The sequence below is a fragment of the Crinia signifera genome, chromosome 6 (assembly GCF_055691185.1).
Source record: "Crinia signifera chromosome 6, ASM5569118v1, whole genome shotgun sequence".
In the NCBI taxonomy this organism is placed as follows: domain Eukaryota; kingdom Metazoa; phylum Chordata; class Amphibia; order Anura; family Myobatrachidae; genus Crinia; species Crinia signifera.
In genome coordinates, this window is record NC_139222.1 from 141212623 (window position 1) to 141284711 (window position 72089).

General features: G+C 44.4%; 2 protein-coding genes across 6 annotated transcripts in view; one reads left to right on the forward strand and one right to left on the reverse strand.

The window, feature by feature from the left end:
• Positions 1 to 6323: 6323 nt before the first annotated feature.
• Positions 6324 to 42924, reverse strand: DCAKD (dephospho-CoA kinase domain containing). Of its 5 annotated transcripts, none has more exons than XM_083147454.1 (5): positions 42613 to 42924; positions 37709 to 37822; positions 34819 to 35022; positions 25493 to 25580; positions 6324 to 7043 (listed from the first exon to the last, which is right to left on the reverse strand). In XM_083147454.1, exons 1-5 carry the CDS (start codon positions 42620 to 42622, stop codon positions 6761 to 6763), a joined length of 699 nt encoding a protein of 232 aa, XP_083003580.1. In that variant the 5' UTR covers positions 42623 to 42924; the 3' UTR covers positions 6324 to 6760. The 5 variants fall into 5 exon arrangements, with proteins under 5 accessions (XP_083003580.1, XP_083003581.1, XP_083003578.1 ...); XM_083147455.1 differs by lacking the exon at positions 42613 to 42924 and adding an exon at positions 42457 to 42530; XM_083147452.1 differs by lacking the exon at positions 42613 to 42924 and adding an exon at positions 42126 to 42433.
• Positions 42925 to 51051: 8127 nt separating this feature from the next.
• Positions 51052 to 72089, forward strand: part of NMT1 (N-myristoyltransferase 1) — a 23970-nt gene continuing 2932 nt past the window's right edge. Inside the window, exons 1-7 of the mRNA XM_083147459.1 lie at positions 51052 to 51329; positions 56262 to 56352; positions 59212 to 59356; positions 61157 to 61275; positions 61415 to 61506; positions 61636 to 61752; positions 69983 to 70153. Coding sequence (XP_083003585.1) covers positions 51220 to 51329; positions 56262 to 56352; positions 59212 to 59356; positions 61157 to 61275; positions 61415 to 61506; positions 61636 to 61752; positions 69983 to 70153 — 845 coding nt within the window. The 5' untranslated portion in view covers positions 51052 to 51219. The remainder of the gene's footprint in view (positions 51330 to 56261; positions 56353 to 59211; positions 59357 to 61156; positions 61276 to 61414; positions 61507 to 61635; positions 61753 to 69982; positions 70154 to 72089) is intronic.

The following is a 72089-nucleotide window of genomic DNA, read 5'->3' on the forward strand; positions in this document are numbered from 1 at the left end:
CTGGAAAAATCATTCAAGCCATGCTAAGCAATTCCCAGGCTTGCATGTGACAGGATTTCACTCCGGCTGGACAGCGTATATAAAGCTCTGCAATTTAGCAGAGCAGCGATCAGGTCTGAATAACCCCCTATTCCCATAGAGGCAAGAAGGTTAGTAAGTGATAAAATCGCAGTGAAAAATCTATTTTTCTGGATGCATGTGCCACCACAGTGTGCAACATCTCCAAAGCCCCCTGCTGTAAATCAGAATGAGCACCTTCATTAAAGGTGCAGTTCTTTCACAACCACCACCCCAAATACAGGACAGTTAGAAGGTGTGCAAACACTAAATATGGGGAGTGCAATGCGGTAGCTGTTTTGGAACATAGCTAGCTACATACATCAAATAATAAACTGGCAATGCCCAGACAGCCTGGCATATGGCTCCGGGTTTAGAGAAACTGTGTCCAACAGTTTTTAAATTCATTATCACACAAAAAGCTAACCTAATAAAGCAGCAATATTTAACTATTAGAAGATATCATCTACAATTTTGTGAGTGTAAAATGGTTATGTGTAGGAAAAGCCTGGCAATGTTTATTATAACGCGTCCTTGGCACCGTGTAAATTATAATGACACACAATGCTGGCTATGGAAGGATGATTGGCAGCTTTTTGTGTGTAAGCCTGACATTATTCTGTATGTGGGAAACTTGTCCTGCATTTACATAGAGTCTGGCACTGCGTGAGACAAGCCTGATGGCAGTGTTTGGAGGGAGAATTACATTCTTTGCACATGGAATTTGCATAATAGTGGGATTGGCATATAACAGCGTATGATATAACGTGAGGTAGGTACTACAACAGGCAGGGTAGGTATTCTGCCAGCCATTGCAGGAGTGGTCACAGTGGCTCTAATATGCAGTAATATAAATGTATCATATAAAATATTACTAATGTAGTTATTTATTATCTGCCTGTGCAGGTTAGTCAGACTTAAGAGTGGTCTTATAATATAAATTAAGAAACATACAGTTCTGCTACTGCCAAGTTACTAGTAGTACAGTAGTTCTCACACATTCTCTACTGAGTGCTTATGAATTTACATTTTCATTAGAATTCACAGCACATACCTCAGCCTATGTATTGTAATACACACACCAACTGTTATATTCTACTTACTTTCCAATAAATAGCATTATCATCTACCCTTGATCAGTCAGACCCTATAATAATTCACCTTTGTGTCACACTACTCCAGAGCCTGTGTTGGAATCTTATATTGCTGTTATTGAAGCGGTGGTACCTGTGACAGGCCTGGGCCCAGAGAATGACAGCCTGGGTAAGAAGAAATGTAACTACACAGTCCACTAAGCTGGGAGGCTGTCAGGTGACTATTTCTAATTAGAAAGGCAGGTCTGATGGTCTTTTGGTTTTATTCCGAACTATATAACACTCATGCATCTATCTGGTTTTACCTCCGCTGGAAAGCTACACTTTACCTACCTCCGGCCTACGGTCAACCTTGTATACTTCTACAAATCTGGCACTGTACTGTGCCTTTTACCAACATGTTTCCCAGAAAATCACATGGAACCTGCACTTTCCACATGAATTAAATATTGTGACTATCTAATAATAGCCTAATGTAGAAGATATTAGTGATATCTCCAGAATTAGACTAGCAAAATCTGCAGACTGCAGTCCAAATTATTCTCAGTCGTGACTGCAGACAGACCCACTTTACCATTAGCAGATGCCATAATCAGATAACTTTAGCCACTTTGCTCCTATGGAGTAAGGATGGACATTGCATTGTAATGGTTCTAAACCTGGGGTAGTGAACTTCAGTCCTCAAGAGCTACCAACAGTTAATGTTTTGCAGGTCTCCTCAAAGAATCACAAGTGAAGTAATTAGCTCCACCTGTGGATCTTTGAAAATGTGTTAGTGGGTAATGAGTGCAGCTGTGCCCCAGCTAGGTTGTCTGGAAAATGTGAACTGTTGGTAGCTCTCAAGGACTGGAGTTGGCTACCACTGTTCTAAACCATCAATGTTTTTGTACTGATGGTAGTGTTTTTACCATTTGATGCCAGTATTCTGATGTGTGCGACCGTTGAATGTGAAACATTTGACGGTGCTATAATGGTCCCGCCCCCAGTTCCATCCCCACCGGGCGACACTGCAGAGGTTTGAGCTTGAGCAAAAAAATATATTTTTCCGCGCATGCACAAATCATGATTTTCTTTTCCTACCTAATTATTTGGATGCGATGGTCAGCTACCATTGCATCGAAAGATCCCAGTCATCGTTTGACCTTACGACATCAATCCCTATTATAGAGGCATCACAGCTTTTATTTAAATTCCTTCTCGGCAGCCTCCACTCTACTCATAGTACAGTTTTCACTAAATAATATTGCACATTCGCCTCATCATAACAGGCAATAAAGTGATAGTTAAGATTTACCGCTAATCTCCTCACCAGACGTGTTTCCTATTCTGGCAACAGTAGGTTTTGTAAATATGAGTGAAAAATAATTTATTTAGAGAGGCGATGAGAAATAGTAGTTTACTGGGACATTTTTCAAAAACAAATGATAAACAGAAGCTGCCTTATGTATTTGTACACTGGCAATGCGTGGCCTCTGGTTCTGCCAACTGTGTCTCTGTGTCCGGCAACTCCTGGGTTACACACTCAGCACTCTGAGCACGTAAGGATAGAGAGATGTACTGTGACGGCCATAAGACTGGGTGGTCTCCCTCCTTTCCGCTGATCCGTGTTTGATCAGGAAAAGAACAATCTGATAAAATCCGCCCCCTGCCCCTTCTCCTGGGTCGATAAACACCTCTTGTCTTCACTAACAAGCATTGAAGTTTCAACTATGCCATACTGCCACCTACTGGCCACCAAAGGGAATATCATTCACTGCAACATGCAGGAATTAGATAACGACTACTCTTATCTCCCCTATTATTACATAAAGCAAACTAGCCCTAGAGCAGTTATAGCTGCAGCAAACACATGTGCATTTACAACAGTCTAAAGAAAAAACTAAAAAAACTCTGGGTTATATGATTTATTGTGTGTATTTTATTTTTATTGCTGCTGGTGATTAAGTAATTGAACAATAAGTTAGTGGCTCATTCACACCCAATATCTAAAACCAGTATATATTTGTACCGTTTTAAATTGCTATTGGTCTCTTCTCATAATTATACAGCCAGATAATAAATAAATCTAAAATGAGGTGAAACCACTAACTCTGGGATTAAATACACAAACCGAAAAATAAAGACATGTTAAGGCTGTGCCCTCTGAGAACAATCGTTTTTTTTACATTTATTATAACATTATACAAAAGGTATTCACCAGAGTGCACCACCGCCACAACTGCTCTGTTCTTGTTTGTGTATTAGTTTAGTGGTTGGGGATCTGTTCAATTTGTTGACAATAATTAGGTCAATAGTCAATAGGTAGGCACATGAAAAAGCTTTAGGTCGACATTGTGAAAATGTCAACATGAAAGTGGTCGACATCAGTTTATGATTTAATATTTTTAAACGTCTTGTTCTTACCTTACAATCCAAGTGGGCATAGTTATAAAGCATAAATGTAGATTGTATATTAGCATGTCGATAGTTCCATGTGTCAACCGTTTCCATGTCGATGTTTTGTTAATGTCTACTTTTTTCTTGTGTTAAACTATTCACGGTCGACGTAATGATCCACACTCAAGTGGTAGCTGAGCAGTAATATGAGCAATGCTTGGAGGCTAGGACATCAATTCTCACATTCAGCTCCCAGTGTCACGGTTACAACAAACTATGTACACCTGCAACTAGTGGTGTGTAAGCAGTGCCGCAGCACAGGGAACCCTTTTGTATATTTCGCACCATTGAAAAACTGCTAGATTATAACCTTTTCTATTACAAGATGAACTAAAATCTCTTTTTAATTCTATCACTCATCTCTCACCTCAATTACTACAACCTTCATCTAGCTGCTATTCTCATCCCTATGGGGTGCATTTATCATTGTATTGCGATGCCGGCGTGATGACACCGCCGGGCATCGCATTGCGGTATCATCTGATACCGCCTGGATGTATCAATTTGAGGGCGCAGGGACAGGACTCCGAAAGGAGCCCGTCTCTGCGAAGCCCTGACCCGGAAGCCGGGGGGTCTGCGCATGCGCAGTTATGCGCTGACCCCCACCGACCCCTGTGACCGCACTGCCCCGCTCGGCAGTACGATTTTTCAGGGGTTAAAATCTCCCTGAAACAATAGGAAAAGGGAAGTATTTGATCTTTGTTTGTATACTTTATTGAAGCGCTGGTGAGGGGTACTCTGCCTGCCTTTTTCTTGTCTGTACATTTGGGGTGTGGAAGAACACCCTCATAGAGTACACATCCCAGCTGCCTCCTATTGCGCAGAACTTAATCCACTCACACTTGTGTGTTTCTACAAAACTCTCCATTCACCTCTTGACATCCACTGCAAAATTCCTGCACTGGCTCTAAGAGAACCTCCAGAAAATACCAACCCTGACGTACCCCTTCATACATCTCAAACCTCCCTCCCTCTCTCATACTCATCTATGGAATTACCTACCATGCAATTTCCAGCCATCACATCTGAAAACCCACTTCTTTGTTACCTACTCCATGCAATACTACTCACACTTTTAGCCCCTCACAACTGCTCCAGTCTACAGTACTTTGGGATAATTTGGTCAACTGCAGGAGACACAAAAGGCCCCCATACTGTACATTAGGCCGACTTGTTCTAAGGACAAGTCGGACCCAAGTCTCCTCCGGGAGACTCACATACAATTTAGGACTTGATGTGCCATTTTTTACATGTGATAAATCACATGCGATTTATCACATGTAAAAAAAAAAAACAAAAAAAAAAAATGGGGAGCTGCAGGGCGGTGAGGAGCAGTGGGGGTGGCGGCTCTCAAATTAGTGGCTGTCGGGGGGTGCCGGTGAGGAAACAGTGCGGGCAGTGGGGCGGGCAGGCGGGCGGGCGGTGGTAATCAGAACAGTGGGGCAGGCGGTGATCATCAGTGTCCAGCACCGCAGCGGGTGGCTATTACATCTTTAAAATAATGTGTCAAATGACTCTCCGGCTTTTGATTGGCTGAGATAGAGAACTGTCAGCCATTCAGCAGCCGCGGATGGAGGCCGCTGATCGGCTGAGATAGAGCACTCTCAGCCAATCATTAGCCGGGCAGTCATTTGACACATTATTGTAAAGTTGTAATTGCCGCTGCTGCCCGCCCTCTGCACACAGCACACTGATGATCTCCGCCACCTGCCCCACTGTTCTGATCACCGCCGCGGCTGGACTGCTCCTCACAGGCACCCCCCGCAGCACCCACCGGCCACTCATTTAAGAGCCGCCACTGCCCGCCTGCTGCAGGAGGTCGGACGTGATCATACATGCTGCACGTCTGACCTCCTGATCCGGTCCGGGGACCGTGCATCAGATCGGATCAAAATGTCAAACACATGCGATTTTGGCCCAATTTCACGCGATTTAATCGCGTGGAATCGGTCCAAAATCGCATAGTGTATGGGGGCCTTATGTTCACTTACAGAGAAAGAAGTTGCCTGTGATCAAAAAGCCAATGGCCATAAAGAAAGAATAACCATCCCTTGTAAAATTGCCAATTCAAAGGAAATAGCAAAGCATTCACAGGTCCATTTGCAAAACCAAACCATCATACTTTTTTTCCCCATTTGAGTAAGTCTAGGGCTTCAACTAATCTGCTAAAGAACCAGGCTGAGAGTGGTAATCGCGGATGTCAGAGACCCACCCAAAAATGCCTGGGCACTTCTGCGTTTTCAAAAATACACCCAGAAAACAACATGTTTCCACCCCTAAACGCTGACTTTCTGTCAATCAACCTGCGATTTCTATGCCACTGCTATGTGTACAGATATTAGCTAATTGCATGCACAATATGAACTCTACACATGCCCAGTCGTTTGATAATTGAACAGATTGCAAATTCTCAGATTAGCGATCCATGCTATATTAGGTATTAAGTTCCTGTATTAGCAGGTACTAAGTCACCAAAATGAAAGTCACACAATACTGTATGGATTTTGCCCTAAATGCCCACATTTTGGCAATTATCATCTGATTAGTGCTGCGGCCACCAACAATTAAACTGTACATCTGACGAGGCAATAAGCACCTAGAATATTATATGCAGAATTTAACAAAAACAGTAATGCTAAACACACTCATTTAGAAAACATTCTCAATCCTTGAAACTGAGAGTAAATATTCTCGCTATAAAGTAAATGATAAAACAATCCACTCGATTAAAAAAAGTCAATAAAAAATAAAACAGTTTATTCATTTAAAAAAAGTTTTTTTTTCTTTTAATTTGAAAAAGCCAGAGACCTGATTCATGATGGTCGACAGGTTTCTTCAATTTGCACATTATGTTTCATCTTCTTTGCCATTTAAAAAAATAAAATGTCTAAAGAAGTGATTCTTTATAAAGTGATATTAATGCTAATATTTACATCATTCCACAAAAAATTATTATTCCCACAAAATATTCAGCAGGCCGTTTCAGATGCAGTATTTAATCTGCCTTGGCTGAACAAATGACTCTAGTAAACTGAATTGCCTTTCGTAAAATTATAAGTACTCTGTAAAAACATTGTTAAAATCTATTTCAAAGGCATGTACAAGACACAAATTAAAAAACAAAAACCACATCAGTCATTGGGTCAAGCTGCTGTTTTCCAGGTTGAGTATTGCTACCATATACTTCGCAAAAGGCCCCACATCAAGGTTGCAAGCCCAATAGCAACCACCACAGCAGCAATTCGGGTCGGCAGGTAGCCTAGTGAGGACTCCAGCCGAGAATGGAGTAGCATAACCTGCCTCCGTGTGCTCTCTCTGTCTCCAGAATTATCAATGACGTGATCAGCAAGTGGTAGTTTGCTATCAATTGGGAGCTGTGCAGCTAAGCGTTTCAGGGCCTCCTCCCGGGAGAGGTCACTTCTGCGAATCAACCTCTCCACTTGAGTTTGTGGGTCACTGCAAAAAAAAGAGTAGATTGTGAAATGATTTACAAATATTTCTAACGTTATCTAGCAAAAATAGGATACAAAACTAAAGCTAATGTTTAAGATGGGATTACAAGCCATACTAGGAACATCCATGTGATCCAGGGTGCCAAAATCCTGCCCAGATTGCATAGTAAATACAATCATTGATAAATGGGTCACCCAATGTATAGTCTATTCAATTTAGTTCCAGCTATTAATTAATTACTGGGTTTTTTTTTGCTTGTTTTCTCTGAAAATACTGCTTAATGCAGAGGTGGGGAACCTTTTTTGTGCCAAGGGCCATTTGTATGGGGAAAAAATCCTTCGGGGGCCATATGTAAAAATTTATTGTACAGATTGTCCTGCTGCAGCCGTCCCACGCTCCGGCGGCTGCTGTTGAATAGGACTGACAGGCTCTGGCTGCTGCCGATTAAGCGGAATCTTGCAAGAACTACCGACCTCTCATGAGAATTCCCCTGTACTTGACTCCCGTCAAAGCCCCCAGGCGGGTGGGCGGGCCACTCAGACCGGCTATGGGGCCACACCCCAGGCTTAATGGAACCTTATTTAGGAGTAGATGTATGAAGCAGTGATAAGGGAGGAGAAGTGATAAAGTGTCTGGTACTTGTTCACCGGTCAATCAGCTCTTGACGGTTACAGGCTGGGTTTAACCCCTTCCTGACAGAGCTAGTTTTTGCGTTCCTGACAGAGCCATTTTTTTCAAATCTGACATGTCTCACTTAAGTGGGGATAACTTTTTTTTGCTTTTACTTATCCCAGTGATTTTGAGATTGTTTTTTCGTGACACATTGTACTTCAAGTTAGTGGTAAATTTGGGTCGATACAGTCTGTGTTTTTTTGTGAAAAATACCAAAATGTCGTGAAAAAATGGAAAATTTAGCGATTTGCAAAATGTTAAATTTTCTGCTTGTGAGACAAATAATCTTACCACTCAAAATAGTTAATAACTAACATAGACCATATGTCTACTTTATGTTTCCATCATTATTTCAACTTCCTTTTAATTTTTTTGGACACTAGGAGGCTTACAATATGAATAGCAAATTCTCAAATTTTCAAGAAAATTTCAAACACTGATTTTTTTAGGGACCAGTTCAGTTCTGATGTGACTTTGAGGGACTTGTATGTGAGACACCCCCATAAATGATGCCATTTCAAAAACTGCACCCCTCACAGTATTCAAAACAGCATTTTGGAAGTTTGTTAACCCTTTAGGTGTTTCACAGGAATTAAAACAAAGTGTAGGTGAAATTTCAAAATTTCATTTTTTTTGCAGATTTGCAATTTTAATACATTTTTCTAAGGAACACAGTACATTTTACTAGAGAAATGTGACTAAAAATTGATTCCCCCAATTCTTTTGTTTTCATAAATATCCTATATGTGGCCCTAGTGTGCACGTTGACCAAACCACAGGCTTCATAATAGAAGGAGCAACTACTTGATTTTGGAGCCTCCTTTTTATGAGATTATTTTTTAGGCACCATGTAGGTTTCTAGGCACCATAAGATGCTAAAATTTAGGAACCCCCCCACAAGTGACCCCATTTTGCAAACTACACCCCTCAGGGAATTCATCTAGGGGTATAGTGTACATTTCAAACCCCCAGGGGTTTCACCAATTGTGGTACAACTGGGCAGTGAAAATGAAAAATTACATTTTTTACACAAAAATGCAGTTCTGGCTCAAAATTTTTCATTTTCACAAGGAATGAAGGAGACAAAGCCCCCCAAAATCTGTGCCCCAATTTCTACCGAGTACGGCAATGCCTCACATGTGACCAAAAAATACCAGTTGGGTGCATGGCAGGACTCAGAAGGGAAGGAGTGATTTTTGGATTTTGCAGCTCAGATTCTGGTGGAATTTTGGTGGGTGCTATGTCGCATTAGCAAGACCCCCCAAGCACCAAGACAGTGGAACCCCCCACAAGTGACCCCATTTTGCAAACTACACCCCTCAGGGAATTCATCTAGGGGTATAGTGTACATTTTAAACCCCCAGGGGTTTCACCAATTTTGATACAAGTGGGCAGTGAAAATGAAAAATTACATTTTTTTACACAAAAATGCAGTTCTGGCTCAAAATTTTTCATTTTCAGAAGGTATGAAGGAGAAAAAGCACCCCAAAATCTGTGCCCCAATTTCTCCCGAGTACGGCAATGCCTCACATGTGACCAAAAAGTACCAGTTGGGTGCATGGCAGGACTCAGAAGGGAAGGAGTGATTTTTGGATTTTGCAGCACAGATTTTGGTGGAATGAATGGTGGGTGCTATGTTGCACCAATACAGTGGAACCCCCCCACAAGTCACCCCATTTTGCAAAGTACACCCCTCAGGGAATTCATCTAGGGGTATAGTGTACATTTCAAACCCCCAGGGGTTTCACCAATTTTGATACAAGTGGGCAGTGAAAATGAAAAATTACATTTTTTTACACAAAAATGCAGTTCTGGCTCAAAATTTTTCATTTTCACAAGGAATGAAGGAGAAAAAGCACCCCAAAATCTGTGCCCCAATTTCTCCCGAGTACGGCAATGCCTCACATGTGACCAAAAAATTCCAGTTGGGTGCATGGCAGGACTCAGAAGGGAAGGAGTGATTTTTGGATTTTGCAGCTCAGATTCTGGTGGAATTTTGGTGGGTGCTATGTCGCATTAGCAAGACCCCCCAAGCACCAAGACAGTGGAACCCCCCCACAAGTGACCCCATTTTGCAAACTACACCCCTCAGGGAATTCATCTAGGGGTATAGTGTACATTTCAAACCCCCAGGGGTTTCACCAATTTTGATACAAGTGGGCAGTGAAAATGAAAAATTACATTTTTTTACACAAAAATGCAGTTCTGGCTCAAAATTTTTCATTTTCAGAAGGTATGAAGGAGAAAAAGCACCCCAAAATCTGTGCCCCAATTTCTCCCGAGTACGGCAATGCCTCACATGTGACCAAAAAGTACCAGTTGGGTGCATGGCAGGACTCAGAAGGGAAGGAGTGATTTTTGGATTTTGCAGCACAGATTTTGGTGGAATGAATGGTGGGTGCTATGTTGCACCAATACAGTGGAACCCCCCCACAAGTCACCCCATTTTGCAAAGTACACCCCTCAGGGAATTCATCTAGGGGTATAGTGTACATTTCAAACCCCCAGGGGTTTCACCAATTTTGATACAAGTGGGCAGTGAACATGAAAAATTACATTTTTTTACACAAAAATGCAGTTCTGGCTCAAAATTTTTCATTTTCACAAGGAATGAAGGAGAAAAAGCACCCCAAAATCTGTGCCCCAATTTCTCCCGAGTACGGCAATGCCTCACATGTGACCAAAAAATACCAGTTGGGTGCATGGCAGGACTCAGAAGGGAAGGAGTGATTTTTGGATTTTGCAGCTCAGATTCTGGTGGAATTTTGGTGGGTGCTATGTCGCATTAGCAAGACCCCCCAAGCACCAAGACAGTGGAACCCCCCCACAAGTGACCCCATTTTGCAAACTACACCCCTCAGGGAATTCATCTAGGGGTATAGTGTACATTTCAAACCCCCAGGGGTTTCACCAATTTTGATACAAGTGGGCAGTGAACATGAAAAATTACATTTTTTTACACAAAAATGCAGTTCTGGCTCAAAATTTTTCATTTTCAGAAGGTATGAAGGAGAAAAAGCACCCCAAAATCTGTGCCCCAATTTCTCCCGAGTACGGCAATGCCTCACATGTGACCAAAAAATTCCAGTTGGGTGCATGGCAGGACTCAGAAGGGAAGGAGTGATTTTTGGATTTTGCAGCTCAGATTCTGGTGGAATTTTGGTGGGTGCTATGTCGCATTAGCAAGACCCCCCAAGCACCAATACAGTGGAACCCCCCCACAAGTGACCCCATTTTGCAAACTACACCCCTCAGGGAATTCATCTAGGGGTATAGTGTACATTTAAAACCCCCAGGGGTTTCACCAATTTTGATACAAGTGGGCAGTGAACATGAAAAATTACATTTTTTTACACAAAAATGCAGTTCTGGCTCAAAATTTTTCATTTTCACAAGGAATGAAGGAGAAAAAGCACCCCAAAATCTGTGCCCCAATTTCTCCCGAGTACGGCAATGCCTCACATGTGACCAAAAAATACCAGTTGGGTGCATGGCAGGACTCAGAAGGGAAGGAGTGATTTTTGGATTTTGCAGCTCAGATTCTGGTGGAATTTTGGTGGGTGCTATGTCGCATTAGCAAGACCCCCCAAGCACCAAGACAGTGGAACCCCCCCACAAGTGACCCCATTTTGCAAACTACACCCCTCAGGGAATTCATCTCGGGGTATAGTGTACATTTCAAACCCCCAGGGGTTTCACCAATTTTGATACAAGTGGGCAGTGAACATGAAAAATTACATTTTTTTACACAAAAATGCAGTTCTGGCTCAAAATTTTTCATTTTCAGAAGGTATGAAGGAGAAAAAGCACCCCAAAATCTGTGCCCCAATTTCTCCCGAGTACGGCAATGCCTCACATGTGACCAAAAAGTACCAGTTGGGTGCATGGCAGGACTCAGAAGGGAAGGAGTGATTTTTGGATTTTGCAGCACAGATTTTGGTGGAATGAATGGTGGGTGCTATGTTGCACCAATACAGTGGAACCCCCCCACAAGTCACCCCATTTTGCAAAGTACACCCCTCAGGGAATTCATCTAGGGGTATAGTGTACATTTCAAACCCCCAGGGGTTTCACCAATTTTGATACAAGTGGGCAGTGAAAATGAAAAATTACATTTTTTTACACAAAAATGCAGTTCTGGCTCAAAATTTTTCATTTTCAGAAGGTATGAAGGAGACAAAGCACCCCAAAATCTGTGCCCCAATTTCTCCCGAGTACGGCAATGCCTCATGTGTGACCAAAAAGTGGCAGGACTCAGAAGGGAAGGAGTGATATTTGGATTTTGCAGCACAAATTCTGGTGGAATGATGGTGGGTGCTATGTCGCATTAGCAAGACCCCCAAAGCACCAATACAGTGGAACCCCCCCACAAGTGACCCCATTTTGCAAACTACACCCCTCAGGGAATTCATCTAGGGGTATAGTGTACATTTTAAACCCCCAGGGGTTTCACCAATTTTGATACAAGTGGGCAGTGAAAATGAAAAATTACATTTTTTTACACAAAAATGCAGTTCTGGCTCAAAATTTTTCATTTTCAGAAGGTATGAAGGAGACAAAGCACCCCAAAATCTGTGCCCCAATTTCTCCCAAGTACGGCAATGCCTCACATGTGACCAAAAAATACCAGTTGGGTGCATGGCAGGACTCAGAAGGGAAGGAGTGATTTTTGGATTTTGCGGCTCAGATTCTGGTGGAATGAATGGTGGGTGCTATGTGGCATTAGCAAGACCCCCGAAGCACGGTGAAATTATGAACCTAATATTCCATAGATGTGTGGTATATTTTAAAACACTCCTTTATACATAGGCCGGGTTTGTCGGGGCAAGTGTCACACTGGAAAATAGTTTGCTTTCTTATTCCCTTTTTATAGCAAACTTTGCACCTTTTTTGTGTCCTGCCCTTTTTTCCAGTGGAGGGGATTTCATCAGGAAAATGCTGCCCTGGTACAATACGGGGACCAGTACTAGAAGTACTGGGGCCCTCTGCCTGCTGGTTCCCAAATATTAGGCCCTTTATGACTTCCTCTTGAAAGTGCATAAATGTCCCCCTCTGGCCGGTAGAACGGAATAGCACGTAAGCGTTATACAGTGCCATCTGGATGATATACACGGCCACCTTCTTGTACCAGATTTTTGTTTTCCGCAGGGCACTGTACGGCTTCAGTACCTGATCTGAAAGATCCACTCCGCCCATGTACCTATTGTAATCCAGGATACAATTAGGTTTGGAGGTGTGGGTACTGGTACCTCGTACAGGGATGGAGGTGGTACTGTCTCCGTGAATTGTTGTCAGTATAAGGACATCCCTCTTGTCCTTATATTTGACCAACAACATATTTTCGTTGCATATTCCCCTGCTTTCACCCCTTCTCATTACTTGGGCAATGTGCGTTTTTGGGAGGCCTCTTTGGTTCTTGCGCACAGTACCGCAAGCTGCTGTACCTCTTGAACCAAGGGCCTTAAACAGGGGGATGCTGGTGTAAAAGTTATCCACATAGAGGTGATAACCTTTATCCAGGAAGGGGTGCACTAAATCCCAGACAATTTTCCCACTAACACCTACGAGGGAGGGGGGGCATTCTGGCGGTTCAATTCTTGAATCCTTCCCTTCATATACCCTAAACCTGTGAGTGTACCCTGAGGTGCTTTCACACAGCTTATACATTTTTATGCCATACCTTGCCCTCTTACTGGGAAGGTACTGGCGGAATTTAACCCTTCCTTTAAAATGTATAAGGGACTCGTCGATACAAATAAATTTTTCAGGGATGTACACCTCTTCAAATTTGGCACTGAAATGATCAATGACCGGCCTGACTTTGAATAGCCGGTCAAAGGTGGGATCATCTCTGGGTGGGCACTGTGCATTATCGGTGTAATGTATAAATTTAAGAATTGTCTCAAATCGAGTCCGGGTCATGGCCATACGGTAAAATGGAGTACTGTACAGAACATCTGTACTCCAATATTGCCTAATTTCTGGCTTTTTTACTATGCCCATATGAAACACCAGACCCCAAAACGTCATCATCTCTACTGCATCTACAGGGGTCCACCTAGCAAATGATGACGTGGGGTTTTGAGCAATAAACTGCTGGGCATATAAATTAGTTTGGTCCACCATTAAATTTATAAAATCATCAGAGAAAAATAATTTGAAAAAGTCAATTTCTCTGAGACCTGTGGAATCAAATTGGATTCCTGGCATGGCCAAAAACTCAGGAACCTGGGGCTCAAAATTGTCTGGTGGTGGGGTCCATACGAGATCAATTATTGGGGGGGGGGTCTCAGCTGCTCTACGGGGGCGTCTTTGAGGGGGTCCCTCATCACCAGAGGAGGAAGAGGAGCTTAAGGCAAATCCTTCAAATTCCCCGCTTGCATCACTGGCTGTGTCAGAGTCAGAAGCAAGCATGGCATATGCCTCCTCCACTGAATACATTCTCCTGGATGACTGGGAGGACATTTGGGAGGACATTTGGGATGCCATTTTTACTTTTGTGTTACTGGTAGTGAAATGTTTCAACACGTGTATAGTGTAGGGGGGGGGGTACAAACTTTATTTCAATCCGGGGGGTATGTAGTGTGTAGTGTGTATGTAGTGCAGAAAAAAAAAAAATACTTTATACCAATAAAAAAAAAAAAAATGAAGGGGTTAAAAATAAAAAATTTAAGGGGTTAAAAAAAAAAAAAAAAAAAGGTCCTGCGCCAAAAATTGAGCACAGATGTTGGTCAGTAACGTCTGTCACTGAACAGCGCTCAAAGGCAACAGGAATTTGATAAAAAAAAAAAAAAAAAATAGATCAACCCTGTGCCGAAAAAGATGATCAGTGATGTACGTCACTGATCAGCGCACAGCGGCCACAGGACACCCACAAAATCACAGTGTGTGTAAAAAAAAAATTAAAAAAAGACCCCACAGCACACACACAAAAAAAAAAGGTGATCAGTGATGCGACACTGATTACCAGTGAGGTGCAGCAGGTGCACAACCTTTGGTGCAACTGACAGGTATATATAAAAAAAAAAAAAACCTCTGTACCCCCAAAAAAGTTGCTGATCACCTCAGATATAGTGATCAGCACAAAAGGCGGGGGCAGCAGACACAAAATTTAGCACTCTCTATCACTCTCTGTCACTATCTCTCTCTAGGCCTTATTCGAATTCACTCTTTCTGACAAAATCCTTCTTAGATGGACAAAACCATGTGCACTGCAGGGGGGCAGATGTAACATGTACAGATAGAAATAGATTTGGTGATTTTTTGGTGATTCTTTGCAGGGTAAATACTGGCTGCTTTATTTTAACACTGCAATATAGATCTCACTTTGAAGTAAAACCCCACCCAAATCTAATTAGATCTGCACAAGTTACATCTGCCCCCCTGCAGTGCACATGGTTTTGTCCATCTAAGAAGGATTTTGTCTGAAAGAGTGAACTCGAATAAGGCCCTCTATCTCTCTATCTCTCACTATCTATCACTCTATGACACTGCAGCAGCAGCACTGACAGGTATATCTATATATAAAAAAAAACCTGCGCCCCCAAAAAGTTGCTGATCAGTTAATTTATACTGATCAGCACAAAAGGAGGGGGCAGCAGTCAGTTATATAAAAAATATATAGCACAATCTGTCACTATCTCTCTCTATCTCTCTCTCTCTATCTCTCTCTATCTCTCTATAACTATCACACTGCAGCAGCACAAAATATAGCACTCTGTCACTAGGCCTCTCTATCTATCTCTCTCTCTCTATCTCTCTCTATCTCTCTCTCTCTATAACTATATCACACTGCAGCAGCACAAAATATAGCACTCTCTGACACTATCTCTCTCTCTATCTCTCTCTATCTAGCTATTACACTGCAGCAGCACAATTTCACAGCACAGGAAGGCACAAGTAGCAACAGGATCCAGGAAGCATCCAGCACACTTCAAGCACAGATCAAGCAGTGATCAAGCAGTGATGAAGCAGCGATCAGGTAAGTATGGAGCAAGGTTCTGGTCAGTATATGGCGGCAGGGGGGTACGGTGACCGCACTGCACGCTATTCCAGACCGGAATGGCGTCTGCAGTGCAGTCACCGTTAGTTTAAATCCCCCTCCTTGGCTGTGATTGGTCCGTCGGTCCGACGGACCAATCACGGCCTTTGGGGGCGGGCGGGGTGAGGTGGGGTGACACCAGTGTCACCCTTACACCCCGCGGTGATTGGTGCTGTACTTTACAGCACCAATCACCTCTGATCCCGTGTCACCGGCGAACGTTATTCGCCGGTGACACAGGAAAACGCTGTGAATGGCTGTTCACACTGAACAGCCAATCACAGCGATCGCCGACGGGGGGGCGGCATCGCAGCCCCCCCTGGGCATGCACGGACATGTCTGCTGTCAGGGACAGCAGACATGTTGAAACTGTCACCGCGTCTATAGACGCGGTGACAGTTTAAATCCATGACGTACATTTACGCCATGTGTCGGGAAGTGCTTCCCGACCATGACGTAAATGTACGTCAAATGTCGGGAAGGGGTTAAAAAGGGACAGTTAGGAGCTTATTGTTCAGTGATGAAGTACCAGGCACTTTATCACTGCTTCATACATCTACCCCTTATTTCTTCAAGGTCAATTCAAACCAAAACAACATTTTATAAAGTTTTATAAAGTTAAATATAAAAAAAGATTAGTTTATTTGCATAAAGGAAGAAGAAAAAACATGCATAAACTACACAATTATACACTATACAAGTGTACTGTTTTGCAGCAGAGCCAAAACACAATAACGTCAAACATAATTTAGGCATACATTATATTACATTGATAAGATGAACGCAAAATATTACTTTTGCAACCCAAATGATTAGGTAGTCTCTAGACGTGTACAATTTCTCCTGCTGGCAAAGTGCTGTCCTTGTACCACATGCTGCTTGTGTGATTTAAGGGCCCATTTATCAAACCATATTTGCGGCTAAATCCCCGAAAACACACGTTTTCGGTGTTTAGCCGCAAATATTAAGTATCACCCAGATGTAGTAAAGAAGGACCGCAGCAGGAATCTCCGATCCCTGCTGCGATCCCCCCCGGAACCGCCGCCGGCCGCATCCCCCATAGGTTTCTATGGGGGATGCGAAGCTGCCCGATGTATCAACATCGGGCAGCCCGGCATCGCATCCCTGGGCTATCGCCATTCTGATATGGCGATAGCCCATTGTAGCCTATGGCTACGGATCGCACTGCCGAACAGGGCAGTGCGGTCACAGAGGTCGGCGGGGGTCAGCGCATAACCGCGCATGCGCAGACCCCCCGGCTTCCGGGTTAGGGCTTCGCAGGGACGGGCTCCTTTCGGAGCCCTGTCCCTGCGCCCTTATCATAATACATTCAGGCGGTATTATAAAATACCGCAATGCGATGTCCGGCGATACCAAAACGCCGGCATCGCAGTATTATGATAAATGCGCCCCTAACTCTGGCCTCAGCAGGAGGTAGGGTCCACAGCAGACATCGAGGAACTCTCCCCACCTAGCAAGGCATTTTTCCCACATATGACGATAGGAGCAATTCAATTATTTTTAAACCAAAGCAAAATCTATAAATGCACTAAATAAGGTGGATCACTGGGACATATTTTGCATTTATGTTACACTTCTACAATTGTACATATTTATCATTTTATTTTGTCGGGATACGGTCATTTGGTCTACAACAACTAGGTAGACAAGCATTGGGTCAACATGCAGCCAGGTCAACATGGGTCAAGGTCGACAGGTCATTAGGTCGATACAAGCATTAGGTTGACATGGGCAAGGTCGACAGTCAAAAGGTTGACATGGGGTTTTTCACTGTTTTTTGATTCGACATGTGCCGACAGTCGTTATTTCATGCCCTAACATCCACTAGGGCATGGTGGGAGAATAAAATAGTGTGCCGAGCGCAGCGAGCGATGCGGGCACTTCAAAATATGTCCACGTCGACATTCTGGTAAAAAAAACAGTGAAAAAACTCATGTCGACCTTGCCCATGTCGACCTAGACACATTGAGAATAGGCGAACCAGCCCAACCCAAATCACATTAATTAGGAAACCTGGATCTGCTGCTGCTGCTGCTGCTGCTGATCTAAAACCTGGTCTGAATTTTCCACATTATCCTCATGAGGAAATATGCTTTATGTGCCACAATAGATAGGTATAACACATCAGTGAACTGTACATCTGATAGAGGACCATGGTACTGACTAGCCAGTGTTTTAAACTCAATATGAACTGCATTGGTAGAGGTGAATTGCCATTGCCAAAAAATAAACTAATTCAATAATCTAAATGGTTACCACTGTAGGTTAGTTAATGAATGCAGAGCGACAATGCCATTACGTTTACTGGCAGAAACCCATAGCTAACAAGAGGAGGGGAAGGGGAGAGTTTTAACCATCCACTTTGATTGTAGAGGTTGCGAATCTGTGTCTAATTTTTATAGAAGTGAACCAAACATCCATTTTCAACAGTGGTTCTGCAACACCAGGTGACTAACCTAGAAGAGTGAGTGTGCCCTCAGTCAGTGGATTTCCCCAGTGCAACATTTTGATACTACATACAGCAAATAAAATAAAACAACCCACTACCATTGTGGCTACATAAAAGGCACAATTTTAAGCACACACTGCCTAAAATAAAAATGCAAACTCCCAATAAACCTATTGAGCCACGTGAAACCAGTGCTCATTAATCTCTTGTCATGCTGTGCTGAATTTGCCTTCCTACAGCCACTTTGCAGAAATTCTACAGTTGGTATAGGATTTAGGCACAAGTGTGCCCTGATCATGATGACTACAGGCGGAGTATCCCTTACTCGAAATGCTCTGGACCATGAGCATTCCGGACTTTGAAATTTTTTTCTTTTTTTTTTTTTACATACTCACCATGGTGGTCCCTCGACATCCATGGTGTCCCCTGGCATCCACAAGGACCATCGGATTAGTCTTCAGTAGCAACCCCAGTCCCAAGGACGCACTGCACATATGCGCTGGTGATGTCCCCAGCGCACCCGCAGAATGCATCCTTGGGAACGGGGATGCCGCTGAAGACGACTACGATGACTGCCGTGGACACCATAGTGTGAGGTGAATATGAAAAAAGGTGCAGGGGGGAGCAAAAAAAAAAGAAATATTCTTAAATATTTCAGTTTTTTTTGTTTTTGTCTACTACAGGTTCAGTATCCCTTATCCATTTATCCCAAAACTGTAGGTTATCAGAATATTTCGGTTTGTGCATATACTGATAAGGGATACTTAACCTGTACTGTTGTAGAAAACCAAAAGTGGTGGTCACATCTTGAGATGCATATATAACGCTGCGTATTAGCCAATATGCAAAGTTAGAGCAACATACAGCCAACTATGGGGGTTATTCGGGGGTTATTCTGGTTCACGCCTTCTGGCAAATTCCTTCTTAGATGGACAAAACCATGTGCACTGCAGGTGAGGCAGATGTAACATACGCAGAGAGAGTTAGATTTGGGTGGGGTTTTACTTCAAAGTGAGATCTATATTGCAATGTAAAAATAAAGCAGTCAATATTTTCCCTGCACAAAAACAAAATGACTCACCCAAATCTAATTCTCTCTGCACATTTTACATCTGCCCCCCCTGAAGTGCACACGGTTTTGTCCATCTAAGAAGAAATTTGCCTGAAGGAGTGAACCAGAATAACCCCCTATGTCTGTACCTTTCCAACTTGTTTCCCTTTCCATCCTAACATCATGCCATTCCACCTGGAACATGCAGCCATCTCCTCACGGAATCAAAAATGAAAGTTAATTTCCTCACAAAGACTGCACGCCGATTTCCCTAAAATGTTCCAAAATGACTTGCCACAGCTTATTCTATCTCTGTCCACAACCTGCAGTGTATATTTAGCCATAGCACAGAAAAAATACATATTTATAATGTATCAATACTTGCTCACCATGCTTATACAGTATACTGTAGTTTTGTATACTGTACTTGTTTCAATGACACTATATAAAAATCATGCTATTCAATGCTTTCAAACTAGAATATTGAATTTTAACTGAATAAATAAAATCCTCCATAATGAAAAGTTTTTAGTTCCCCAAGGAAAATAATCAATTAAGGTAATTAATGTGTCCAATTCTAACAAGTGAGCTGCAATTAATGTGTCCAATTCTAACAAGTGAGCTGCACCAGACCTTGCAGTCTGCAAATATTTAATTAATCCAAAAGAAACGTGTACAGATAATTGCAGTGTGATGGAATAGACTACTCTGGTCTTAGAGGTCTATTTATTACAACAGCAAAAAGCCCTATATAAAAGGGGTCACCGCCTGCTATACCACTGCTAGCCCTGCCAGGGGTATGATTCACAGACTTGCATTAGCTTCCCCACAGGAAGTACATTTAACAAGGACCATGGCAAAAGAAGTATTGCCAGCTCAGGATTATTCTTGTTATAAATATTATTTTTTTAATTGATCAAATATAATATTAGACCCGTCATCAGAACACATGTATTATTATTATTTTTATCCTTTAGTTATATGGCGCCACAAGGGATCCACAGCACCCAATGCCTTGCGGCACAATTTAAATAAAATATCAAAAAAATAACAATATATGTGTTCTGATGACGGATGGCAGAAAACCGCAGATTTGGTGCAATCAAACATGGTTTAAATAAAAGAAGAAAAACCACATAAGGGAAGAGGGTCCTGGTTGTGAGATTTTACGTAATTTCCATAGTATCAGAAGACACATTATCCCTCCCAGTAGATAATGCATAGATAATACGTCCCAACAATTCAATATACACTGCCTATAAATGAAACCCTCCCACCACCACCATAACCAGCAGATGAATAAACATGACTATGTATGAAGAATGTATGAAGAATCATATTCTGTCAAGAATCTAATACACAGAGCCATATTTGTTCTTCCGGGATACGGTCATTAGGTCGACAAGCATTGGGTCAACACCACTAGGTCGACATACAGTAAGGTCGACATGGGTCAAGGTCGACATGGATCTAGGTCTACATGGATTGAGGGGTTTTGACTGTTTTTTTGAGCCGATATGTGCCGAAAGGTGGTATTTTATGCCCTACCATCTATTAGGGCTTGGTGGGAGAATAAAATAGTGTGGCAAGCGAAGCGAGGCACCGTGAGTGAAGCGAGTGCCGCGAGGGGGATGTGGTGCACTTCAAACTGTGTCCATATCGACTGTGTCGACATTTGGGTCAAAAAGCTGTGAAAAACCCCATGACGACCTTTTGACTGTCGATCTAGCCCATGTCGACCTAATGCATGTGTCGACATAATGTCATGTCGACCTAGTTCAATGTCGACCAAACGATCCACACCCGTTCTTCCTAGGTCTTGTCTGCACTGCAATTTATAATACAACACAGCCTAATATGCATATAAAAGTCTAATATGCAGAACCTTATAGCATGCTTTGTATGTATATCTGGTTTTCACTAGGGCTGCTGCAAAGTTCATTACTATACAACACAGCTGTGTGCTCATAGTTCTTCAGAAAGACCTCAAAGCAAGTATGCAAATATACACTGTGGGGTGCAGGACTCTTAAGGTCCCACTCCTATTGTGTCAGGTTTAAACTACATTAACCACTTCATAGTTCCATGCATGACATGAAGCTTAATGCACATTATATACTGACAGTATGACAAATTTAAATTTATATTATATATATATATATAATTCAACTAAAAAGCAATACATTTTTGAATGTTCCAAATGCCAGAGTTAGCAACTAGCCAGCACAAATATCTTCTGTGTGTAACCCAATTATCTGAGCTTAAACCCAGACTACAGCTAAAGAACAGATGAAAAGGGGAGGTGGAGGAGGGGAACAGAAAGCAAGGGAATAACGAAGACGGAAAAAAGGCCAAGTACTGAAAAAGGACTGTCAGCATGTGTCTTAGTAAAGTGTAAATGTACACAGTGGACCTGATTTATAAAGGGCACATGAAGCGCACAGCAAAAAGGCTTTTGTTTTGTACCAGTGTGCTGAAAAGGACTGCCTAGGACACTTCAAGGAACATGCTTTTACTCCAGTTTCTAGGGACACATCAAATGTGTGTTGTTTAAAGTATTCAACAACATCTGTCGTTCACTAGGTGAGAGGAGGTGCAAAGTTCAAATGTTCTACACTCCACACAGCAAAGAAATCACCTCAGCCAGCTCCTGTTCAAACACCAACAATGGGTTCCACAGAACTAGGGGCCTAATTCAGACCCTATAGCTGGGCTGCAGGACCACGGACATCAGCGCCGTCCCCGAACTGTCAGGATCTTTGCACCACAGAGTAGTCTGTAGCTACTCGGCCACTGCACACTTGGGGGGTTCAATTGATGGTGAATGGATGCGAATGGATTTGCAAAGATTTGCACAGCTGCGATGCCATTCACAGCCGTGGACATGGGCGTGTTTTTCACTCTGGCAGGAAGGCGGCTAACTGATCACTGGACTCCGAAGATTAGCAGACCAGCGATCAGGTCTGAATTATTTACTTTGGTGAAAAATCGGACCTACAGATATGACTCCCTACTGTCCCTACATAAACACTATCCTACCTGAGGCACTCAGTGTCCCAAGGAAAAAAATTATGGGAGGTGTGCGTGAGGGGGAAGTGATCAGGTAGGAGAAGATTTGTTTTACAGAGGAGGAACCAAGAGAATGTGGGGGGAGTGTGGAGAGAGATATGAATGTATTACTGTGAAAGGAGGGTAGGAACGAAGTGTAGTTACACAGAATGTTTAGTAGTTTAGCAAAAATGAGCAGCCACAAAGATTTTATGCGCACTGGCAGAGAAAGCGCTGTCTCTCAGTCACTTCCGGACAGTCTTTCAACTAAATTTCAACACAAATATGAAAATGCTAACATCTCCATCTACCAAGACTTCCCTATGGATTTCTTGAAGAAAATACGCTGGTGTCTGCAATATGCTCCTGGATTATGTACACAAAGACAAAAAGTAAAGTCTTGTGTGGTATACTCTTATAGGAATTGTCAAGTAATAAAATACAACTTAATAAATGTTTATAACCGTGTGTATATACATACAGTACTTGTGATGATAAATAAAGAAAACAAATGTATTGAGTGTTGCTTATATTACTGGTATAGTTCATTAATACTGACAGAATCTGGCTAGAACATACCACAGCACTCGCCATTCCTACGAATGGGGTTCAAACAGCACTCGCCATTCCCAGGTTGGGGTGCAGTGCCCTGTGACCACATGATCTAGTAAATACAAATACAGGCGGCTCAACACTCACCTGTATTTGTATTTACTAGAGCATGTGGCCACAGGCCGTTTAGCCCTTGTACAAGGTAATTGTAAAGTTTGGCGCTCTTGTAAAAAATATATATATCAAATGGGATAGTAATTTACACAAAGAAAAATTTGGTCTAATTAAAATATCTAAAGGGGTGTACACACGGAGAACTTTTAACAGGAGATTTTGATTAGATAGTCAAAATCTCCTAGAAGGTTAGCCGAAATCTCCCTATTTTTCTCCTGCTTAGTCATTATTGTCTAGCAGAAATTGCTTAGCATAGATTGACTGTGCAGGCAAGGCAATTTTGACTAGATAGACTACCATTGCTTAGACAAAATCGCTTAGTCAAAATCTCCAGTGCATCTAGCCAAAATCTCTCCCAAATTTGCTAAGTCAAAATTGTCCATAAGTCAAAATCTCCCCATGTGTACACCCCTTTAATGCCTATTAGACAGGTAATAGGCCAGGGTTACACATTATCCACATTGCACCAAGGTAAACCCTTAGTGATTGTAAATACATACTATTACACATATCAAATGTTTTACCTGAAAATTAATGTAGGAGACCCAAAAATAAAAAAAATACAGAGTCTCTCAGGACACACTCTGACCAATCACCAGTGCTGTCAATCTGTTTTATTCTCTAACAGCAGTGGGGAGGAGACCATGGAGAATGTGATCTCCCACCCTGTCCTAACCCTCTGCTCCAGGAGGATCCAGCCTGCTGTGTGTAGCTAGGAACAGTCACCTCCAGGAAGAGGATGGCACCAGTGACATTACTGGGCAAAGCTGCAGTGTCCCATTGGTGATCTACAGGAGCCCGTGCACTGTGACTGCGGAAAACATGCCCACAGAAGATGCCACGATAGAAGGTTGGGGCTGGTACAGGATGAGGATAACATGGGCAGGAACAGGCTGGTGAAGGGTAGAGGGAAAACTTCTATAGGACCAGGCCCACCTCTTCATTACCTATACAATGCTACCCTGCTCTATCCTGCTGCACTATAGGGATTATGTACTAAGCCTTATGGTGTGTACACACTTGTACAATGTGCATGAGATTTTGACTATATAGTCAAAATCTCATCTGGATTGCATGCAGATCGCATGGGTTTTAACCATTGCGATCCCGATGCGCGCTCCCGTATCGCAGCCAGAAAGTCTTGGCTGCATAGACTATATAGTGCAGATCTGCACTATGTAGTCTAAATTGTATGCAGATAGTCTAATTGTAATATAGTCTCAATTGTACAAGTGTGTACACACCATTAGAGTCAGATAAAGTGGATGAAGATAAAGTACCAACCAATCAGTTACTAAATGTCATTTTTGAAACACAGCCTGTAACATTGCAATTAAAGCAGACTGGCTGGTACTTTATCTCCCTCCAAACTTTGGTACATAAACCCCTATATATTAATCTGATCCCTCCCTCCCGTTCCGAGGACTAGACCTGCCCCTTCTTCCTTCCACCTGTTGGCGCTCCAGAGCACAGAGGAGCTGGGAAATTATCTGGAGGGATGATCCTAATTATTATTATAGTTTATTTATATGGCGCCACAAGGGTCCAGCAGCGCCTGATACTACATAGACGAGCAAAAATACAAGAAAACAGAGTACTTGTTTCCTAGCACAGCGCCCACGATTTTCATCTTATGCCATCGTATCGATCGCATCGCATGCGATGCGAGCAGACCCGATTTTTAATTGTACAGGCACCCTGATGGGTGATTACTATGTTAAATGCACCCCCATTGTTAACGCCACCCCCACTATGAACGACAACCCGAAGCGTGGCAAGCGCAGCGAGCCCGTGTGGGGCGGCGGTACGCGTCCTCCGACCTTTTCATTTCCCCACTATCCACGTCGGCGTGGAGTTGATTTTATATAGTGTGGCGAGCGCATATATAAAATCAACTCCACGCCGACGTGGATAGTGGGGGTATGAAAAGGTCGGAGGACGCGTTGATAGTGGGGGTGGCGTTCATAGTGGGGGTGGCGTTAAACTGCCAGCTTCATCCACACTTCTCTGTCTCTAACCCCAGCTATACCCCAATTGCAGCTTGACTTTTGTTTCAACTGTCTCAGTCAGGCAAAACCAAATCCCTGAAAGCAGGATTTCACTGAACCTGTGTATTTTTGGGAGAAAAAGTATTTTTCCCTCCAGGAACGAAATGGGCTAGTCCAAAAAATATATACTCTAAAAAGAATAGCAAAACTCACAAAAAAATAATTGCTTGCCCAAACTGTTTGTAGAGCACAGAATTTAGAATAATCCCAATAATCTGTATCAAACCTCTTCCTTAATGTGACAAAAGAGAATGGATGGAAGATTGACGTTTTTTATATATTTTGGGATTGACCGTTGCATTTTGGAATTCAGCACAATTGTTTTGAAGTATACATTCTCAATGGATAAAAACACCAGAAAACATTGCCCTTTTCTAATCTACCGTATTCTCTTACCAGTAAACAAGGACTGTGTGCTTCATGTAGCGTGTCAGGTTCCTTGATTCAAAGAGCAATGGGATATCAAGAATCACGTACCTATACCCTGTGGGATTATTGAATATTAAGGTTAGCAAGTCAAATCTCACATCAGTCAAAGATAATAAAAATGAACATCAAAAGTACTTTATTGTTAAATCCCAACCCCACAAATTTGACTTGTTCTATATCCCAAGCGATTTATATATTCCCTATAAAAAATAATGTATGAATTTCTTTCCACAACAAACTACACTTTCCTTCCACATGGAAACAATTTAAAGTGAACCTCTCATCTACTTCAAAGTGGTGGGCTGGACCAACAACCTTGAAAATGTAACCAATCAATTAACTAAAGCTGGGTACACATATATACAATTGTCGGGCTGTTCTTCCGTTCTGGGTCGGACAGCCGTTCAATTGTATATGTGTGTACGCTGTCCCTACCGACCGATAAACGGCAAAAAACTGTCTTGACCGTCCATACTCGGTCGGTCGACGGTTCTTTGCTGTTTAATTTTCATCCGACAGGACGGCCCCATATTGGTACAAAAGTGCAGTGTGTACGCACGTTCTATTTTTTACACCATTCCATCAGCCCGATGCCCAGGGGCATCGGGGACAGCACCAGGCTTTAGCCTGGTCAGGTAAGTCCTGGAGGGGGGGGACCCCTTTATTGGGGGGTCCCCACTCCCCCAGGACCCCTGGCCAGGCTGACCGGTCACAGGGATGAATGCTTTGGCCGGGGGGACTTGTATAAAAAGTCTCCCCCCGGCTGTGGCATTACCCTGCTGGCTGGTTTGGCCTGGGGCTGGTTCTTAAAATACAGGGGACCCCTAGTCATTTTGTCCCACGTATTTTGGGAACCAGCCCCGGACCTGGAGCCTGGGGCTGGTTTTAAAAAATCAGCAAAGCCCTATTTGTCGGGTTTCCTGATTTTTTAATACCAGCCCCGGCTCTTTCAGCCTGGTGCTGGTTACGGCAGTGGGGGGGACCCCACGCCGTTTTTTTTTTAATAGGTAAAAGGGTGACTGCTGCCCTAACCCAGCCCATTATTATAATTTTGGTCACATGTGAAGTGTGAATAGCCCAAATTGGTAGAGTGTGTACGGTGGTACAATCCTTTTCTTGCGACTGTTTGGACGGGAGTACATCAGACGTCGCAAGTAAATTGTACAGGTGTGTACGCGCGTGTCGGCTGTTGTTTGTGGGCGGTCCGACGGGAGTACGGTCGGCCGAACGCTTGCAAAAAAAAAAGGATTGTATAGATGTGTACCCAGCTTTACTTATGTTAAAGAAGTAGGTTCATTACATATGTACTATATAATTTATCAGATAGATAGATAGATAGATAGATACAAATAACGATAAATGTTATCTAATGCAAAATAGAAATGAGTATTGAGCTATTAATATTTTGCTGGTCCAGCTGATGTAGCAGGACAAGTACCCTATGCTGTCTGTGTAGGGAGAACAATACTCGGCATCACACGTAAACTCACATGCTCTTGAACATACAAGTCTGTCAGGAAACATTTCATTTTCCCCCAATGTAGACCCTGCAATTCATAACTATTACATTCATAACTATTATAACATTTCAGTTCCCCTTGGGAACGTTAAATGTACAGTATGCTTGAGGTCCAATAGTCCTAGATTGGGGATCTGTGTTTTATTTGTGAAATCATACAGTATACTGAATATCACCAAGCTTGGAGTGGACCACTGAGGTACAGGGGAAACACCAAGTGGGCCCCACCCCAGTCTCTATGCATCAGGTTCCAGACTGTGCACTTGAATTACATATTATATACAAGTTACATTATAATGCACAGGACTATGGGGTGTATTCTCTATAGTGCATTGCTGTAATTGATCTACATTATCATGCATACACTAGTAGTATTTTCTATATCTTTATAAAGAGCTTCAGAGCATACACTCCAATAGATAGCCTCTGTGGTAGATTGTCAAACCAACTACTAACGTTGCCCACACACCTAAGTACAGGCCCCTACCACTGCATTCCCCAGTACGACTCTGCTTTTTACTTACACCGCACTAGGGACCTTATTCTGGTCTGTTCGCAGACGGCGTTCGTTTGAAAAGGGACAGATGTTTGGCATATGCGCATGGGCAACTGCATTTCTGTGCATGTGCATACGCTGGGTGTGTGTGACCACTAGTGTCTTTTCGGGGTTTAGTAATATTAAGTATCCCCTAAATGTATCATAGGGGGACCGCAGCAGGAATCTCTGATCCCTGCTGCGATCCTCCCTGCAGCACCGCCGGCCGCATCACCCATAGGTTTCTATGGGGGATGCGAAGCTGCCCTATGTATCAACATTGGGCAGCCCGGCTTCACACCCCTGGGCTATCGCCATTCTGATATGGCAATAGCCCATTGTAGCCTATGGCTGCACATCACACTGCCCGAGCAGGGCAGTGCGGTAAGAGGGGTCGGCGGGGGGTCAGCGCATAACCGCGCATGCGCTGACCCCCAGGCTTCCGGGTTAGGACTTCGCAGGGAGGGGCTCTTTTCTGAGCCCTGTCCCTGTGCCCTTAAAATTGATACATTTTCCCGATATGATCACATTTTACAATGTGATCCTGGGCGGTAATATTCCGCCCAGATCGCATTGTAAATGCGGTCATGATAAATGTGCCCCTTAGACATTAGTGTTGTTTTCTAGTATATTTTATGAGCTCTATGAAACACATTGGAAGCCACAAAATCCCACCTCCTCTGATATCACCACATCTTTGTAACCAGGGTACATAAAACCTATACTAGGTCCATGAGTTTTAACAATGAGTGCATTTGAAAGGTTTTCCTTTTTCCAGCTTTATAGTCCCCCAGCGTCCGCGCACACACACACACACTGTACAATTCTGCTATTATTCACAATCTACAAACAACTCTGCCAACTTATAATGGATGTCCTTATCTGCATGGGCTGGCATATTGTTTGTATAGTAGGGCTTCAGAATCTCTTGGGATAGGGAAAAATCTTCAGTTATGCTTCGTCAGACTTTGATATTATCGAGTGCAGAACAGAACAGGAGATAAACCGCCATACTGTCTCTACAGACTCAATGACATTTGCCATATATTTTCTAAGAAGACGGTTTTCATATGTTTATTATTCTCCATGGAAAATATGCTGTGTTCATGTAGTGGTATGCAAAATATTCTAAGAAGATGTTATTTGGACAATAGGAGGGATTAGAATTGGTAAAAGCAAACATATATAATTGTACAACCATAAATCAGCTAACAGACACAAAAAAACAACAATACGAATAACCAAGAGTTCACTAAAGCTGGGTACACACCTAGATCTAGAAATATATGGAAGCAAATGACAATTAACCATTTTTTCCCAAATACTAGAAAACAGACATTAGTCATTCAAACAAATTAATAAAATCTTTTTGCTTGAACAAATTTATCCAAACAGTAATTTTTGTCCATTATCCAGAATTTGGTAGCCAATGATTGACTGTAAATTGCTCCCATGTATTACTGGATTTTTCATCCCATCAGACCGATAAATCTGGAGGTGTGTACGCAGTTTAAATCTTGTTATCTCCTAAAGATAGTTTCCATTGCACCACCAGAAAAGTTTGTACACAGAATGTGTCAATTACAATATCATAATGGGCAGCACGGAAGGTGTAATGGTTAGCAATAATGCCTCACAGCGCTGAAGTCATGGGTCCAATTCCCACCAACTGTGTGGAGTTTGTATATTCTCGCTGTGCTTGTGAGGGTTTCCTCAGTATCCTCACATAATCCGAAAATATACAAATTAACCCTAGAATGTCTGTGTGTGCGTGTACATGTGGTAGGGAATATAGATTGTAAACTCCACTGGGGCAGGGACTGATGTAAATGTTCAAATATTCTATGTAAAGCACTGCGGAATATGTGTGCACTATATAAATAACTTTTTTTATTGTTATTATTAATACTATTATTATTAATAATAATGGTACTGCTTTTAAAACAAACATATACAAATATTAAGGACTCAGAAATATAAAAAAGTTAAAAGCAATGATAACCAGGTATAGTTCATAGCTAAAATAAATAAGATTGCCAAATTTTTCGCGGTACTTGTGTATTATCACGGAGCCCATCTCATGGCATACCAAAAGGCATGCGATGGTATGCGATGCGACGCGATATCGCGCAATGTTGTACAATGTCATACAATTTAAAAATTGTATGACATTGTATATGGCATACAATGCCATACAATGCGATGCGATTAAAAATTGTATAAGCACCCTAATGGGTGCTTACAATGTTAAATGCACCCCCACGCCACCCACCCACGATAAACGTGAGCCCGCGAGGGGCGGCGGTACGCATCCTACAACCTTTTCATACCCCCACTATCCACGTCGGCGAGGAGTTGATTTTATAAAGTGTGGTGAGCGCAGCGAGCCACCGAGCCCGAAGCGAGGCGAGCGCAGCGTGCCCCGTGAGGGGACGCGGATACCTGTGAAGACTGCGAGGGGACGCGGATACCTGTGAAGGTATCCGCGTCCCCTCGCGGGGCTTGCCACGCTTCGGGCTCGCCATACTTTATAAAATCAACTCCACGCCGACGTGGATAGTGGGGGTATGAAAAGGTCGTAGGACGCGTACCGCCGCCCCTCACGTGCTCTTGCCACGCTTCGGGTTCACGTTTATAGTGGGGGGTGGCGTGGGGGTGCATTTAACATTGTAAGCACCCATTACGGTGCTTAAAAGCACCCATTTGGGTGCTTATACGATTTTTTATCGAATAGGGGGCTAAAATCGCGTCGCATCGCATGCCATCGGGTGCATGGCATGCGATGCGATGAAAACATTGCACAATCAATATCGGGGGCGCCGTGATAATACACAAGTACCTTTTTCTCCTAATTTTCTTAACCTCTTGATTTGAGCCACATACATTCTGATATATTGATAAGAATTTGTGTGTTTGATGATGTTATGGATTATGCAATATGTAATTATTTGGTCGATATTCACTTCCCAGTGATCAATGATTGTAGGTAAAGCCCCTACACACTTGGCAATTTACCTACAAATTGCAGGTGAATGACAGCAGGTCCGATGTAATGCACGGTCCCGTGCCAAGCTTTACTCTACCAGTGGTGTCAAACTCATGGCCCTCCAGCTGTTGTGGAACTACACGCCCAGCATGCCCTGCCTCAGTTTTAGCAATCCATTATATAAAATCTGTGGCAGGGCATGCTGGGACATGTAGTTTCACAACAGCTGGAGGGCCATGAGTTGACGTCACTGCTCTACACCATGGGCATAATTCAGGTTTGGATAGAATTGCACAGCAACAAGGAAGCGGCTGTCCAATTCTATGTAATTAAAATTAAAAAGCAGCAGAAGCCACCTGTAGGAGATAGATGCCTCCTGCATGTATTTGCATGATCAGTGTGCTGCATCTGCAAATGCTTACTCAGGCTAGCCGTGGGATCCAGAAATCAGAGTCCAGTAATACCACTTTCACACATAGGCAACCCTAATAGCCGTGAGTCTCCCAAAAATTGGGTCCCCCTTCCGCTCCCCCCCCCCCCCGAAAATGTGGGCAACCCTTCCAGATTCAGGGGGACCCCCACTGTGCCCCCCGAATGCGGCATTTAAATGCCGCAATCCATTCCGCGTGTCTCAGAGGAGGGGGTGGAGCTTAAATGGCACAATCGCATCATTTTAGCCCTGCCCCCTCGCCAAGGAGATCTGTGAATTACGCTATTTTACATCATGGGGCTCATGTTACATCTGCCCCACCTGCAGTGCACATGTTTTTGCCCATTTTCCAAACAAATTTGTACTGCGATCAGATCTGAATAAGAACCATAGGGTGAAATTTAATAGGATAAGATATTCAGAAAGTGAGAGATTTGGTAAGAAATTTCCAGTTTTTTAAAGCGGCAATCATTTACACTGCAAAATCAAACTGGTTCTGCAATGTAAATGATTGCTGCCTTAAAATACCTGGAGATTTTTTTCCAAATCTCTCACTTTCTGAATCTCTTATCCTATTAAATTTCACCCTATGGTTCTTATTCAGATCTGATCGCAGTAAAACATTTTTGACCTTGGTTATTGATTGGTTAACTGGGACATAGCTCGCTGTAAACTAACTTGGATATCTTGGCCGCTGATCCTGGGAATCAGTTATTTGCAGCCATCCATTAAACAGGGATTTTTTTATATTTGACTCCTAAGGGTGTGGAAAGGTGTAAATCATTCATTTACCCAGTTAAGAAAGGGCATATCAACTACTTTGTCTTATTTATGATAATAAAGCAAAGTGTAAACTCTTAGCTCCTCCATCAAGTAATGTTGACTCCAATAAGAGATAAAGGGGCGCATTTATCAAGATCGCATATTACAATGCTATCTGGGTGGAATATTACCGCCCAGGATCGCATTGTAAAATGCGATCATATCGGGGCAATGTATCATTTTTAAGGGCGCAGGGACAGGGCTCCGATAGGAGCCCGTCCCTGCGAAGCCCTAACCCAGAAGCCGGGAGGTCAGCGCATGCGCGGTTATGCGCTGACCCCCACGACCTCTCAGACCGCACTGCTCGGGCAGTGCGAAGTGTAGCCATTGACTACAATGGGCTATCGCCATATCAGAATGGCGATAGCATCCCCCATAGAAACCCCATCCCCCATAGAAACTTATGGGGGATGCGGATGGCGGCGCTGCAGGGATCGGATTTATCCGCAAATATAGTTTGATAAATGGGCCCCCAAAGCAGCAGTTGCAAAGGGAAACCCTAAGGGGTATATTAATTAGAGTGCAGGTTTTTAGAAGTTGCCCATAGAAACTAATTAGATTCTAGCTAGTCTAACAGCATAACACCTCATGTACACTTGTGAAGTGATCGCTAACCACAATCCAATTGCAATTCCTGAAACATCAGAGATACATTGCCATCTGTGCAAATGTGAGAAGGTCTGAGACGTCCACTAATTTGTGACTGAGACAGGCTGGAAGAGGTCAACAGTGACGTAAGAGAGCCTCCTTAAAAACGCCTTTAGACTGCCTGTGTTTTTTTTTTTTTTTTAAACAAACCCAGAAGACAGCAGGTGCCCCCCACCCGTATTCCTGCCCATCAAACTGTGGGGCCATTGCTTTTATGATCCACATTTTTTAATTGCCAACTCCCAACAAACATGTGCTATGTGCAGTCGTTCAATAATCGCTCGATTCCGAAATTCTCTAATTAGCAATCCATCCTGAGTTAGGCCCATATACCCCTAATTGAGGACAAGCACTTTACTGCATGAAAGCCAAAAATGTCAAACATCATTACTTCCCTGTAAAAACTAAAGCAATTACCAAGTTACTATCTCTACAATGTGTGTGTGTGTGTGTGTGTGTGTGGGGGGGGGGGGGGGGGGGGACGGAGGACGGAGGGGGACGACGACGACAATAACAATCAATATTGTGGTCTCAAACAGCAATGCAATGCCTGCTATAATTTTATAATACATAATTCCCTGCTTCATAAATAATAAAAAAAATACGTCTTAAAAATTTGGGAAAATGTTAGTCATAATCATCCATCAATCGCAAACATACAAATCCAAAGGATCGTAGTGGACCATGCTACATTACTTCTAAACCCCTATACTGGAATATTGCTGTCTTTATGATGTTCCCTTTTGTCCCTCAGTCCAGGTATACAGAACTAGCTAAATCATTTCTATAGAAGGATATTTTAGGCATACTTGCCTACTTTTGAAAATTAGTTTCAGGGAGATTTTAGCTGCTAGAAGAATGTGCCGTGCCACTGAGAGGTTGTGTCATGCTCTGCCCAGAGGGCATGTCTAACTTCACCTATGGGTGTACCTATTGCCATTAAGGGGTGTGTCCTGCAGTGGCAGAAGAAAAACTCTGACACAGGGAATGTGCCTGAAATTGACATTCTGACACAGGGAATGAGCCGAAATTCACATTCTGACACAGGGCCCGAAATTCACATTCTGACACTGAGAATGTGCCCGAAATTCACATTCTGACAGGGAATGTGCCCGAAATTCACATTCTGACACAGGGAATGTGCCCGAAATTCACATTCTGACACACAGAATAAGCAAAAATTCACATTCCGACACAGGGAATGAGCCTCAAATCACATTCTGACACACAAATGTGCCAGGAATCCACATTCTGACAAAGGGATTGAGCCGAAAATCACAATCTGACACAGAGAATGAGCCAAAATTCACATTTTGACACATGGAATATGCCTGAAATTCACATTTTGAGACACAGAATGAGCCGACTGTATACAGGACTGTATACACAACCCCCCCCACACACACACAAACACACATATTACAGCCAGTAGACACCACCATATTACATTCAGTACTCATACCTTTTATATTACATTATACACCCCCCTCATCATATAACAGACATTTGAGTACACACACTGAAAACACCACTGTATGATATTACACACATTCCCCCCCCCCCGCCCCCTTGTCCCCCAACATTATATACACCCCACACCCCCAGTATACACAGAACTCACCTGGCTGTGTTGCAGGTGCATCACTGAAGGTGCAGGGACCCGGCAGTATAGGGGGGAGGCAGCTCACTGCAGGCTCAGAGTCAGAAGCAGGAAGAGCAGGGAGAGCTGGCCTCACGGAGCTCAGTCAGTGAGGTGGGCGGGGCCAGCCTCCGGGAAGGAGCAGAGCTCTCTCTCTGCTCCTTCCGATGCACACAGTGACTTCCTGTCAGCGGCAGCGCTACAGCAGCTCAGTCACGCTACCCAGAACCCTGTGGTGGCCAGCTGCGAGACATTTACAGAAGCGCGCATGCCAACTCAGTAAATTTGTGGAGGTGTCCCGAAAACCGGGAGGAAAGAGGGGATTTGCGGGGCAGTGGGAGGCTCCTGTAAAAAGCGGGAGCCTCCCGCTGATTGCGAGAGGGTAGGCAAGCCTGGTTTTAGGACTTTCTCTTCGTAATGATAAGGGGCGAATATTATCCGCTTAAAAAAAAAAAAGTGTTATTCCCTAGAGCACAGAAGATGGTAAAGAACACAGAAAACCTTATGTCGACCTTCCCATTGTCGACCCAATGCTTGAGTCGACCTTCCAACCTTAGCCATGTCGACCTATTTCACGTGTCGACCTTCATATGATCTATACCCTATTATTTATAGGAGCTGATACATACACTAACATATTTTTTAATTATACAGGCAATGTTTACACATATTACATGACACTATGGCTACCAGAGATAGTTCACGGTCACTCACCCAGGAAGAAGTACCACAGTGTCTGTCTCAGCATAGCTCTGCGTATGGGAAGGTGAGTGATGGAGTTTAATAAATTCCTCTTCTCTGGGATGGAAAAGATAATGGCTCCCAACTTTTCTCGATCTAGCTCACCACTCTTTAGCAGCACTTCCTCACCAAAATGGTGCACGATCTGCATGTAGGCTGAAGTTCCCGGCTGAACCACTAAAAGCAAATGGCAAATGCATTCAACAATATGGAAGGTCTCAATTCTCTACGGCACCCTGCTCCTTCACAATTCTTTAAACAAGCAATGAGCACATCCATTAGTTACATCAATTATAGGTAACTTCATGTTTTTAAAGAGCCACACATGCAGCACACCAACCTATAAGATGCACTCATTTATCCCCCTCCCCATGCACAATGTGCTCTGCAGACCTCTTCACGGGCCCTTTAAACTTCCCCAGCATCTCACATTTCCCCTCATGCCCCACAGACTACACAACATGCCCCAGGCATTACTGACTATCCTCACTTGCACTCCATTGGACTTTTTTCTGCACATCCCCACATACCCTTGTATATCTCTCAGACCTTCCCCACTCCCTGAATAATCTACTGAAAATACTTTAACTTATATGATTCTTCTTTCTTTAGCACTGCTCTAATTATTTATATGTATATATTGTCATTGCTTTTCCACTCATGATGGGCCAGATGTACCAGGCTTCAAAAAGTGATAAAGTGGACAGTGATAAAAAAAAAAAACAGCCAATTAGCTCCTACCTGTAATTTTTCAAACCCAGGGGAAGATTCTCTAAACTAAAAATGTGGTAAAAACCCAGTTATTTTGGGATGCTCTAAACATCTGGCGAAAAATCTGGCGATGCCCCATAGAAGCCTATGGGCTTCTAATGATCCCCCCCTCACCTGCGTTCGGGCAGCACAGCTCGACCTGTGACCTCCTCCTTCCTGCACTATGATCCTCTTCCAGGTACAGGGAGGAGGAGAGCCCGGTGCTGAGGGAGGGAGGGGGGAGCCGTCGGGACCCGCTGACTCACCGCAAAGGACAGCTCTCAACGCAAGAGCTGTCCTTTGCCATAATTATCGCATATGTTAGAGCATATGCGATAATTATGTATGCGATGGGCGGCGAAGGGGATCGGAGCTGGGGTGCGGATGTTAGAACACCCCGCCCCTTGTCTGTAACTTGGCATTTAGGCACTGAATGGATGACTTTATCACTTTCTGAAGCAGCTCACTTTCTTGTTTTTCTTAGCAACACTGCCTACTTCTAAATGAATAGGCCCCTTTTTCTATTACCTTTGATTAATCTCCCCAAATTATTTCTATGCTCCTCCAAACCATAATTCCAGACATTTCCATAGCTCAGTGATTTTCTCTTATGAGCAGTAGCTTATTACAAAGGACCACCAGAGGAAATAGGAAGAACATTCTACACTACATACTCCTCAGCAGGGCCCCATTAAAAAGGGGTGTGGCCAATAGAGGGGCACATCCATGCCCCTGTGTACCAAAAAAAAATTGCAGGGGGTGTGGGCCACCGAATGTCTGCCGGTGGGAGACCCGCTCAGGTAGAGAGAGAACAGGCTGCTGCCTCTCTCCTCGGTCAGCAAACCGCACTGAGCAGCGTGTGCTACACTGGGGAGAGAGGATGTGCTGCAGCGGCATCCTGTCCTCTCTACTTCCTCTGCCCAGACTCTGCAGCAGGGGGAGGAGAGTGCGGGACCCAGGGCCTGACCAGACCTGGGCCTGGGTAAAAAGTACCCCCCTCCCCTCTCGACGCCACTGCTCCTCAGCTGTGCCTAAATCAGGCTCAATTGGTGGGGGCCAAATTTGGCCCCATTTCTGATTGTGCAGGTCTGCGCATGCACATAAGCAAATATGCAGACTAACCGTGCGAGCGATTCCAGCGAGTATCACACTCAACAAAGCGTTTGCATGTACAAGAAAGGGAACTGGGTGACAGAGGGCTGGAGTAGGGGGAACGCCCAGTGTTTTACAGGCATCCCCATGAAAACTGTGGGCGTTCCCTTGGGAATGCAGACGGGCCAATGCCTGCTCGGGGCGGACAGCTGACATCACATGACTGCAGCACGTGTGCAGGGGGAAAGCAGCACGTGTGCAGGGGGAAAGCGGCGTTTGGTCAGGCGCAGTTTACCTGTTTGCTACAAGTCTGAATCAGGCCCTTAGTTTCTACAGACGTAGGTGAAAAGTTTAAATTTTCACAGACGTTGTAGTAAACAAGATATGATGATTACACCCCTTTGAATTATTTGAAATACATCACTAAAAATCTTATGTTCATAATACCAATTTATTATCCAGAGTTGTACAAATATTGAGTATAATCAGTGCATATATGAATGAAAAAAATATATATCCTCAGTTAAAAGAAAATCTGTTATATATTGTCATATTAATTGCAGAAGAATGACTTTTATGAGCGACTTAATTCTATGATGACATTTTCTGAGCAGGGCGGATCATATACCAAATGACTTAGAATATGTGACATGCTGGCTGGTTCTGAAATTGTCATTTATTTGCAGCCACCCACTAGGCAGGGATTTTAACTTTTTTGACAATTGAGGGGGTGAAAGGAGGTAAAATGTTCCCATTACCTGCATAGTCTTATTGTCTGAAGATAAGGCAGAGTGTAAATGAGATTGGAGCAGCCACCTAGGAGTGTGCTAAAGGTGGATCAGGTTTGTCATCTACCACTGAGATAGACAATTTGTAGCTTACTTTGCATAATAAAAAACACAAATTAATGTAATGGTTATTTCCATAATAATTACATTTTAAACATATAATCCCCTGCTTCTCATTTAATCTAAAATTGCTTCAAGTTTCATAAATTCAGGAAAGTGGATTTAGTACATACCTTGTCTAGCAATGACATCCGCGTCAATCACGGCACATCCCAGCTCTCGAAGAATTGACACAACCGTGCTTTTACCAGATGCAATCCCTCCTGACAGACCCACCAGGAACATTGCTGAAGCGATAAAGGGGGAACCATACTTTTCACTGTTATCATATGTGAAAATACTGTTACAATGATTATGTAACATTGAAACCACTGAGTAACACTGATTGACCTCTGTCAAGGGGTGGTATATATTAGGCAGCAAATGAACAGTTAGTTATTGATGTTCAAAGCAGGAAAATGGACAAGAATAAGGATCTGATTAACTAGGGCCATGTAGTGATGGCTGGATGACTGGTCCAGAGCTTCTGCAAAATGGCAGATCTTGTAGGGTATTTTCTCAGTATGCAGTTGTTAGTACCAACAAAAATTGCTCCAAAGGATAACCAGTGAACCAGCATCAGGGTCATGTGTGCCCAAGACTTGTTGGGTGAGATTTAATAGGATGGGAGATTCAGAAAGTGAGAGATTTGGCAAGAAATCTCCAGGTTTTTTAAAGCGGCAATCATTTACACTGCAAAATCAAACTGGTTTTGCAGTGTAAATGATTGCAGCTTTAAAAAAAAAACTGGAGGTTTCTTACCAAATCTCACCTGTAGTTTCTTGGGGGGAGTGAAAGCGAACATGCCTGGTTTTATCCCACAGAAAAGCTACTGTAGCACAAATCACTGAAAATGTTAATGCTTGCTATGATAGAGATGGCAGAATACAGTGTATATCAGCTTTCTGCATATTTTGTTGCATGGCCAAAGATAGGTCAGAGTGCCATGTCCACCTCCAAAATCACGTGTCAGAAGTGGATCATGGAATAATGGAATAGTGTCCTGGTTGGATGAATCATTTGTTTGTTTACATCATGTGGACAGCTGGGTTTACCTGGAGAAGAGAGGGCACTAGGAGGCACTATGGGAAGAAGGCAAGCGGGCAGAGGCAGTGTGGTGCTCTGGACAATGTTCTGCTGGGAAAGCTTGGGTCCTGCCATTAATGAGGATATTACTTATTACACAAACCACCTACCTAATCATTGATGCAGATCAAGTACACAACTTTGTGACTACAGTATTCTTGGATGGCAGTGATCTCTTTCAGCAGTATAATGCACAATGCAAAAATTGTTAAGAAACATTTGAGTAGTAGGACTTATACACAGAACGATCCATGCTTAGGGGGAAATTTACTAAAGGAAATGTGTAAAAAATAGGTGTAAAAATAGGTGTATTTGTATCCAGAAATACACTTTTTTTTTACATTTTCTATCCCGAAAATACGGCAATTCGTATTGATAGCACATCAATACGAATTGCCGTATTTTCGGGATAGAAAATGTAAAAAAAAAGTGTATTTCTGGATACAAATACACCTATTTTTACACCTATTTTTTACACATTTCCTTTAGTAAATTTCCCCCTTAATGTCTAAGCAATCTAGTCAGATCGCTTAAAAATAGCCCTGGAATCATCCCTGTGTGTATGCTCCAAAAAAAATAAATGTTTTCATTTGGCTTCCAAATTCTTCAGATGTCAAACCAAAAAAGCATCTGTAAAATATATTGAAAAAATAAGCTTAAAGGCCTATACACACACTGGGAGATTTGAGGGCTATTTCTATGCGATCTGACTAGATCACCTTGTGTGTATACCCTCCCCCCCCAGCGTCGGCGATGCGCACTCCACCGCGTCACTAATGCCTGACTAGATCTTGTCTGCATGCAGTCAAAATCTAGTCATCGCCAGTAGTCTCTCACCAGAGAACACTGGCCCGCACAGATCGCTCAACACACATTGCTTGTGCACCGCAGGTGTGCTGAGCGATCCATGCTTCACCACGGCTCCCCGTCACTCCGTGTGTATTGGGCTTAAGCCATGGCTGATCCCCCTTGCAAGATCTGTAGGCTAAAGCCAGCCATTCATCTACAGATCGATTGTCAGATTGGGCTCGTTGGAACAAAATCCTGGTAATGGATGAGCACAAATGACAGTTGACCATTTGCATAGAAATGCCGGAAAACTGCCAAACTGCCATTCAGATAGTACCAGGTTTTTGTTCCAACCAGCCCAATCTGACACTCGATCTGTAGATGTATGGCCAGCTTAAAGATCTGTAATTAAAGGATCTGATAATAACATCTTGGTGCCAGATACCACAGGACGCCTTTAGAGGTCTTGTGGAGTCAATGCCTCAACAAGTCAGAAGTGTTTAGGTGGCACCAAGGGATTTGTATAATATTAGGAAGGTGGTTTGTGGTTTTAATGTTACAGGTGATCGGTGCTTGTTTGTATATATTTATTAAAAGCAAAACAAAAGAAAGTAGAATTCTCTTCGGGGATTAGGTATAATCGGTACTGGAACATACTCCGGAGCACAAGAAAGGCTCCACTGGAGCTAGTAGTGCTTCTTCTGTATGGTGTGTGTCTAGGACACTTGTCACCAGGAAGGGAGAAGTTACAACCTCCCTGTTTGGAAAGGAGCGTACTTAAAAGTGGAACAGTCTGGGCCATATGTTGAATAGTCTGGATCATAGGCTCTAATCTTTTCCTCCACATCTTCCTTGTGACAGATGGGGAAGTGCACTACAAGCTCTGGAATGACAGAGTTTGCTGAATGGTGTCTGTCTGGTCCGGCTTTCCAGGGTCTGTTGCAGTCCCGGTTTTTACCTAATACTTTCCCTTTGGAAGATTTCTGCATGCATACTCCTACTGTATAGGAGTAGAAGGTCTACAATAAACATTCACTGGTATTTCCTCATCTTTGCGTCCACAGTTTATGCTACAGAATTTACTTTGCATAATCCGCACCATCCTGGGTCCACGCCACCATCTATTACCTTTAGAAAAGTTGGGAAGAGCTGCGAGCAAAGCAAGACACCGAGCCTGAAACATGACGAGCGAAGCGAGCGGACAATGGTGCTATTCTGAAATTGGCTAACGTAACTGGTGTGAGCTGTGGCCGCAAAGATAAGGAAGTACCACTCTGTTAATGTGTGTACACCTCACTTTAAATTTATATGAATTCATGAAAAAATGCCTTATTCTATTTGTCATCCTTAGTAAAGAGCAATAGAATGGACAAACAAAATGAATTTCAGTGACATTTGCACAGTACCATTTCATAGAGAATCATGACAGGTACAAATGGAAGCGGTACATCTGTCAGAACAGATTTAGGTCTACAGTCATTAGGTCGACCCCGGAAGGTCGACTGTCCCCAAGGTCGACAGGGTTAAAGGTCAACATGGCTCAAGGTCGACATGACTTAAGGTCGACATGGTATTAGGTCAACATGAGTTTTTCACTGTTTCTTGACCCGAATGTCAACACAGTCAACATGGACACAGTTGGAGTTGAACCGCAGCCCCTCGCTTCGCTCGCTTCACACACTATGCTTCGGGCACGGTGCCTCGCTGCTTTTGGCACACTATTTTATTCTCCCACCACACCCTAGTGGATGGTAGGGCATTAAATACCGCCTGTCGGCACATGTTGGCTCAAAAAACAGTGAAAAACTCATGTCGACCTAATGACTGTCGACCTTGGCGCATGTCGACCTTGGCGCATGTCGACCTTGGCGCATGTCGACCTTTAACCCTGTCGACCTTGGGGACAGTCGACCTTCCGGGGTCGACCTAATGACTGTCGACCTAAGTCTGGTCTGACAGATGACCGTTTCCCGTACAAATACAAGACTGCTCTGTTAAACATTTAACTTATATGTAGAGATCACTGTAGACCGATTGCTCGATAACTCTAATCCCAATAACATAACATTGGCGGTGTTAATCTAGCGATACAGTGAATTTACATTAACCACATTTACAAGACACAATAAGGAGAAGAAACCCGTCTAAATGATGCAGTAAACGTCACAGACATAAGCAGCCCCCAGTGCTCACTTAAATCATTCTACTTCATACCACGGACCACTTATACTACCTGCCCTATGCCAGCGGTAGCAGCTAGTTCCCCTTCGCCGTAAGGACCTGGGGAGGAGAGGGGGCGGGAGAGGGGGCGGGAGAGGGGGCGGGAGAGGAGGAGCAAGGTCAGAACAAGACAACTTTTTTTTGAGCCGACATGTGCCGACAGGCGGTATTTCATGCCCTACCATCCACTAGGGCGTGGAGGAGGTTATTAAAGCTGTGGCGAGCGAAGCGAGCCACCGTGCCCGAAGCATTGCGAGCGAAGCGAGCTATGCGAGGGTCCATTTGGGTCCCTTCTTCTGAACTTGCTCCTCCTCTCCCTGCCCCATCTCCTCCCCAGGTCCTTACGGTGAAGGGGAACTAGTCTCAACCCTATGCCAGCCCGCGATTCAGTCACCTCCTCCCATCGTGCTCTCCTATTGGCTGATACTTCACAGACTTCAAATAGACTTTCCTTACTCGATATTAGTACTTGCAGGATGAAGGCAACTTCCTGGTATATTATCTTCCGCCCGCCCTGTCCGACATCTGCCAGTAGTAGCGTACTAGTTGCTAGGAGGCGGAAGGCGTCGGTGCTACTGATAGGCCAAGGTGCTAGAGGAGCAACCAATCCACGGGCACTGTGGTAAAAGGTTGCTGCCGAATTTAGCGATAAAATGCTCATAGGGAGGCGGGGTCCAGTGGCCACGCGAGGAATATGGGATTTCTTTATTTTTTTATTTCCATTTTTATATCTGGATGGTTAATAATATAATAAGAACTAACAAAACATAATTGTGATATAACATACCCTCCAACATTTGAAGAGTGCAAATCGGTACAACCACAGAAAAGGGGCGTGGTCACGAGTAAAGGGGGCGTGGCCACGACCCCTAAAAAAAAAAAAAAAAAAACGAAAAAAAAACCACTGCATCTGTATCAGGTGAGTAGGCTGCCCAGTGCCTACCTGTGTCCATCAGGCTGAGAGCAGTCAGCGGCAGTTGGTGTGCAGGGGCTGAGAGTGTGTATTCATGCAGGTGGCTGAGCCTGCTAGCACACACACGTAGGGGGAGAGAGATGCTGCTGCTTACTGGACACACGGCACATAGGAGGAGGGCGGGGGTGGCTCTGTCATAATTTAACAGTCAGAGAGAGGGTGAGCTGCTCTTCCCTGTCTCCTGCGCTGCACTGTCATATACTGTGAATTTGAAATGCTCAGCGCAGCCAGTAGCAGCAGCGGCGGGGAAAGCAGCAGAGTCGGCATTCAGGCACTCGGCAGGGCAGGCGCAAACTGGCTCGCGTCGTGATAGGGTGTGTGACATGGCACCCTAAGCCCTCTGGGAGTTGTAGTTTGGTCGGCCACTCCCCCTCCCCGAAGAGCAGCCGGCTGTAAAAGAATGAAACTACAAACATTGCCGGAAGCCAGAGGAGGAGCCAATTATAAAAAAAAACGGTACATTCGGTACACTTTGATTTAGCCGGTACAGACCGTTAAAAAACGGTACTGTACCGGCTAAATCGGTACAGTTGGAGGGTATGATATAATTATGTTAGAAAACTGATATAGAAAACAATTATAGCAGGCAAAGTCAAGGAAAAGTACTTTAGTTTTGTTAATATCTATATTTGAAAGGTTTTTATCAATAAATTTTTTTTTCCTGTAAGAGCATCTGAATATCCAATGTGTCGCTATCTGAAATGACAATGTTCCATTATAAAACAGTGGGTACTTGTTTCCTAGCAGGGCGCCCAGTTTTCTTACGTACACTACCATACTGAAATCACATCGCATCACATGGGCCATTTTAGTGATGTGTGATGCGATTTTTTAATGTAATTTGTTTACTGCTCTGTTGGTGATCGCATCGATTTTATAGGGTGCGATGCCATGCCATTAGCTATACACTTGTATGACATACAATGAGGTTTTACTGACCCCCCCCCCCCCCCACTATCCACACATCCCCGAAGCGTGGCGAGCGCAGCGGAACGCGTCCTCCCAACCTCTTCATACCCCCACTATCCACGTCGGCATGGAGTTGATTTTATATAGTGTGGCGAGCCACCGACCCCAAAGCGTGGTGAGCGGAAGCGGAATACATGTAAAGTAATCCACGGCCCCTTGCGGGGCTCGCTGCGATCACCACGCTATATAAGATCAACTGCACGCCGATGTGGATAGTGGGGGTATGAAAAGGTCGGGAGGAAGCGTTCCACCACCGCTCGCCACCCTTCGGGTGGCGTGGATAGTGTGAGGGGGGGGGGGAAGGGATGACTAAAACCTCATTGTATGTCATACAACTGTATAGCTAATGGCATGGCATCGTACCCTATCAAATCGCACGCGATTTTCCGGGAGGTGCGATGCAATCCCCTAGGGCCAACAGAGCAGTGAATAAATTACATAAAAAAATCGCATCGCACCTGCACTAAAATGGGCGATGCGATTTTGACATGGAGAATAGCCCTGTACGCAAATAGCGTACTGGGCGCCCTGCTAGGAAACAAGTACCAAACAGTGCCCTGCAGAGCAGTTTGCTGAGCTTGCTGTGTGATGTGCCTGTTAGCCTGGCAACAGGTAAATCTCTGGTCCTGAGTTACACAGAACACAAAAGGGGTTATGTGTAGTAGTAGGCTTTCCATGCTATAACTTTAAACCCGGATTCTCATCGATTACACAGGTTTTGTGGCTGATTAAAACCAAGTGAATTGCAGGCTTGAAGTTAGCATACCCTCCAACATTGGAAGGGTAGAAATCGGTACACATTGGGGGAAGGGGCGTGGCCACGGGCAAATGGGGCGTGGCCACGGGCAAATGGGGCGTGGTCACAAGGGCATTGTTAATAATGTCAATAAAATAATAAAACCCTGTTGCTGCACGGACCACTGGACCTGCTGTGTCAGTCTCCCTGCACTCACCCAGTCCGGCAGCAGCAGCAGTAGAGGCAGCGCTAGTCCGGATAAGCAGCTGCAGCTATGGGGTAGGAGAATGTGTGTAATCACTCCCCATCCCCCGGGCGGACAGGAGCGCGCATAGCGGCTCCAGTCCACACTAGGTCACTGCAGGGAGACGGACACAGGTGGTGTCCGGCAGTCCGGTTTTTGCCCAATCCCCCGCTGTGCTGCCTTGCACAGCCTCTGGTGTCCGGATCAATTGCACATGTGCCGGGCGTGCTGTACGTGTCATGGACAGAGACAGCCCTGGCCTGCGGAGTGCGGAAGCAGGTCCCAATGACGTGGCTGAAAGCAAGCTGGCTGCCGGGACCGGGAGATGCAAGGCACCACTGGGAACGGGTGCTGCACAGAATTTCCTCTTCACACCACCACGGGACCGATCCGACCGGCGCAGCCACCGCAAACTGGTGGAGTGGCTGCCGGAATATTCGGAAATCGGTACAATCGGTACTTTTATTTTTAGCCGGTACAGACCGTTAAAAAACGGTACTGTACCGGCTAAATAGGTACAGTTGGAGGGTATGAGTTAGCTAGCCACAGAACCTGTGTAATCCAAGGGATAGTATGGCTGGAGCCGGCTAATGGTACCCACATTCACCATGGGCCAATGTTTCAAGCTTCAAAACATTGATAAAGTGCGGTGATAAACAGCCAGCCAATCAGCTGCTATCTGCCATGTTACAGGCTGGGCTTGAAAAGTGACAGGTAGGAGCTGATTGGCTGGCTGCACTTTATCACTTTTTGAAGCTTGATACATCTGACCCCGTGGGAAATGTGAGCCTCTACAATGTGTGCTGTGAAATCTGAACCTTTTGTGATTTAAACTGCACCCGATTTTCACTATAGTCAATTACAGGGTACATGCGATCTAGTTCAAAAATACCCGCATGCACATACTATTTTGCCTTGTGATATTGACTACGCAGGAGTGCGCATTGCAGCACAAAGGCAAATAAACACAGTGCATTTTGAACTAGACACAATGTGATTTGAACTAAAAGATCAAATTGCACACGATAATCACGCCTGTTTCGGCACCATAAAATTAGTAATCAACAGAATATCTGTAAACAGTGAATATTGGAGAAACATTTTCACCTATATATTGCCATACCTTGCTATGTAGCTAACATAATGCAGAGTTGTAAGGTGTTCCCTGGTATTTGTAAACCATATCAACAATGTAGATAGAAAATCACCCTATCTATATTTAGTGACTTAAGGCACTTTGGGCCGATAACCGGGTGAAATCGGGCCAAAATCGCAGGTGTTTGACATCTGATCTGATGCGCGGTCCCGTGCGCATCGGACCGGATCAGGAAGGTCGGACGGTCAGCACATACGATCACGTATGACCTCCCTGTATATATGCCTGACCGGGGAGCAGTGGGACTTGCCGCCCGCTGCACGCCCCGTCGTGCCACAGATGATGATAACCACCCGTCCCCTGCTCCTCTCCACCCGCTGCAGCTCCCCATCACATGTGATAAATCGCAAGCGATTTATCACATGTAAAAAATGGCCCATCAAGTGCCAAAGAGCAGCTCTCAGGCGAATTGGGTCAGAGTTGTCCTAAGGGGATGCAGTGTAAATCCCGGCGGTCGGGATCCCGGCGTTCAGAATCCCGACGCTGGAATCCCGATCGCCGAAATCCAGACACTTTCTCCCTCCGGGGGTGTCCACGACACCCCCGGAGGGAGAATAAATTAGTGTGCCGAGCGCAGCGAGCCCGCAAGGGGGGGCGATCCACGTCCCCCCCTTGTCGGGATTTCGGCGATCGGGATTCCAGCGTCGGGATTCTGAACGCCGGGATCCCGACCGCCGGGATTTAATACTGAATCCGTCCTAAGGACAAGTCGGCCTAATGTATAGGGGCCTTAAGTACATACATAGTTACCTAATTTACTGCCCCTCATGTAGTGCCATTTTCAAGCTAACTGAAACATACAGACGGCAGCCAATCAGGAGCTGCCGCATTGGCGGCTGCAGATTGGCTACGAGTCTGCGAAGCTCCGATTGGCTCATAACCGGCTCCACATTTAAAATGCTGTCACTCTCTCCATGACAGTGGAAGCCTGGAGCTATATATCGCCGCTACATGAAGGGAGACACAGCGTCCACCAGCCCAACAGTGTAAAGGCCCCCATACACTATTCACCTGCAATTTGGGCTCTTTTCCTGTCATTGTGGCGATCAATTGCAGCACAAATTGCAGGAGAAAGACAGCAGGTCCGATGCAATGCGTGGTCCTGTGCACATCACACAAGAGCATGTGCAGATACTGTATGTGCAGATGTACTGGTGGTAAAGTGTCCTCATCTGAACGATTCTGAAGTGGGAAAGTAATTTGCCAGAAAGCAAAAAACATTAATTTCCCAGAATTCTGCATTTTACCAAATACACACAATGCATACCTCCCAACTTTCTCAGTGCCTGGAGCGGGACCCCTGTCTGTTTTATGTGGGGTGTGTGGCCTAGTGATATGGGAGGGGCCTATTTTTGTGCGGCCATACCCTATTTTCGCCACTGTAGGGGCATAGCTAGCAGCTTTCTGAGCTGCTGGCTATGTCTCCAGCATAGGGCTCTAAGCTGCTGGCTATGCACACAGCGTCTGTCCTGCATGGTGCTGGGAAGTTCATGACAGGAGGGATTCCTAACTGCCCCCCCCCCCCCCCCCCCCCGCCACGGGAACGTCCCAAAAATAATATAATAAAAATAAACAGTTGGGAGGTATGCAATGCAAAACTTGCATTAAGAATAATACACTGAAACATGTAACTGATGGTCATACTTGCCTACTTTTGAAATCTAGTTTCAGGGAGATTATAGTTGGTAATAGAATTTTGCAAAGCGTCCCATTGAGTGTGTCATGCTCCTCCCAAAGGTCGTGGCTAGTTCCATATATCGAGAGATTGTGAACGTGGACCCTAGAATCGTAGGTGTGTACTGATACATATGAGTAGTTATGGCTATCGATCATTGATGACTAGAAATTATCAATGGTTTATGGGCGATGGCGAATAGTTTTGACATCGATGGGGGAGAGCCAGATGGTTTCCCACCATCAATGTCAAGCTTAAACGAATATGGTACTTGTTTCCTAGCACGGCCACAAATCTTGGACATCGGGGGTAATTTTAGTGGCCTGCGACGCGACCGACGCGATGCCCCCGATTTTTCCATTGAAATGCATTGAAAACAGTGAAAAATCGGGTCGGTCGCGTCGTGTGCGCCTAAAAATGCTTAAATGGTCCACCCGCGATGGCCGCGATTTCCCCATAGGGAACAATGTTAAATGCTTCAATTTACCCGCGATGACCCCGATTTCCCATAGGAAACAATGTTAAATGGGTCAATTTACCCAAATCACCATAGGGAAGAATGGTAAATGGGCCAGAAACCCCAAAAACCCCCCCTGACCAGTGAAATGTACCCCCAAAAGTAGTTTACGCCACCCCGCAATCAACGTGAACCCGAAGCGTGGCGAGCGCAGCGAGCCCGCGAGGGGCGGCGGTACGCGTCCTCCGACCTTTTCATACCCCCACTATCCACGTCGGCGTGGAGTTGAGAATAGAATAGTGTGGCGAGCGCAGCGAGCCACCGAGCCCGAAGCGTGGTGAGCGCAGCGAGCCCCGCGAGGGGACGCGGATACCTTCACAGGTAAACGCGTCCCTTCGCGGGCTTCACAGGTGTCCGCGTCGCCATGGACACCTGGGAAGCCCGCGAGGGGACGCGTATAACTGTGAAGGTATCCGCGTCCACTCGCCACGCTTCGGGCTCGGTGGCTCGCTGCGCTCGCCACACTATTCTATTCTCAACGCCACGCCGACGTGGATAGTGGGGGTATGAAAAGGTCGGAGGACGCGTACCGCCGCCCCTCGCGGGCTCGCTGCGCTCGCCACGCTTCGGGTTCACGTTGATCGCGGGGTGGCGTCTAGTACTTTTGGGGGGACATTTAAATGTTCAGGGGTGCTTTTTGGCCCATTTACCATTGTTCCCTATGATAATTTGGGTAAATTAACCCATTTCACATTGTTTCCTATGGGAATTCGGGGTCATCGCGGGTAAATTGAGGCATTTAACATTGTTCTCTATGGGGAAATCGCGATGGCCCCGATTTTACCCCCGATGACCGCGATTATGATCGTTGTGGCCGTGCTAGGAAACAAGTACCACGAATATTTTTTTTTCTTTTTTCATCAAGGGGCCCGGGAAACGGAGCATAGCAACGCCCCGACACCCTTGAAGCCCCGCTCCCGAATTATGATTGGCCCACAGGTTAATCTTTCAAAGCAAATTGATGACCATCGATATATAAAAACATTGATGGTCATCCATTCATAGGTGTGCGCACATTGAGTCTTATGGGTGCACAGGCACCCCCTAATGCTGTGCCCACCCTTATGAACACCTCCCTACCAGCAATACCTTTTACCAAAGACTTTTGCTTTTTAGAACTGTATTCCATTGAAAGAAGAGCCCATCATTCAATTATGTGTGTTTTGCATTGTTACTTGTACCAGACCATTGTCATATCACTACATATCATCCATATATGTTTTTCACTTTATTTGCATGTATTATTATACTGAGAGACATTTTATATTGTAGCGAGTACCAATAGATGATGGTAGACACGCCTGATTGGCGCTGTTAGACACACCCAATGGGCGGTGTTGTACATGTTTATGATGTGGTGCTAGGCACACCCCTTTGATGGTGCACCCTCTAATAAAATGTGCTGCGCACGCCTATGCATCCATTGCATAGCTATACACTATCGATGGTCGGTTGCACTTTTGCCATTGATGGAAAAGGCAATAATGGCCATCCCTACATCTGAGAGAAATCTTTTTAATATAACTTATATACAAATGTAGATGAGCCCCAAAGCAGTTAGTAAGAGCTATTATAATTGTTAAAGTGCTGGGAAATATTAATGATGATTCAATGTAAGTGTATCTATCTCTCATTCCATTTTTCTGGTATGGGTAAAAACCGGACTAGATTTTGTTAGACAAGACCCCGGACCAGACATCAAAATCTGCAGTCCGGAGCTTGTAGTGTTCGATGCGGGGGGGGGGGGGGGGGGGGGGCTTCACGTGACAGCTGTCACCAGGGAGAAGAGGAGGGGGAGAATAAAGCCTCCCTGTATGTTCCGGGCATGTAGGAAAAACCAGAATGGTCTGGAACACACAGGAAGGCTGTAATCTCCCCTTCCCGATGGCAGACATCCCCCGGGACAAGACACCCCCAGGACGGGCCACCATACCTCCCAACTTCTTGCCTCCGTCAAACGGGACACTTGCTTGGCGGAGCCGCGCCCAAAAAGGTGTGTGGCCTATGGAAAAGGGGGCGTTTTCTGTCCCTCTGCAGCGATGAATAGACGCTGTGCGCATGTCCACAGTGTCTATTTTCTTCAGGCTGGGTGGCCCCGGGCGGGATGCAGGAACTTCCCAGAAAACCGGGACGTTCCCACGGAAAGAGGGACGGTTGGGAGGTATAGGACATCCCCCGGATCATCACTACAAGTTTCGGGGTCATGTCCGGGTCCGGTTTTTACATAGTCCTCATTTTTCCCCAAAAAATGGAAGTGTAATGTGGGCTAGGAGAATTGAGCAAGATTGCTAGGCTAATGCAGGGTTGCAGACTTTTAAATTCTCCTCTCCAGGAGAAGCCCAGAGAGGAGACTTTCAGCAGCCGTTTGGGGGCGGGGCTTGAGTGTGACATCATTAAACCCCACCCCCAGGATGTAAAATAGCCTAAATAGCCTACATCTACAGATCGATTGTCAGATTGGGCTGGTAGGAACAAAATCCTGGTAATGGATTAGAGCAAATGACAGTTGACCATTTGCTTTGAAATGCTGGAAAACTGCCATTCAGATACTACCAGGTTTTTGTTCAAACCAGCCCAATCTGACAATCGATCTGTAGATGTATGGCCACCTTAATTTGCGTATCTCCGTGAAGGGTGCGGGGCTAAAATTACGCAATTGTGACATTTTAGCTCCTCCCACTCCTCGCCGCAATCGGGGGGCGCAGTGGGTGTCCCCCTGAATCCGGGAGAGTTGCCCACCTTTTCGGGGGGCCGGGAGGGGGACCCGATTTTCGGGAGACTCCTGGCCATTCCGGGAGGGTAGGCAACCCTGAACGGACTAATGAGGGAGAGGCAGATTGCTGCTATTTAAGGGAATGTCCTGTATAATGCAGGAGGGTAGGCAGCTCTTGTCATTTTGTGTTGGACATTTAAAACTATTTCAACATATCAGTTTACTGCAACAAATCGGAGTCAATAAAATTTCTATACAAAATGCTGCGTATAAGACGAAGTGGGCGTTAGAGGGTTAATAGGAAGCCGCCGAACGTTGGGTGTGTATCGGGTTCCCCGACTACAACTCCCAGAACGCTCTCAGAACGTCCCGCCTTCCTCCATCCTGTTAATGTTCTGCTTCCGGCCGCGGTTGCCTGTGCTGTGGTGGGAAGAGCTCAGCAGCCTCTCTACAGCAGCGGTCTATCGGAGAGCGCCGTGCAGACTGCACTACAACTCCCGGCATGCCCTGCAGCGGCCAGCCAATAGACGCTTTCCGTCCTCCCCCTAACCCGGCTTCAGATTAAAGATGGCGGATCAGAGTGATACAGCAGCCGGAGATCGGCTGGAGGAGGACGAGAATGACCACGAACATTGCAGCGACTGCGAAAATGAGGAGAAGCACAACTTCAATCGGGGGTAATGACTAGTCCGCCTGGGGCCCCCCCACATCCATGCTATGTGCTCTTCTTGCACACCGTGCCCTAGGTCGCGGTGCATCCCGCCTCTTCTCCTTCCTGATAGGCTTGCCAAGCTAGGATCCTCTTGTCTGACTGGCTGCTGCTTCTGTCAATTCATCGTCAGGTTTTAAATTAAAGATTAAAAATGAGCCGATGGTTGATCGTTTGAGGCTGATGTCGTTGTGTCTCAGTATAATATAGAATAGAAAAGCCTTATGTCCTGCGCTTCTGTACTGCACTGAGGTCTGGCCATCCCAGGAGAGATTATGTAGATAATACCTGTCACATTATTAGTACTGATAAGTGATTATGTCCTGTCCTCCCTGTACAAAGGCATTGGCCATTAGGAAATGACATACTGCACAATGTCTGCTTTACCGGTAGAACTGCATTCAGTGAAAACATTAAATGCTTGTGTCTATGACAAATGAAGCCGTTTGAGTGCTCATGTTAGTCCTTTTCTAGATCTCATTAGGTGAACATTTATGTAACAATAGATGTGTTATCAGACTGAATTCAGTGATGAACATACTGAATGCTGTAAATGTATTTATTTCCTAGGAAAATAAGTTTTAATAAAATTAATATGGTTTCCCAGTTCATTTTTCAGCATCTTCTAGAATTCTGTAAAAATTGGTTAGTTCTATTATGTGGTCACATTCTGGTTATTGTTTCTGGTACACTCATCAATAATACTAGAAAATACTAATCCATGCTGAGCATTGATTCTGGAAAGATGCTGTTATACTGAATTACTCAGGTCATTGAGGCCATATATATGCTGTTTTATTACACTATGCTGATCAAGAATATAAAAAATATACTGTTCTATATAGTTAGTCATCTAAGCTATGCTGATCATATATACTAAAAAGATGCCGTTATACTGCGCCATGCTGATCATTGATACTAGAAAGCTGCTGTAGAGTCTATAATGCTGTCCAGCACAACTAGATGGATGCTGTTTATAGAATGCTGATCAGTGATACCTGGTAGGGTGCTGTTCAGCTGCAGTGAACCAATCAGCACTTTAAAATATATTGCTTATTAAAGCAATATACTCCACTGATCAATGAACTTTTTTTTCTGGTGGGGCATTGTTACCTGGACTCTCCACACAGCAGATGTGTCCAGAAGTCAGTGACCAGGTGCTGCTATTGTATATCTGTGACAAAGGACAGGTCGGTGTGTATGTAGGAAAATATTCAGTCTTCCTGTTATTTTAAATTCTGTGTAGAGCAAGATCTTTCTAGTGGTTATTGGCTTCGGTGTAAAATTATTACATTTCCTCTCGCTTATGACCAGTCACTTAAAAACAGTATAGTGAATTGGCTATTTGTAAGCTTTTACTGGGAAATATCAGTGTTTGTTTGTAGTCCATGTCACAGAATCACAGAAATCTCTTCTGTGTATGATGAATGCACTGTTAAGGTGCCCATACACTGTGTGATGGCACTGAGCGATGCCCATGGGCATCGCACAGTACAAAAATGATGTGCTGCACATACTTTTTGTACTGCCTTCTGATTGCATCACACGCAAAACGCATGTGATGCAGCCCATACCGGGTGCGATAATTGCACCATGTATGGGCACCTTTACAATAATGAGTCAAAATGGCAATTAGGGTGCAATAGTTATATGTGAGAAAATGTGGGTATGCAGTTTTAAGTTCATCGATCTCTTTATAATGTATTATGAACTATCAAAATGTATCCACAATATCTGAAATTACAATCTTCACTCAAGTACCCCCTCCTCTTGCCAAACCCGTGGCTATTGCCCAAACAGCTGATTCTGCCCTGTGTCTCTGGCACCATCTCACTGTGCATCTGTCACATGAAATAGGACTGTAAATAGGGCTCCACTCCACTCTCGGCTCAGAGACTCTAATAGGATTAGCAGGTATGTTTTTGGGTACTTGTTTCCTAGCACGGCCACAACGATTTAGATCGTTGTGGTCGGAAGATAAAAAATCGGATCGGTCGCATCGCGTGCGATTTGGTCGCATGCGATGCGACCGATCCGATCGGCCGATTTTTCACCCGATTTTTTTATTTTTTCACCAGATTTTTTTTAATTGCCCCCCCAAATGTTACTAAGTGTGCTAGACCCCACGATAGACGTGAACCCGAAGCGTGGCGAGCGCAGCGAGCCCGCGAGGGGCGGCGGTACGCGTCCTCCGACCTTTTCATTCCCCTACTATCCACTAGGGCGTGGAGTGAGAATATAATAGTGTGGCGAGCGCAGCGAGCCACCGAGCCCGAAGCGTGGCGAGCGCAGCGAGCCCCGCGAGGGGACGCGTATAACTTCACAGGTATACGCGTCCCCTCGCGGGGCTCGCTGCGCTCGCCACGCTTCGGGCTCGGTGGCTCGCTGCGCTCGCCACACTATTCTATTCTCACTCCACGCCCTAGTGGATAGTAGGGGAATGAAAAGGTCGGAGGACGCGTACCGCCGCCCCTCGCGGGCTCGCTGCGCTCGCCACGCTTCGGGTTCACGTCTATCGTGGGGTCATGGCGGGCACATAAAAAATGTGAAATGGGTCATATTGACCCATTTCACCTTTTTTATCAATTTTCCCTATGTGAGATGGACTTAATCAAGTCCATCTCATCTTGTGCCATTATAATGGCACAAGACCGACACGATCCTCCCGATTTCAATGTTAAAAGATTTTTTAACATTGAAGTCTATGGAAAAATCGGGTCAATCGGTCGGTCGCATCGCGGCCGATTTTAATTGGTCGCGACCGACCGATTGACCCGATTTCTGTCAATCAAAGGCAAAAAAATGTAAAAAATCGGCCACATCGTGAGGATCGTGTCCCTTAATTAAGAGCCACGATCACTCACGATTGTGGCCGTTCTAGGAAACAAGTACCTGTTTTTGCTGTCCGAGTGAAACCTCGTCTGCCAGGCCTTAGGCTGCATCTCTCTTTCATGTGTGTGTGTGAATATATAATATTAGTGAGAGATTTTTTTTTTTTTTTTTTTTTAAACGTTGAGATCATGTCACATCCTTTTTATGACTGATGTTGTGTATCCCACCTCTCAGTATGCCTGACTGGTTTTTATATTATTATTATTACTTACATGCTCAAAATAAATGTATATTGGTTGCTGTACACCTGTATTGCATATGCATTAATAAACGTTGTTCTAGAAGAGCCACAACCAAATTGCCAAATATTAGGTGAGGTTTACATTGCTCCAACCCTGCTCTCCAGTTATTCCATTACAATTTGTCTGATTTGACCCCCAGGATAGTGGTACCTTCCATATATTGGGAGTACATAGCTAAGTGATATTGACAGCAGCTTTGCTGGTCTGAATCAGGCAAGTTGTTGTAGTATACAGAAGAGCAGCATTGATGGTTTCACTCTGTTTTTACTGGCAAATGTAGCTGTAGGCTTGCAGGATGTCTGGAACAGCATGTTGCAGTCAGTACTGGTACTACAGAACTGCCCAGAGTATATATGGAACACTCAGGCAGGTTTCCTGTGGAGCTGCCCAGAGCATACTTAGGACGCTCTGGGCAGTGCTCTTCTCGCAGTCTGCAACCTCCGCTCACCCATGTGACATCACATATTTAGGGGGAGTGGTCAGCCAAAGTGTGCACAGACGTCCTGTTTTGGCACTGGGTGTGGCTGTCTTTTTCAGTGAGTTTGTGTCTAACAAATAAAATCATGGGGATTTTGTTATTATTTTGATCAAAACATTTAAGTCTGTTGTCAAGGGATACCAATTCACTGCAAGTTCCTACAGTAGCACTCACCACCTAGACCAGGAGTGGCCAAACCTGTTGTCATGATCTGCCAACAGTTTGTTTCTCAGGCAACCTGTGGATCTATAGGAATAAATGCAGCAGCTGCAGCTGGGTGATTTGGAAAACATGGACTGTTGGTAGATCTCGAGGACTGGTTTGGCTAGCCCTGTGCTAGACCTACTTGCCTGATATCCTGGATTTGAAGGAGAATCACAATCCTTTTTTTTTTTTTTTTCTGATTTACCCCTGCACACCTGGATTTCCCAAAACTCCCACTTCCTAGTGCAGGATGAGGAAATTGTACTTTGGATTGCAGCTCTGTATGTAGAGGGCAGGGCTGAAAATGCATAATTGGGCAACTTTAGCTCAACCTGAAAATGTACTCCCCGATACAAATAATATTTTGGCCCTTCTGAACGATATCGTTTAAATTATCGCTCAGTGTGTATGGTATGAATGATGATCGTTAACGATATCCTTCAGTGTGTATGCACTTAGATTTAATCTTGGAGCTCCGCCAATATCATTAAAGATATTGCACAATGGCCCCTATTCAGATGTGATCGCAGTACAAATTTGTTCTCAAAATCACATGGTTTTGTCCATTTGAGAACAAATTTGTACTACGATTGGATCGGAATAATTGCAAATGTGTACGCACATTAACATGCATACACAAACTGGCTTCTAAGCCGCATCCAACTAGGCCTTTTATAGCATTGTATAAAGCAGTAGGCAAAATGTTTGAACAAAACCATAAAGAAATGTGCACTTGCTCTGTTTAACCCTTGCTGTGTAATAGTGTTATGCTAGTGTAGTGACCTTCAGAGAATTGGGATCCCTTGTCAACGGGCTGAAAGCTTTAATATTTTGTGTATAAAAAAAAATAATTTAAATCCCTATGTTTTATTTGGTAGACAGATTTGCTGTATATTATTGTTAGCGCTGACAGTCTTTCTGCTTTGTATACATATATGGCGTTAATATTGCCACACAGTGGCTAACATGTATAATAGGGAAAAACCAGGCATCTTTCTTTTCTGCCTCGCTTCAAATGACAAACAAGAATTCCTGACATGCCATGTGTGGCTTTTATTTAGTAATGGTTTACGCTCTCTTTCAGTGCGGGAGATGAGAGCGGAGTTAAGAAAAAGAAGAAACAGAAGCGCAAGAAAGATAAAGGAGGAGACAAATTGGAGACCCCTGAGGCTCCGGTAATGAAAGCAGTTATGTAGATAAAGGGGTTTGGATTAATAGGTTAATTTGTGTATGTGGGGGGGGGGGGGGGGGGCTGTCATGGACACCATATTAGTGTACCGTGACCTCCCTTTGGGCATGGTGCCTCGCTGTGATTGGCACACTATTATATTCTCCCTCTATCATGACGGAAGAGCAAGTTGGTTTAAAAAAATGATCTACTTGTGTCGACCGTTGACCATGCCTAGACCTAACACCTTCTTTCCTGGCCACACACTAGCCCACCCCAGCCTTACCATTTGGGATGCTTGCTGTTGTTGTTCTGGCATCTCCGTCCTGATCCACTTTGAAGTTCCTGCCCCAGAGGAGGCATTGTTACACTATAGATCAGGTATTCCCAACCACGGTCCTCAAGGCACACCAACAGTGCAGGTTTTGTAGATATCCAGGCTTGAGCACAGGTGACTTAATTAGTACCTGCGTGATTCTGATTAAACCATCTGTGCTGAAGCCTGAATATCTCTAAAACCTGCACTGTTGGTGTGCCTTGAGGACCGTGGTTGGGAATGCCTGCTATAGATAATAGACAATGTCTAGGTTGACAGTCACTAGGTCGACCACTTATGGTCAACAGAAAGTGTTGACACCGCCAAAATATCAACATAGGTATGGTCAATGTAAGTTTTTCATGATTTTTATTTTATTTTTTTTGTCTATGTAATCTTACATCGCCACCCTAAAATGTTCCCCTCGCATGCTTTGGGCACGGTGCCTCGCTGCGCTTGGTGCATTATTCTATTTTCCTATGGCCACTTCAGTATGAAAAACCACCTTTGTTTTAAATAAGAAAACAAATCACAAAAACATCAACCTTTTGACTGTCGACTATAAACTTGTCAACCTAGTCACTGCCGACCATTAATGGTCAACCTAGTTACTGTCGACCTAGACATTGTCTATCCACTGTCTGCATACCAAGAGACATACACACAAATTTGCTAGTACCTGTAATATCTGCCTTGTCTATAATATCTGAAAAATGTGTGTGTTATAAATATGTTATGTGTGTGTGTTGTCACACAGATGGAACACCTGGTGTAGGTATTAGCACCCCGACAAGTGAGGGCCCTTGCATGTGACCCACCCAAAGTTCTGTTCAAATAGTTGGAAGGTGGAGGTCTGGTGACTACGCATTCTAGTAACCAAAAATGTCTACGCCACACCCCCACATGACGTCAGCGTACCGGCAATATTGCCGGTTCCCTTATGCAATCTGAACAGACTGCACATGCAGGGTCGCACCGGGACTGGACCGTTTCAAAGTTCCGGTGCGACCCTGCATTTGTGGCCTGAAAGTGGTATTACTGTAATTTCATAGTTAGACTTTTATGACCTGTGGATTTATTTCCTGCTAAAAGTCACATTCTTGCCATGTAGAAGGTTTTCTATCTGTTCAAAAAAATATATATACTCTTTGCCCTATTTGCATATATAAATACAGATAGAAGCTGCCATGCTTAAGGTTAACTTCTATTTGTATGAAAGTATGTAAAGTGATATAATTATGTATAAAATAGCAAGCATTATAGCCTTTTAAGTTATGCTGACCAGGCTTTGTGATATTGCAGTTGTGAGAGGGGTAGATATCATGATATCCAGATAAGAGGCACTTTGTATGAATGTGCCCAGCTAAGCAGCATTTAAGATAATGGGTAGTCAATCCTAATACAAATGGATAACAAAAAACAGGAAGGGAATAAACTGCGCTAAATAGTTTTCAGGTATGCAACAAATATTAAATTTATTGAAATAAATAAAAACACAATTTATGAACAGGGTGAGATCCTTGGGGACATGGTCTCTCCGCTGATAGACAACTATAACTCTGCCTGATCTGGGACAAAAGAACGACACGGATAACAATTGTCGAGAGATGACTGATGTGGTCATAAGTTTATTGTCAATGTTGTCAACTATTTGGAAATAATGATTTTCTTTTTATTATGATCCAAGATAATGTGTTATATGTCGGCATAATTGTACCCTTCGTCATGTCACATTTATATTGTACAAATCACGCTGTTATTGACAAATGTATTGTAAGGTGAATGCATATTAAAAAAAAAACAAAAAAAAAAACACAATTTATAACAATTCAATTATAAAAAAATTAAGCTGTGGTAGTTTTTTAATAATTGCATTTTTATAAATTGTGTTTTTAATTATTTTAATAAATGTAATATTTGTTGCATACCTGAAAACTATTTAGCGCAGTTTATACCCTTCCTGTTTTTCTGTGATATTGCATCCTTTGTGTGTGGCCAATAAACCATTCTGTCTAATCTGGGTAGATGCTAGCAGGAGATATTCCTACCACTGTAATAGGCCCTACACACGGGGCAACATACACGCATTTTCTGAGCGATTTTACTAAATCACTCAGAAAATGCCTGAAACCACATGTAAATCGCTGTGTGTGTGGACCACTCAGCAATTTAAATGTGCGGCCCCGCTTATCTGAATCCAGCAGCGATTCATAACCTGCACAAAGATTAGTCATCAGGGCCAGTCTTCTCAATGGAGAAGACTGACCCTGACACCTCACTCAGCACACAGTGCTCTGCAGCGCTGAGATCTAAAAGACCGAGCATTCTGTGCAAAGTAGCTTTGCTCAGAACGCTCATCGGCCCCTATGTAGGGCCCATTACAGACCCAGTGATGCCTAACATGATCCAACCAGATGTCCAACTTGGCCACTTACATTTTCCGATAAATGTAGCATTGCACCTGGAACTCATGCATGTGTGGCTCAGTTTAATCTGATGGATTGGTCACTGGACAAGTATGCTTATATATAACCCTGACTTTACATTAAGGTAAATACGCTACCAGCTGAGAAGATCCAGGAGATCCAGAAGGCCATTGAACTGTTCTCTGTGGGACAAGGTCCAGCTAAAACCATGGAAGAAGCCAGCAAGAGAAGCTACCAGTTTTGGGACACACAGCCTGTCCCCAAGTTAGGTAGGATCCCTAAATGAATACCTTGCAAATGTAATAACATTAGATCTAGTTATGCATCTAACTAGACAGGATGTTGTACTGCAACCAGTTTAGGAAAGTACACCTATGTAGCTTGGTGTCTGATTATATGACTATATCCAATTGTTTATGGCAGAACTTGTTTATCATACTGTGGCCCAACATACAGGCTTTTTCTCCCCCTCCCTCTTCTATATCTTGTATTGTTGCCAGATTCTAGTAAAAGGGAGAGACAGAAAAGATCATTTTTCGGAGTTTACGTTTGTTGACTTCAGCACGTTCACCCCCAATTAGTGTAGTGTCCCCTCGAATGAATAGTTTTCCTTGCCATTCTTCGGACCAGGTGCCTTGCTCTGCTATCACTGCACTCGGCACAGTTTCCCGTTGCAAATTCTAATCCTTGTAGATGGTATGAAAAAGTAAAAAAAAAAATGTAAACCTTTGAAAACTCATGTCGACCTTGACCATATCAACCGATTGACTGTCGACCTAACGTATATCGACCCAAAGTGTGGATCCCCATTCTTTCCAATCAATTTGAATTCTCCAAAGAGGTGAAAAAATGGCAAAATGTATTCACCTTAAATCATTTAAATGAACATTTTCCATAAACTATTACATAGGGTGGAGAAATCCTGTGGATTTGTCAAATATTGTGGCATAGGGCCTTATTCTAGTTCACTCTTTCTGACAAAATCCTTCTTAGATGGACAAAACCATGTGCACTGCAGGTGGGGCAGATGTAACTTGTGCAGAGAGAATTAGATTTGGGTGAGTTATTTTGGGTAAATACTGGCTGCTTTATTTTTACACTGCAATATAGATCTCACTTTGAAGTAACCCCTCCCCCTCAATCCAATTCTCTCTGCACAAGTAACATCTACCCCACCTGCAGTGCACATGGTTTTGTCCATCTAAGAAGGAATTTGTCAGAGTACACTAAATTAACCCACATAGTGAGCTGCTGCTGAGAGACTTTGAATTGGCCATATTAGACTAGCTGTCTAGCTTTCTAAACTGTCTAACTGTCTAAACAAGAAATTGAGTCTAATGCAAAAAAAATCTATACATTGCTAGTCATCTTTTCTCATTAAAACCTATTTTTTTAACCTGGAAAATAGTTACTCTAAGGGTGGGTACACACTAGATTTATATCTGGACCATATGCCGCTTTGTAGCGCCAAATCATGTATATCATCTTATGTATTCGCACAATTGAGTGCACCAGCGGTTCGCATATCATCTGGTCGGCTGTGCTGCAGGTCAACCAGACCATATCGTATTCATGGACATTTAGTACAATGATTGAACAAACAAGGTATCGTCATTCATTACATTTTGTAGTGTGTACGGCCAATCTAACATGGTCCAGGCAGAAGGGAATTTGGCCCAACCATTGGGACAATTTGATGTCTCTCTAATTTGTATCTGTCCTAATTTGTAAAGAATGAGTTTTGTCCCTCCTTGTTTAGTCATAGTAGAATAAGTGTTCATTCTAGCACCTTTCCAAAAACCTGTTCAGTTCCTCCTTCCTACATGAGGTGTCCCTGTTTGCTGTGGGGCTTTTAGTACAGTCTGGTCTAATACAGACCAGGCTTTTCTAGAAACTCCAAAGCAGAGCGAATCACCCTGGGCAGAAAAGAGGAAGTGCAAATGTTTTGAAGGGGTGCTGGAATGAACACTACTGGAATGGTTTAGGACAGACGTTCATCCTTTCTACACCCATGAAGCATGGCCTCTCACCTCTCAGTCCTATAGTAATCATTAATATTCTTCCTACAGGAGAAGTAGTTAATTCACATGGCCCCATTGAGCCGGACAAGGATAATATCCGACAGGAGCCATACACCCTGCCACAGGGCTTTACATGGGATGCTTTAGATTTGGGTGACAGGGGAGTGGTAAGTAGTAGAACCATAGTTTTGCTGGTTCTTGCAGATTATTTGAAGTTTGCGCCTTTCCTGTCGGTTCTATGCATTGACAGGTTATTTTACCTGTTGTATGTATTCTAACTGGTACTTTTTATTTTATTAACCACAGTTGAAAGAGCTGTACACTCTGCTTAATGAAAATTATGTTGAAGATGACGATAACATGTTCCGTTTTGACTATTCACCGGAGTTCTTATTATGGTGAGTTTAGCTCCGGGTTATTCAAAAAGATGGTGTGAAAAGGGCTAGCATAATTTTGCTTTAGTTAGTGCCTTGTTCTATATGCACATATCTACTTGCATTTAAATGATTTCTGTATCTTCTATTGCAGGCTCTAAGACCTCCTGGCTGGCTGCCACACTGGCACTGTGGGGTGCGTGTTATCTCCAGCAAGAAACTAGTGGGCTTTATCAGTGCCATCCCAGCTACTATGAAAATCTATGACCTGTGAGTATTTTTGAAGCGGGAAATGAACTTTGCTTTTGCAATGATTCACTCATATATTGAATGAAATATTCTAGTACTGTGCAAAAGTTTTTTAGGCCGTTTGGAGAAAGCAAGGATGCTTTAAAAACAGAAATCTCAAAATCAAATCAGTGTTTGGGGGACCTCCCTTTTGTGAAAGTATTGGTGCTGTTTTGAAGGCAGTCAGGGATTTTGTAGGATTATAGTAAGGTGTATGATTAACCAATCATACCAAACAAGTGATAATGGTCACCATTTTAATGTGTAGGTTGAAGCACGGTCATTAACTGAAACCGTTGTTTAGGATGATTATTACTGGGCTAGGAACAGCCAAACTGCTACAAAGGTAAGGTTATGGAAGACAGTGTTTCATGTCACAGGTCATACACCATGACAAGACAGAACAGCAACAAAACACAGGATAGTAATACTGCATCAGCAAGGTCTCTCCCAGGAAAACCTTTTCAAAGCAGACTTGGGTTTCAGAATGTCCTGTTCAAGCTGTTTTAAAGAATAATGAAGAAACCGGCATCGTTGCGGATCATAGACAGTGGGGTGTATTCAATGCTGTGGGCGAACTGTGACAGCGAGCAGGGCTACCTACTCGCTGTCACAGCTCTCAGGGTCAGTATTCAACTGACCCCCCCTGCATATGCTGTTTCCCCCTCGTTCTGTTTTGGAGCAAGGGAGAAACTACGTATGAAACAGCGAGACTCGCGGCTAAATGCAGCGGGTTCCCTGCATTAACAGCAAGCCTCGCTGTTTAGGGTAATCCTCGCTGTCCTCTGACGGCGAAGATTTTCCTGTGATGTTGAATACAGTAAACGGCCGGCATGGGGGTTAAACAACGAGTATCACTTGTTTTCTGCAATACCCGCTGTTTAACCCCCTCGCCGGCCGCATTGAAAACAGGCCAGTGTTAAGCCAAGGAAGCTTTGTGCGTCAAATAAAAGACTTATCGTGCTTTCTTACCTTCGAAGTTGGAAGATATTCAACAGTACCACGAGCTTAGATCTGGGAAAAACCAGTGGGACCCAGGTACACCCATTTACTGTTTGGAGAGGTCTTGCCAGAAGTGTTCTTCATAGAAGAATTGCAGCTGAAAAGCCATACCCAGTGGCGTAACTATAAATTTTGCTCCCCCCTGCTAAAAAATTTGTGGCGCCCCCCCCCCCCCCCCCCCCCCCCCCTCCCACAGACAAAAAAATATATATATATATATTTTGCCAGGATGCATGTACTCACTAAGAGTGGAAAGAGACAAAAGGACAACAGAAAGAGAAAAGACGAGAGAGAGATCATTTAGACAATCAGTGTACCGTAGAGGCAGCGGCCATTGCCCCGTGGAGGCTGCAGTGGGAAGCAGGGCATCACATTAGGGAGCAGACCTTCCGGCGCCCCTGCTCCTGTGCCCCCTTCTCCTTCAGCAAGTGGCTGTGGGTCCCGGCTGCATCTTCTCCTGCCTCCTCCTGTACTCTGCCGGCTTGGGATGTGACGTGCTGGCATCACACCGCGCTCTCCCCCGCCCTGCGCTGTACTGACTCAGGAGGAGTACAGCGCAGGGCGGGGGAGAGCATGGTGTGACGCCAGCACGTCACATCGTGAGCCGGCCAGACGAGCATTGATATGGGTGGGTCGTAGGAACGGAACCTGGTCGTTAAGTGAGGAATGTCTGTACTTACTTTTTACAATTACTTATCCAATTTGATGCCCCAGGCAAGATTTTTGTTGGTGCCCCCTAGCAGGTGATAATACCATCAAACTTTAGTGGTTAGACACCAAAAATAACATGCTGGTTAATGACATTTTATACATGTACATACCACGGGTGGGCAATTATATCAGCTGGGGCACCACTTAACACTTCCAGCAAATATTCGAGGGGCGCACTCCAGCAATAGAAGGTGTGGTCACTCAAAAGGGGGGGTGTCTTTCAATGTATTGTAGCACACCATATACCCCTTTTACACATCATGCAACACAATAGCAGGCCCCTTATACTTGCCCCTTACATATTATGCCGCACAGATTGAGCCAAAAGTCACATTATGCCACACTGAATGTGCTAAAGTTCATATTATGCCACATAGAATAAGCCAAAAATCACATGGAATGAGTCAAAATTCACGTTATGCCATACAAAATGATCCAAAATTCACGTTATGGCACCCAGATTAAGCAAAAAATTCACATTACAGCACAACGAATAATGCTAAATTCTGTTATGTGGTGGGAGGGGGTCTCTTCAAGTGTTAAGGCCCCATCCACTAGTGCACTTTGGAATGTTTTCATCTGATGCAGAGCAATCAAATTAAAATGTAAAATGGAGGTTAAAATCTACCTCCATTTTACATCCCCTCTCCCCAGGACACAGATAGCACCATCTTCTACCACAGATACTACACACACTGGCGCTGTCATGCATACATACTACACACACCGACGCTGTCATGCATACATACTACACACACTGCCGCTGTCATTCATACATACTACACACACTGACACTGTCATGCATACATACAACACACACTGCCGCTGTCATTCATACATACATACTACACACACTGACACTGTCATGCATACATACTACACACACTGCCGCTGTCATTCATACATACATACTACACACACTGACACTGTCATGCATACATACTACACACACTGCCGCTGTCATGCATACATACTACACACACTGCCGCTGTCATTCATACATACTACACACACTGGCGCTGTCATTCATACATACTACACACACCGACGCTGTCATGCATACATACTACACACACTGCCGCTGTCATTCATACATACATACTACACACACTGCCGCTGTCATTCATACATACATACTACACACACTGACGCTGTCATACATACATACTACACACACTGGCACTGTCATTAATACATACTACACACACCGACGCTGTCATGCATACATACTACACACACTGCCGCTGTCATTCATACATACATACTGCACACACTGCCGCTGTCATGCATACATACTACACACACTGCCGCTGTCATACATACATACTACACACACTGGCACTGTCATTCATACATACTACACACACCGACGCTGTCATTCATACATACATACTACACACACTGCCGCTGTCATGCATACATACTACACACACTGCCGCTGTCATTCATACATACTACACACACTGGCGCTGTCATTCATACATACATACTACACACACTGCCGCTGTCATGCATACATACTACACACACTGCCGCTGTCATTCATACATACATACTACACACACTGCCGCTGTCATGCATACATATTACACACACTGACACTGTCATGCATACATACTACACACACCGACGCTGTCATGCATACATACTACACACACTGCCGCTGTCATGCATACATACTACACACACTGCCGCTAACATGCATACATACTACACACACACTGGCGCTGTCATGCATACATACTACACACACCGACGCTGTCATGCATACATACTACACACACTGCAGCTGTCATGCATACATACTACACACACTGCCGCTGTCATTCATACATACATACTACACACACTGGCGCTGTCATGCATACATACTACACACACTGCCGCTGTCATGCATACATACTACACACACTGGCGCTGTCATGCATACATACTACACACACTGGCGCTGTCATGCATACATACTACACACACTGGCGCTGTCATGCATACATACTACACACACTGCCGCTGTCATGCATACATACTACACACACTGGCGCTGTCATTCATACATACTGTACTACACACACTGGCGCTGTCATTCATACATACTACACACACTGCCGCTGTCATGCATACATGCTACACACACTGCCGCTGTCATTCATACATACTACACACACTGGCGCTGTCATGCATACATACTACACACACTGCCGCTGTCATGCATACATACTACACACACTGCCGCTGTCATGCATACATACTACACACACTGCCGCTGTCATGCATACATACTACACACACTGCCGCTGTCATGCATACATATTACACACACTGCCGCTGTCATGCATACATACTACACACACTGGCGCTGTCATTCATACATACTACACACACTGGCGCTGTCATTCATACATACTACACACACTGGCGCTGTCATTCATACATACAACACACACTGCCGCTGTCATTCATACTACACACACTGGCGCTCTCAAACATATATACATACACATACATATATACATCCCACCACACTACAAGTCAAGGCACATTCAGACCACTACCTTATGATATCCCCTGGCTCCTGCTTAGACAATTTGAACAGTCCGTCTCCCACTCCCGGCCAGTCGCATCCCAGCTACGTACTCGCAGGTGGCCATGCTCTGGGGCCCGCAGCAGGCTGCTGATGTCTGGGGAGCACTGGATGAGCTGACACCCGGTCCAAACAGTGTGCAGGAGGAAGTGGTGCTCCGCGCTGCAACCTCAGGAGACGCCATGCGTGGCCGGTTCCTGGCACGGTCAGCAAGCTCCGGGACCCTGGCTGTCTTCTGGTGGAGACCCAGCAGCAGAAATACGGCCCTGTGTTATAGGCACCCGGTCCCTGCAGTGGATGTGAAGTCCGCAGCGAGGTCCCTGCGGCGGATGGGGACTAGTAGTTCCCAATTCCCATCCGCCGCAGGGACCTCACTGCTGACCTCACATCCGCCAAAGGGACCCAGCGCAGCACCGATCCCCGCAAGGTACCTACCGGGGGGGGGGCATCATAATCACAGCAGGGAGAGAGCCTCTTCAGTACTGCTCCTCCCTGCTTTGCAGAGGTTGCCCTGGCCACCAATAGTAAAGGACGTTGCCGCCCCTAGGGCCTAGGCAATTGCCTAGTATGCCTAATGCCTATGCCTAGGGCCGGCCCTGCACACACACACAGGAGACACCCACATGCACAAACAAACTTTAGCATACATACACACAGCAGGTGCACACATCCATACACACAGCTGCAGCATAAAGACTCACACAATATACATACACTACAGTACACACAGCCGACATGTACTTTAAGCTCACCCATCCAGGATTAAAGATGCCCGCGCTCCTCCACCACCAGCCGCTATTCAGACCAGCTGTCAGTCAGGAGGATGTCTCTGCCCAGCCTGTCTCTGCCTCCGTTCAGCCCCTCTCTTCCTCCAGCCAGCCCGTCTCTTCCTCCAGCCAGCCCAGCTCTGCCTCTGGCCGCGTCCAGCCCCGGATCTGCTGCTAAGCCCCATGGGAAGGGAGATGATGAGAGGAGCTGCACGCTGCAGCTCCCTCAGCCTAGACGCCAGCCCTGCTCTGTACGGACTCGGGAGGAGGGCAGCGCAGGGCGGGGGAGAGGGAGGGGGAGCGCGGTGTGACGCCAGCGCGTCACATCAATATGGGTGGGCTGGCTGTGCAGCCAGCCACCAGCGCGGGCGGCGGGCGGGGTGGGCAGCGGCAGTATAAAGTGCTGGATGCCGGCGCCCACACAGACAGCGCTGCCACTCGCTCCCCCAAGCGGTGGCGGTGGCTGCCTTAGTGTAGTTACGCCCCTGGCCATACCTTTGACCTGGAAGCCAGGCCAAACTTCTCAACTATGCATGAAAACATAGGAACTGGTGTGGAGAAAATGGCAGCGAGTGCTGATGAGCAAATGTTTTAAATATTTGGCTGTAACAGTAGGCACTCTGTTTGCCAAAGGGATGGAGAGCCGTACAAAGGTTGTTTATAGGCAACCGTGAAGCACAATGAAGGTTCCCTGCAAGTATTGAAGACCAGTCACGCCGAAGCGTGTGAGCAGCGCTAAAAGAGGGTGACACACACCAAGGTACAATATAATAATTTTTTACTTGTTAAAATAAAACATATAATAAAGTACAGTACAAATTTACAATATAAAAAACAGTATAGGTACCATATGAGCCGATTCTTCACGTCACAAGCAAGGGTGGGCGTGACGGTTTTAAGTCCAGTTTAGGACACGGGGTACGAATATTGTGATGAAGTAAGGAATGGGAAGGGGGGTGAGCATTTGATCACAGTAAGTGCACATTACCATTTGGTGGATGATCTTAGTAAACCACAGGTGATAGTTGGAATCCTCACCCTGGTATATGGTGATGAAAGGATGCTGTCGGTCGGCTTCCGCTTGAGAAGTAACCCCTTGTAGATTCTGATGATAGTAGAAGGGGAGGGGGTGGAGTACCCCAAAAAAAATTTCAATAAGCGGTGTCCGCCAAACTCGACTGTGACAACTTGAAGAGGTGGTATCGGTTGGTGAAACAATGTCCTCCTTTTTTATGGCACGCTGGAATTATGCCGCTGGGTGTTCCAGGAAAAACCGTGACCACCAAACACAATGGAGAAGATGGGGTGGTGGAGAGGATGTTGGAGCAGGTAAATCCGTGGGTGATAGTGTTCCAGCAAATGAGTCCAATCTGGTTACAGGATCCCACACTTGGAGTGAAGAACCGGAGGTCTGACTGACGCGTTTCACTGCCAACTGCAGCTTTATCAAAGGTGTTTGGTGGTCACGGTTTTTCCTGGAACACCCAGCGGCATAATTCCAGCGTGCCATAAAAAAGGAGGACATTGTTTCACCAACCGATACCACCTCTTCAAGTTGTCACAGTCGAGTTTGGCGGACACCGCTTATTGAAATTTTTTTTGGGGTACTCCACCCCCTCCCCTTCTACTATCATCAGAATCTACAAGGGGTTACTTCTCAAGCGGAAGCCGACCGACAGCATCCTTTCATCACCATATACCAGGGTGAGGATTCCAACTATCACCTGTGGTTTACTAAGATCATCCACCAAATGGTAATGTGCACTTACTGTGATCAAATGCTCACCCCCCTTCCCATTCCTTACTTCATCACAATATTCGTACCCCGTGTCCTAAACTGGACTTAAAACCGTCACGCCCACCCTTGCTTGTGACGTGAAGAATCGGCTCATATGGTACCTATACTGTTTTTTATATTGTAAATTTGTACTGTACTTTATTATATGTTTTATTTTAACAAGTAAAAAATTATTATATTGTACCTTGGTGTGTGTCACCCTCTTTTAGCGCTGCTCACACGCTTCGGCGTGACTGGTCTTTGTGTCTTCTTGCGGTGGGGACTGACTATCCCCCCATTGAGCAGCAGCTAACACCCCGAAAAGCATATCCTGTCAAGCGCCTGATTCCTTTTCCTTTCCCTTGGTTTTTTGCCCTGGGAATTCTTTGTTTCCCTGCAAGTATTGCAGACAGAAGGATGTGAGCAAGCCTACAACCACAGAGAAACTGTGATTAGTTATCTTAAGATGTTTGGAACAACTTCCCTGCCAAGTTTCTGCAAAAAGTGTATGTAAGTGCAACTAGACAAATTGATGCAGTCTTGAAGGCAAAGGGTGGTCACACCAAATATTGATTCTTATCAGATTTCTGTCCATTCACATGTTGTTGCACAGCACGCTCTGGGACCTATTCCATTTATAATACAGGAGACAGGGTTATTATGTAGTGTAAATAGAACACTAAGGAAGAGTATTCAAAATGATACTGCTGTAATCCCCCTTCCAGTGTATAAAATATCCTCCATTTAAATATGCTTTGTTACATATGTGAAGGAGTCCAGTTTCCATGGTGACATTTTTTTTCTTTTATTTGTTTTACATTCAGTATAATGTAGAACAACCATCACACTGACCTCTGTCCTCTAAATACTGCAGATTATGTCATTTATGATTCAGGATACTTGCAAGTATATTTTAATAGAGTACATCCTTAGACTATAGCTGGCCATACACTTATTCGAATTTGCTCAATTTTTTTTCCTCCTATTTCGACACATCGTCCTGATAAATTAGATGAAAAGTGGGATATCGCATGTGTTTTTAGATTAATTTCGATGTGTGGTCCTTGAGCACCGAATCCCGCAGCACTTGCTGGGATTGCATACAGTGTATAATATGCAATCCTGCCACCTGGGAAGCTGCCACAGTTCTAGGTGGATCAGCTGCGACTTCTCCCCTCGGAGAAGTCGCAATAGTAGTGTATGGGGGAATGAAAAATGCAAACCGTTTATAGGTTAACTGGATTCTGAAGGGGATTGCATTATTTTTGACCATCTTTTCTATTAAGGTGGAGCTTTTCGTTACATATGTTGCTGTAATATTTTCCTGTTCATCCATTTATTCTCCCCCCCCCCCCCCCCCCTTCTCCCAACCAGAGCCAAGAAAATGGTAGAAATCAACTTTCTCTGTGTTCACAAAAAGTTGCGTTCCAAGAGAGTAGCTCCTGTCCTCATCCGTGAGATCACACGTCGCGTTCACATGGAGGGCATCTTTCAGGCTGTCTACACTGCAGGCGTAGTGCTGCCCAAGCCAGTGGGCACGTGCAGGTACATACGATTTTCAACACCACTTTACCTACCATGTTTGTTTCAGCTATAACAAGTGTAATACATGTTTATGTTTATTTTGGGGGATAGTAAACATGTCTATAAATCCGTTGCAGAATTGAGTGCTAGTGAACAGTTTTGCTGTACACACTCTGAGCTGGGTGTCTTTGCCCCTTGCTATAGAGCAATGGCTGAGATGTGAGTCAATCAGTTTGCTATAGAATCTCATTTGATTTACAGCGTTATGTGGTCTGGAAGCTAAAAGTTTGTTACTGGCTTGTTAATGCTGTCCTATGTTTGGAATACAGAGGCTAACAATGTACAATTGAACGAACAATACAGCATCTGACAAATGATTACATTTTGCTTTTTAGATTTGTCCTTGGAAGGGTTATGTTTATACATTGTATTTAGGTTCTAGTAGTTGTCTGCCAGTGTGGATAAAGTAGGTGCTGGAGAAGCATATAAATAATGGAAAGGGGTGTCATGCATTTGGCACCTGACTGGGTAGGCTTGCAGCTTGATCTTGCGTTCCTTACACAACCACCGAGGCTTTTCCGCTCATTGTCATGTTGGTGATAACAGGTCTTCACAAAGAATACACCTACTTAGAAGTGCCCTACTGGCCATTCCTAGCAAATAAAGCAAGCCCTGGTTGATGATTTTGTGTATAATACAGAATCTTCATATCCGAAGATGATACAAGAAAGTGTTAAAACAATAAAGAGAAGCCACGCCAACTTGCAGTCTCTTTTTGTGTGTTGCTACAGCGTGACTCTCCCACCTGTGATCCTGCGCAGCTTGCTTTACTGCTTGTTTGGAAGAGTGACCAGTAGTTTTCAAAAATGGAGTGAGCATTATTGAAATAATGTGAGAGGGGAGTAGTGTTCATTCTAGAACCCGCTATCTTTGAAAACCCATACAGTTCCTCTTCCCTGCCTGGGTTGTCACTGTCTGCTGTAGTGCTTCTAGCACAGTGTGGTCTGTATATCTGCACTGATATGCAAACCAGACCTGTGCTAGAAACACCACAGCAGACAGCGACACCCCAGGCAGGGAAGAGGAACTGCATCGGTTCTCAAAGATAGCGGGTGCTAGAATGAACACTGGGGGTAGGCCAAAGTTATCTTGTAGGGATAAGCTTGCTGTGCAAATTATGTTCTTATCCAAGGGTACACACTCTGTGGTGCTGCAAAACATTAAAGCACATGGTTATGTATTAACCATTTCTTATATAGTGCAGCATATTCCATTGCGCTTTACAATAGGACACCGTGATACAACAAACTGGGTATTTACAGACAGTTAAAGTTATGAGGGCCCTGCTCACACGCTTACAATCTATAGGAAAATAGGCATTGATACAAAATAATATATATTCTTTATTGCATAAAGTCCACCAGAATGCAAAGGTTCCTGGTGTTCTGTATGATACAGTGACCCAGCAGTTTGGCCAGGGGTCAGGAGGATGAAAAATGTGGAAAGGATGTGTGTGTGGCCTGAACAGTGGGATGTTATTGGATAGGAAAGGTATATGAAGATTAAGTGGCTGGTTCTGGAATTTGATGAGCTTGCCTGAATAGGTGAGTTTTCAGGGAATGGTTGTAGGTTTGGAGGCTGCAGGAGAGTCTTTTATTGTGTCTGGGAGAGCATTCCACAGAGTGGGTGCAGCCCAAAGAAAGTCCTGCAATTGGGAATGGGAGCAAGTAATGAGTGTGGATGAGAGACAGATCTTGTGAGGAGTGAAAAGGTCGGGTTGGAAGATAATTTGAGATGAGAAGAGATGTAAGTTGGTGTAGTTTGGTTTATGGCTTTGTGTGCAAGTAAAATGATTTTGGATTGAATACGGTAGAATACAGATAACCAATGAAGTGACTGACAGATTAGCTTTGCAGGTGATGCAGGCTTCCAACCCTACAGGCACTTACACAGACAC

Bases quoted from the DNA above. Each gene is read 5' to 3' on its own strand.
- DCAKD (XM_083147452.1), bottom strand. From the start codon at position 42,330: ATGAGCATTTTATCGCTAAATTCGGCAGCAACCTTTTACCACAGTGCC. The intron at 35,023-37,708 runs GTATGTACTAAA...ATTTGCTTTTAG, and splicing joins GGATGTCATTGCTAGACAAG to TGGTTCAGCCGGGAACTTCA. The intron at 7,044-25,492 runs GTAAGAGAATAC...TTTTTTTTGCAG, and splicing joins CACACAGTCCTTGTTTACTG to TGACCCACAAACTCAAGTGG.